This window comes from Quercus lobata, chromosome 4, assembly GCF_001633185.2.
Source record: "Quercus lobata isolate SW786 chromosome 4, ValleyOak3.0 Primary Assembly, whole genome shotgun sequence".
NCBI classification, from domain to species: domain Eukaryota; kingdom Viridiplantae; phylum Streptophyta; class Magnoliopsida; order Fagales; family Fagaceae; genus Quercus; species Quercus lobata.
Genome location: NC_044907.1, coordinates 34,382,317 through 34,442,645, shown reverse-complemented (window position 1 = coordinate 34,442,645; position 60,329 = coordinate 34,382,317). Strand labels below are relative to the sequence as shown.

At 35.7% G+C, this 60,329-nt stretch overlaps 3 pseudogenes across 1 annotated transcript; all 3 read right to left on the bottom strand.

Moving 5' to 3' along the window:
* Window positions 1–5,126: 5,126 nt before the first annotated feature.
* LOC115985086 lies at window positions 5,127–9,688 on the bottom strand (annotated as a pseudogene).
* A 2,481-nt stretch (window positions 9,689–12,169) lies between these two features.
* Window positions 12,170–13,613, bottom strand: LOC115988052 (annotated as a pseudogene). Its single transcript, XR_004091305.1, has one exon. The product of XR_004091305.1 is annotated as a hydroquinone glucosyltransferase-like (transcript).
* A 32,851-nt stretch (window positions 13,614–46,464) lies between these two features.
* LOC115985085 lies at window positions 46,465–47,870 on the bottom strand (annotated as a pseudogene).
* Between the last annotated feature and the right edge of the window lie 12,459 nt (window positions 47,871–60,329).

Genomic DNA, 60,329 nt, shown 5'->3' with positions numbered 1-60,329 from the left:
AGTGAATTGAACATTGAACAAGACATTGTAAAAGACAAAAATTAAAAATTAAAAAATAATTAAAGTTATTGGGTTTAACCATGTTTTTTGGTTGGTGTTAGTATATAAATGAGTATTTCTTAAGGACCATCCTAGAAAAAGAATTTGGAGCCAGGAGCCATCACTGTCATGTTAATAATAAATAATTCTTTTTATAAAAGATTTTGTAAAAATTTATTTAGTTTTAGTATTTCTCTTTTCAGGAAGTGTTACATCTATAATATATTCGTAACACTTTCATAACAAATTTTATGTGCTAAACTGTAATTAGTTCTAATTTGAATCTATCACTTAAATTACTTTTTTGCTCGTCAATAACAACCAATAACAACATACCACTTAGAATTTATTGTGAAAATATTGTGAAAATAACATTTCTCTTTTTCATGAAGAATACAAAATTATTATCTTAAAATTTGAAACCCAATAATTTTGGTAGAATTAATCTTTGTAAGATAAAATTTTATCAACACTTACCTTTTAAGTGAATTGATTCATGATTACAAATTATTTCACAACTTTTTTGTTACGCCTTTGACATGGCAGACTATGAGTGGTTATTTTTTACTTATACATGTACCCACAATATTTTCTCCATTACATTCTCTACAACATCACAATTGTGAAAAAAAAAATTGTGAAATAATTTAGGGGCTGTTTGGATTTGTTGTTTCCATAACTCATAACTCTGTTTCCATAAATCATAACTCAAAAATGGTAGGACCCATGTATGAGAAGTCCATTTGGATTTTGTTTCCTTCACTCAATTCTCTGATTTTTAAGTGATGAGTTAGAGAAATTGAAAACACATTTTAAATGTTTTTAGTTTCCATAATTATGTTTTCAATGAAATTTTTGTAATAAACCTACTGTTCAGCCGCAATGTTGGACTTTTTTGGTTTTTTACTTTATTTTTTTGAAACAAAGCCCAGCCGCAATGTTGGACTTTTTTGTTTTTTTTTTTTGGAAACAAATTAAGTAACGCAAAACTGGGTGATGAGTGCCAAATGGGTAGGATTGGAGAAGTTGGGGTATTTTAAGTGATGAGTGATGAGTGACGAAAATTGAGTGAAGAGTGATGAAAAAAAAAATCCAAACAAGGCCTTATGTTCGTACTTCTAATACAGGCACAAATAGGCTTCATCTTCTTATTTATTTTTCTTTTCTTTTACTCTCCTCCACACAAACCCACACACACAGGTGTCTCTCTCTCTCGCAGGCATCCCTTGAGCTGGAAAACGCACTTTTGGCCCCTTATGGTCGAACCAAACGGGCACGAAGTCTGTGTCATGGTCGTAATGGAGCACGCTATTTCAGGGGAGCAGTCTCTTTCGACAAAGGATGAAAGTAAAAACAATGGTGACCACCTATCCCACAAGGAGGTGCTTTTGTTGTGCGTTTAGGTCGACCTTGTGGGGGTGAGTGTAACTTAACTACCTGCTCATTCTCGACATGCATATCTGGCTATTTTGCTTGACTCCGAACAACTGAAGATCCTACAATTGCGAGGGAGGATGGTGTAGTAGATGAAATGTGAGTGAGGCCCATAGTCATGGGAACTATATGCAGTCCAGGAGTGGGCATGAATGACATGGAGTCACAATGGGGCGATACATGGTCTATATGAGTGTGCATGACAGGAGGGGTCTCATTGAAATCAAAGTCGAGTCACAATGGGGTGGTACATGGTCTATATGAGTGTGCATGACAGGAGGGGTCTCATTGAAATCAAAGTCGAGATCAAATGATGGCAGAGTAAGTGAAGATGAGCAAGGTCAGAAAATGTACATCGGGTGGGTGAAGGGATCTCGGGGTGAGAAGATGCATAAGCAGTGGATAAAGGGATCTCTAGGTTAGGAACTGCATGAGCAGTACGTGGAGGGAACTCTGGGGCAGGAGATGCATGTGGGGGTGGAGGGAACTCTAGGGCAAGAGATGCATGTGGGGGTGGAGGGGGATCTGCCCTACTGACAACCTAATGGGGTGCAGCACGTTGACCATGGCTATGGCTGGCAAGAGTTGAGCTCGTGCTTGGTCGTCCAATATCTTCTGGCATTTCTAGATTTGCCCCATTGGTATCTTCTAAGGGAAGTTGGGCAGTTATTAGGTGAAGGCGATCCACTGCCTTAAGTATAGTTGTAATCTACTTGTACTCAAGTCTGCCTACTATATAACGTGTCAACATTTGCTTGTGACTAGCAACCTGCAAGTAAATAAATACAATTAGTACATCTAACACAAAAATGGTGATACGCAACAAAATTTGAAAAGAAGTAACAAAATTTGAAAAGAAAGGTCGAAGCAATTACCATAATAAGAAGTGCAGCACTAGTGTGGTCGACAAACCTCCAAGTCACCCTATCGTACCAATGGAAGTATGGATGAGTAGGCGACATATCACCCTCTAGTCGTGCTCCATGACATAGTGATTGTGCTCGACTATTCCATACTTGGATATGGATTCTGTGTTTGTCCCTTCAATTCACTTCGGTCTTCCCCTTCAGGTCTATTTTGTGAAAGGCGTAGTCAGTATCAACATTTGGGGGCATTTCTTGTACCATCCTAAACTGACGACCAACACGGTCCAGTGTATATTTCTCTACTAGCCAAAAACACACAAGCGGCACCCTCGCCGTCCACACATCCCTTCCTACAACACAGATCGCAGGCAGGTGACCTAATTCAACTTCATATGGTTGCCACACCACTTGAAATAGCCAAATAAGAGGGCAGCACATTATACAATGTTCCATTATTTTTGACTATGAGCTATTTTACAGTTATAACAGTATACAATAGTCATAAACAATAGAAGAAACACAATTTAGGTACCTAGTTGGGATGCAAAGAATCTAGAAGCTGCTGGTACCAGAACACACAAATTTTTGCGGGGCTATTCTTCATGCTCACAACCCACACAGTCCTACAATTAAGAAAGGAGTCAATATCTACCAATTATGCAATCTAATAAAAAAGAAAAAGGAATTGTATGCTGATGGAAGCTGAAAAAAATCCATACTATCTATTTTTCTTTCAAATACTACTACTATACTACAAAAGCATCCTTAGTTGTAGAATAATACTTGAATAATGCTAAGTTTAGTTTTTTATCAACTTAAGTAGTTGGGACAAGTAGGTCTAGACTTCTTTATCCGAAGACATAAAATTAATTGGTGAGAGAAAGGGAGAGAGAGAGAGAGAGAGTATAATAATTTTTTTTTTTATTCATCATTCAATGATCATAATTTTGTTGGCACGCTAGCTCACAAAATAATGATTACTGCTTATAGACTAGCAAGAGTGGAAAAAAAAAAAACTTTATTTTAATTCTTTTCCTTATCAATAGTTGTGGAATTCAATTAATTTTTTCCCTATGCTATTTATCCACAAAACTCAGCAAAATTATTCTAGCAAAGGATGAGTTATGAAAGAAATAAAAAAGAAGAAGAAATTGAAAGAAAGAATCTAATTAGCAAAAAATAAAACTGAGAGAGAGAGATACAAGCTTTGTATCATATATATGGCCCATTCTTCCTATAATATTCTAATTGCGAATTTTCCATTCATGAAGCGTTGTATCATATATAGTTGAAAGGAAAAATTAATAAGATGCAAGCTTCATTATCTCAAATTAGATAACACTGGAATAGTTAATACTTGAAATTGAGAATTTGAAGTAATCAACAACAGTAAATGATGGGTAATTGTAAATTTAACGTTGCATACCACTAAAGTTTATACCAATAAATGATTATCTAAACATATGATTAGTGGTCGAGTTAGAAATTAATAACACTTGTATTATACATCAATCATAACATATGACCTCAGTGGTTGTAAAACAATATCTAAAAATAAATAAAAATCCTATTAATTTTCAAAATTTGAGGAATATCAAGGTTAAAATTTTATTCTCTATGTCTAACAATGTGTCATGTCATTTAAAATTATGGATCTATTTCCAATAGAGAGAATCAGTCAAGAAAGAGACTTACTTAATAGACAATGGAGAAGGTGCTAATGGTGGGCCATATGCATCATTTGGTGGGAGGTCCATCCTTGGGCACAAAAAAGGGAATCTGAATCATGCCCAATACTAAAACAATATCAAGGCCCCACTAATTTGACTGGTAACTCTGTTGGTTGCCCTATATAACTCTTTGTACAACCATGCAAGGCAAGCGCTCCCCCAACTATCCCGAGGTGAATTGCAAAGGTCCCTCAACATCTACAACCACATCGTATGCACCCTATCGCCATACTTGTCAGCGAAAATTGTGTCTGCTAGGAGTGCTAGAATATAACACCATGCATACTGATGCACAACATCCTCTGCTACACCATTGGGCAACCCTTCGTCTACTTTTTGAAGTAGCCAGTTAATCTGGATTCGTTGTCCTTGAAGCACCATACCGTTAGTAACAATTCCAAGCAAATTCTGACATTCAGTAGCCCACACCAAGTTAGTTGTTCCAACAATTGCCTCACCATCGATTGGAATCCCCAAAAGAACCTCCACATCTTGTAATGTGATCGTTGTCTCACCATGTGGCAGGTGGAAGGTGTGGGTTTCAGGTCGCCATTGCTCAACGAAGGCCGTTATCAAGTTATGATCAATCTCTCTAAATGGGGTCCTATGCAGCCCCTCTAATCCAACTCTCTTGACAATGTCGAGGACATGATCATCCACCATTGGGCGTTATTTTTGGAACCCGTCATTACGACCACGACATTTCCGTGCCCCCAAATCCTGCACATGATAAAATAATGGTGATGAGATGAAATATGCCATAACCTTTGTATATATGATTGTAGCTATTGATCCCAAAAAACAAAAATAAAGCAGTTATCAAGGGAAATTAAAATATCATCCCCCCCCCCCTAAAAAAAAGCAACAATGGGAGAAAAATAAAAGGATGCAATGCACTTGATACATTTGTTTTTAGCCGTTTATCCTGCTACTTATGCCGTGCATGCTAGTGTAAACATTGCCACAATAGCAATCCAACCCATTACCCACCATGTTTACAACGAATACATACATCAAAATCTGATTCTCTCTGGCTCTCACAACTCAATGTTTTTAATTATCTAAGTGTAACCTTTATGTAAGGGTGTGCAACAGTCAACCAATCTAACTCAACCCAACTAATGGGCATGACTATGCATTCAAAGCTAGTAATACCATTGACAAACTTAGAATTTTAGAAATGGAAAAAAAAAAAATCAACATAATGTAAAAGGATAAGAAGAGAGTATTCAGCAGGTGGTCGGTTTTAATTTTGCCTCGCCTTCCTAAACAGCGCATGATCGATGTTCTTTTAGAAACCTTAACATCGAACCCTCCATGGGACCAGGACCGAACTCATTAGGGATCTCAGCAGCAACGGTAGCCATACTGCATGAAGTTTAAGGAGTCAAGAGTAATATCAATGTATAGCCTAATTTCTTGCAAAAACGATAAGTATGACAATCATCCACAGGGAATAAAGATACATATAAAAACTCAATATGCTACCAAAAACTCAGTATAAGCTAAGTTAATTAAGCCTTCTACATTTCTCCATTTTCATTCAAATGTGTTCTGAGGAGTTAGAGCAATACTCTGACAAATCAAGAACATTGCTTATTAAGCTTGCAGAAGCATTCAAAATCCTTTTTCATTTTCTTTACAATATTCTTGACACCCCACAGCATGTGGGGTGTCATATATAATAGTAGTTTGTGGAAACATTGTCATTAAATAAGCTGCTTTTTCATATGAGTAAATACTTGAATCAAGATGGAGTGGTCCTTGAAATCAGAGTATGACCACCATAAAAAAATAATAATAATAATAAATAACAGCCTATTGGCTGTACATAGCTTTGTACAAACTCTTTCGTGTGCAAATGATGAACCATAGTACAAGCATACCATTCAAACTGAGCATAATGTATTAATAAAATAAAAAAGATGACAACTTTTAATTTTATTGAAAACTGATAAGTTACACAAATTCAGTGGATTTTACTCTTAAACCCACAACCTTAACCTCCTTAATGATCTCACAAGGGGAGGAGGTGTCATTTGGGCTAAAAGAAAATGTGACACCTACTTTAGTGCTGGAAAAAATAAATTACACTTTGAGAATAGCTAAAAGTACTAAATAAAGAAAAAAAAATTGCTGCAACTGCCACTTTTTCTTGGTGAAGACCATTTAGATTTAGAGGAACAGAAGAAGCTGTGAAAGAGTTGAAATTGGGCAGAGCCTATTATCAAAACATTATAGTTTTTTGGTTTTCATAACAATCTTTGCAGGAAATTTCAACTATGATTTTAATATAGATGATCATAACAACAACAATAATAGGAAGACTATCACCATATGCAAACATATAGTTTTGTTCACTGTTTGTGTGACAAAATCTATCTAGTACAATGCATGCCAATAGAAAATCATCCATGACCAATAAACAAAAAATGTATTGATTACAAAAATATTATTTAAGATGAAGATTTCAGATTTAGTACATCATTTTGGAAACCCTTTAATGGTTGAAACTTTTTAAAAACTAATCAATATATTTCTCCACTGACATGCCGAGTTAACTTTCTGAATTTGGTAGTATTTCATAATCATCCTCCTCTTTTCTTACAAAAATAGTGTGTAGAACCCTAAAATATTGTCCATATCAATTGTTACTAAACAATAACACAATAAAGTGCATTACTTAAAGGTAATTACAATTATTCTATTTGAAATCCCATTCCATTTCTTGGCAGTCATAATATACAAGATTCTAAGCCACCTAAAAAGTATAGCTTTCAGAGAGAGAGAGAGTATATTGATATATGTGACCACCAACTCCCATTGTAGCATGATACTGATACTCCCCTCATCACATTCACACCTCCATTATAGGCTCATCACAATCAAAAATGGTTTTGTTATGAATGCCTATCTACAATCACTAGGGACCACTTTCATTGGGTGGGTTTTTTCCATTTCCAATGAAATGTAATTAACACTACAAAATTTCAAGCCAAAAAAAGAAAAAAAGAAAAAAGAAAAAAAAAAGCCTGTAGTGTAACAAGAACACATATATGATGTATCTAAAGCAAACCCAGAAAAAAGAAATAAATCTAGAGCATTAATAAATAAATAAAATTATTTAGATCTAATCAAAGCAAGCAGATTGAGAAGGGGTACCTACCTTCAGATTGAGGTTGAGCATTGGCATGAAGATTGAAGAGTGAGAGTGAGAGTTTGAAGAGTGATGAGGTTGAGCAGTGGCGCGGCACGAGGTTTGAGTGAGAGTGAGGGTTTGAAGAGTGACGAGGTTGAGCAGTTGGTGCGAGGTTTAAAGAGTGAGAGTGAGAGACTGTGAAGACTCAGAGTGGCGAAGGTTTGAAGAGTGAGAGTGAGGGTTTGAAGAGTGAGAGACTGAGGACCGGTGTTTCGGTTTGAGTGTATTTGGGTTTGAAGAGTGAGAGACTGTGAGGACTGGTGTGGGTTTAAGTCTATTTGAGTGATCTGTTGTGAGGATCGGTGTGGGTTTCAGTGTATTTGAGTGATTTGTTGAGCATGTTTGAATTTGGGTGACATGGCTAAACAAAAACCGAGTCCTTTGGGCTTGAGTTCCATGAACAAAAATCAAGTATTTTGGACTCGATTTCCATGAACAAAAATCAAGTCCATTAGACTCGATTTCAGGCCTACGTGGACGCTTTGTCTAGCTTAGCTGCTGGTGCAATAGGAAAACCAAGTACAACTTACTCGATTTATAACCCCAAAATTGAGTCCTCTGGGCTCGATTTGTTATAAACCAAAATAGATTCAAACCTTGGCCAATTAATAATATAGTTTGAGTTTTATAGTTTTTTTTTTTTTTTTTTTAAGCTAATAAAAGCAACGGTCTAAACTTGTTGTACAAAAACTATTTTATATAGTTTTACACTTATCCCAAAAATTTTCAATCAATTTCTTTAGAGAGTGTAAAACTACAAGCATAATAAATACTACTCAAAAACCGATGACAAGTCACAAGTACTAAAACATTTTCAATCAATTTCTTTTGAGAGTGTAAAACTACTTGTGTAATAAACAATACAACTCAAAAACCAATGACATGTGACAAGGACTAAAAGTAGAACAACCAATGACAAAACACAATGTTTATTACACAAATTATTCATAATTTTACACAGTCCAAAAGAAAAAAATACTGAAAACGTAACTTTGAAATCATGATTTCCAAGTTTTGCAACAAATATAACCCAAAATATGAGTATTGTTTATTACAAACATTCACGCACTTTATATATTTATATATATATATATATATATATATCATGTCCTCAAAGCCAGGTTGATTTGTGCAATAGGATGCAAACTCAGCGAGTGCCTTTGTAGAAGATCCGTCTGCACTAACTGCTTTCTCAGCAGCAATTTGTAGGCCTTTCATATGGCTCGTAACTTTCTTGCCCTCCACTCCGACCATTAGACCCTTTATGACTTTAGCAATTTCCTCTCGGTCCACTATGCCTTTCTCGTTAGCTTTTGGTCTTAGTGCCACTTTTAGATCCTCATCCAATAAAACTGCATTCAATCTTTGTTTTGCAAAAAGTGGCCATGTAATTAATGGTATGCCATGCATGATACTCTTTAGGATTGAATTCCAACCGCAATGAGTTAAGAACCCACCCGTGGAGCTGTGGCTAAGGACTTGGACTTGTGGTGCCCAAAAGGGCATTACAAGGCCTTGTCCTTTGGTCCTCTCCACAAACCCTTTTGGTAAGAAAGCAAGTGGGTTGTTGTCATGAGTTTGGTCACTAAGGTATGCAACAGTAGATTTATTATTCGGCCTTTTTAAAACACATAAGAACTTATGACCACTCAGTTCCAATCCAAGGGCTAGCTCATTAATTTGTTCATATGAGAGGGTTCCACCACTCCCGAAACAAACCAATTGGAATAAGTTTGTGATTTTTAGCTTCTTCTTCTAAGTTCTAACAATGCTTTTACAACACTTTCTTCCAATTCCATGAAAGTATTGAGGATAATATCCTCAGCTAATCGCAGCCCATTTTCACTAGGAATAAACATTTTGTAAAACTCACCCGTTCAATCTTGAATTAGGTCCGGAAGATCTCTACCGTGAATAGGTATGCACCCTGGGAGTTTCAATGGTTCTGGTAGGTCTTCATACTCGCATGAAACTGTCTCATCTATCTTTGGCAAATGCAAAAGTAATGACAACGAAAAAGCATTTGCTAGGAAATAAATGTAAGGTGGGATGTTTAGTTCCTTAGCAACATGTAGTGCATCCATCCCAAAGATGTCAACGACCAAAGCTGTAAATTGAGTCGACTTTAACACTTCAGGAAGAGATGGCAATGAACGAGTCATGGTGACAGAAATTTGGACTTCAGGTTGCAAGCTTTCAAGGCCATCAGAGCTTACTGGAGGAAGAAAGACATGGTCTATGCTGGTGGGCAAGGTTTCGAGGACTTCTTTCATGGCTTTGGGTGGAGACCCAAATACGGGAATGATACATGTGATGTGGAAGTCGTGGTGAAGAACAAGTACCTTGGCAAACTTAACAAAAGGGATGAGATGCCCTATCCCTGGACTTGATAGAATAGCTATGTGAGGTTTTTGTTCCATATGGACAATATGTGTCAATGGCAATGTTTTGAAGATATGGATTTTGAGAGAGATTACTATGATTTTTATGGTTATGACTTGTGAGTTTGCATGGTTATATAGATGTTAGGAGTTAGGAATAGTATTAGATTAATTCGAGTATTTGGAAACCAATTGTGAGAGTATTTTAATATCACACAAAAAGTTATAATGAAACAACTTTCTTACATAGAAGAATATAATTAGCTACTTGTCACTTTCACGTAAACTCATTATTTTGACTTTCATCACTTATAAACTACCACATGAATACTTGTAGCAAAAATTAAAAATTTTTCACTAGCCCTTCAATTTCTTATTGTGGGACAACATAGACGCACTTACTAATTAAATGAGTAATTTTTATGTACTCCAGAACACAAAGAATGTTATTTCCTTCTTTCACATTTATAATGTAGTTCACTAATTAAATTCATGGTAGGGTTTACAATAAATGTGAAATTATAGAGCATTATTTCACTATGCTCCAACTAAGAGCCTAATAATTTTCCCTCACAAACCCCAAGACCCAAAGAGAGCAATTAATGTTTTGACAGTTTTTTTCATTTCCCATAAAAACTTTCTTTAAATGAATTATTAACGAATACCCTTAATAATTCTTTTTCCGTTGGCATAAGAGCATGCATCCATTGGCAAAAGATACATAACGATATAAGTTTTGTTTTTTTGTAATTGGCATAAAAGTAGTGCATGCTGCATGCGTTGACATAGCTGCAATTTTTAAATTTTTTTTTTGGGAGGCACGACCTACAAAGTTTATTGGTATTTTTTTTAAGAGAGTTCCAACCTATAATGTTCGCTCCTAATGATAGCTTTTTATCATTAGACCAGGACACCAATTAGTTTCTGGTGTAGGTAGGAATTGAATCTCAGATCTCTTATTCAACCAATAGAGACTTTACCAATTGAGCTAACTGAAATCTAATACACTACAAAAAAGGGGTCTATAGCCACGTTTCAAAAAAGGGGTCTATAGCCGCGTTTCAAAAACGCGGCTATAGACCCCAAAAACGCAGCTATAGGATATAGCCGAGTTTACAAACTAGGCCTAAACTGTGTAGCAATAGCCCCCTGCGGGTCTATAGCCACCTTTTTATAACCGTGGCTAAAGGTCAGACCTATAGCCGCATTTTTTAACTGCGGCGATAGGGACCTATAGTTGCGTTTTTAAAAAACGCGGCTATAGACCCGCTTTGAGTTGCGTTTATAACCGTGGCTATAGGCGGTGGACCTATAGCTACATTTTTAAAAACGCGGCTATCGGTTTTTTTAAAAAAAAAAAATTCTAGGGGTTTTTTTTTTTCCCTACAAAATTCAAAATTAAACACAAATCCAAAAAATTCAAAATCAAACACAAACCCAAAAAATTAAAATCAAACACAACATACTCACAATACAAACACACCCAGAAAATTCAAAATCAAACACAAACCCAAAAAATTAAAATCAAACACAACATACTCACAATACAGACACACCCAGAAAATTCAAAAAACGCGAGCTATCTACTTCATTCAAAATTTTCAGCATCTCCTCCATTTTCTTACTAACTAAACATAAAATAACACAAAAAAAAAAAAAAAAAAAAAAAACTCGATCTATAGACAAATCAGTGTGCTTGAGATGAAGAAAAAAAGAAGAAGTACCTGCAAAGAAAAAAAAAATAGTTGTGTTGGAGTGAAGAAGGAAGAAAAAAAGAAAAAGAAAGAAGAACCTAGCGTGACTTGCAAAAGAAAGGAGCAAAAAAATAAAGAAAGAAAAAGGAAAAAAAAGAAGCAACAACTCCAAAAAAAAACACAACACTGAAGAGTTACGCTGGAGGAGTGAAGAATGAAGAAAGAAAAAACAAAGAAAGAGAAACGAAGAAAGTGGGGGTAGGTGGGAAAGGGGGCATACGTGGGAAGCTGAAGATAAAGTTTTTTTGTTTTTTTATTTTTGGGGTATGAAAAATGCAGTTATAGGTCACCCTTAAAAAATTTATTCAACTGGACTTATATCCAAGTTTCTATCAGCTATAGCCGTGTTTTTTGTAAACACGGCTAAAAAAAACGTGACTAGAGCTCACATTTTTTGTAGCGTTAGTTTATTAGCTTTTGATTCTCAAAAAGAAGAAAAAATAAAATAAAATAAAAAGAGCTACAAACGAAACGTACATATCTCATTGTGACGTAACTTCAATGTAAATCTGAAAAAAAAAAATTACTAACATCAAAATTAAAAAGATCTATTTGGGCTAGCTAGACAAGTTACAAGTCTCACCTTCAGGGAGGTGTCAAATTTTGTCATTTCATATATAAATTAAGAATCAAAGAGAAATTTAATGTCACCTCTTAAAAACCAAACGATATAATTATAAAGGCATGGTATAGTCAAATATGCAATACATGATAAAGTTACAAAATAAGAAATTAAGAGTAGACAACTTGAAAGAAAAACAACTGACGAATAAAGTTGAAATGCAAGAAAAGTATCATGTACTAAAAACCAGGATGATTTTTCCATTGGGATGCTAATTCAGAGAGTGCCTTTATAGAAGAACCATCTGCACTTAGTGCTTTCTCAGCAGCAATCTTTATATCTTTCATACGATTATGAACTTTCTTCCCTTCTTCTCCAACCATGAGACCCTTTACAACTTTTGCAATTTCCTCTCGATCAATTAGACCATTTTTGTTAGTTTTTGGTCTCAGTGCCACTTTTAGATCCTCAGCTAATAATGATGCATTCATTTTTTGTTCTGCGTAAAGCGGCCAAGCAATCAATGGTATGCCTTGCATAATACTCTCTAGGGTCGAATTCCAACCACAATGAGTTAAGAACCCACCCGTGGAGCCATGGCTAAGAACTTGGGCTTGTGGAGCCCAAGAGGGCACGGCTAGACCCTGCCCTTCAGTCCTCTCTACGAACCCTTTTGGTAAGAAAGAAAGGGGGTCGTGTCGAGAGTTTGATCACTAAGGTATGCAGCATCAGCTGATTCATTATTTGGGGTTCTTACAACCCATAAGAACTTTTGGCCACTCAGTTCCAATCCCAAGGCTAGCTCATTTGTTTGATCATATGAGAGAGTCCCACCACTCCCAAAACAAACAAATAAGACAGAACCAAGTGGTTGATTTTCCAACCATCTTAAACAGTCTGAATCTGATTTGTCAACCTGATTGCTTGAACCACCTTGGATTGGTCCAATTGGATAAAGTGGGAGATTTTTAGCTTCTTCATCTAACAAAGCTTTTATGGCACTTCCTTCCAATTCCATGAAGGTATTAACGATAATTCCTTCAGCTAATCGGAACCGTTTTGCGTTGCGAAGAAACATTTTGTACAACTCACTCGTTCGATCTTGAACCGGTTCTGAAAGATCTCGACCGTGAATAGGTATGCACCCCGGAAGCTTCAATGGTTCTGGTAGGTCTCTATACTCGCATGAAACTGTCTCGTCCAGCTTTGGCAAATGAAGAATCAAAGACAAGGCGAAAGCATTTGTGGGGAAGAAACTGTAGGGTGAGATGTTGAGTTCTTTAGCAATATCTAGTGCATCAATCCCAAAAGGATCGACTACAAAAGCTGAAAATCGAGTAGACTTCAGCACCTCACGAAGAGGTGGAAGTGAACGAGTTAAGGTGAGGATAGTTTGGACTTCAAACTTTAGGCCTTTGATCTCCTCCTCCTCCAATATCACAGGAGGAAGAAAGACATGATCTATGGTGGTGGGAAGGGCTTGAAGAACTGCTTTCATGGCTTTGGATGGAGACCCAAGTACGGGAATGATACATGTGATGTGGAAGTCATGGTGAAGAACAAATTGTTTGGCAAACTCGACAAGAGGGATGAGATGTCCCATCCCTGGACTTGGTAGAAGAGCTATGTGTGGTTTTTGTTCCATTTGGACAATATACAAGTCAACAAATAATTTGAAGAGATGGTTTTTGAAAGAGAATACAATGGTTTTTATGGTTGAGACTTCGAAGGTTAGATGGTTTTATATGGTGTTAGAACTTAGGATTCGTATTTGATTATTTCGAGTATCTGAAAACTACATGTGTGACGGCATATATAGACAGAACCCCACATACACCCACTAAACCCGGCTGATTATAGGTTCTTTTTCTATCTAACTTAAAATAATAGACATTTATTTATTGTTTATTTAAACTCATTTGTTAATATGGTTTTGGTTAAATATATGTGTGTGATTATTGGATGTAGTGGAAATGAGAGAAAATCAATAAATTAAATTTATATTCCATAGTTTGACTTGACTATGAAGATAAAATAATTGGAATAGAGTAATGTTCGAAGGAGGGATAATTGGCATAAGCGTGCTTGCTTGCGTTAGTGTGACGTAGCTACAAACGTTAATTCAAAAAATAAAAAAATAAATCAAGAAGTATCTATTTAAATATTTTTTTAATATTATAAAAAAATTTTAAATTAAATAATGGCCTTGACGGCTTGACATACTTGCATATACTAGTGACGTAACTACAAACGTAAAACTCCAAAAATTGTTTAAATAATAGCATATAAACGTACGTCAGTGTGTTAGCTAGTGTGATGTAACTTCAAAAGTAAATCTAGGGAAAAAAATTACCTTTAATTAACAATTTGGGGTCATTCATCTCAAGGGGTTTCATCTTGTAATTATTTGGTGCAAATGATTTTAGTGACTACTCACATCTGAAAAAAATAATTAGGGCCTCTGAAAATTTTTGGATAACATTAAAAAAAAAAAAAAAAAAAAAAAAAAAGCTTATATTTTTTAATATAAGACTAACCCATACTACAAATATTGAGAGAAGAGAGGTTGTTATCATAGTTGTTGTTAGAAATACTGAATAAATAGTATTGTATTTCATAAGTAATAAAATATAGATGAGTGTGTAGTATAAGTATGTGTGCTATATAAGTAAATAATGTGAACCTAAAACCCATAACCTATACACGTTAACAGCTCACCTTAAACTCAAGGTAGGTGTGAGACCAATTTGAGGTTGTCAACCAAAGCACGAAAGCGTCCCTTAGGATGTGACTTGGTGAAAATATCTGCAAGTTGATCTTTAGAGGAGACTGAGAATAGCTTGAGAGCTCCATGACAAGATGATAGTGGATAAAATGACAATCAATCTCGATGTGTTTAGTTCGTTCATGGAAGACATCATTGTGAGAAATATAAATGACATTCTGGTTATCACAATAAAGAGGAGTAGCATAGGATGTAGGCACACATAAATCCTTAAAAAGCCATCGAAGCCAGAGGAGTTCATATGTGGGATCAGCAAGGGCACGATATTCCGCTTCAGTGCTAGAGCGGGCCACAATGGTTTGTTTCTTGCTTTTCCAAGGATTATAGAAGAACCAAGAAGAAAACAATAACCAGTGTAGACCTTTGATCAATGGGATCTCCTGCTCAATCAGTCTCATAGAATGTACATAGAACAAGAGGAGACAAGGCAGAGTAGAAAAGGCCATGAAAGAGAGTGCCTTTCAGGTATCGAAGAATGTGCAGGATGACAACAAAGTGAATCAATCATGGAACGGACAAAAACTAGCTCAACTAGTGAACAGCATAAGAAATTTCTAGACGAGTGACAATGAGATAAATCAGGCCACCAACCAATCATCTGTAAAGAGAGGGATTAGACAGTGGTTTCCTAGCTGAAGGAGTCAGATGTGCATTAAGTTTAATTAGAGTGTCAACAATCTTACTATTAGTAAGTCCAGCTCGAGACAAAAGTTCGGAAGCATACTTGGCTTGAGTAATATAATATACAGTCCATCAATGGAATGAGTGATTTCAAGACCCAAGAAGTAACTGAGATGTCCAAGATCTTTCATCTCAAAGCTAAGAGAGCACAAACAAATGAGGTTTGAGTAACCGGAGCAAAGGTTTCTTCATTATCAATTTCATACTCTTATGTAAAACTTTTTACAACAAGAAGAGCATTATAGTGCTCAATGTACCCATCAAAGTGAGTCTTGATCCTGTAGATCCACTTACAATCAACCATAGACTTCCTAGGGGGGAGAGCCACCAAATCCCAAGTATGGTTGTTGACACCCCATTTTGCAACCCGCATTTAACTTCACATTAAGGGTAAAAAGGTAATTTCACCTTGAAAATATGCAACTTGATTTTGGTCATTAGATCATTAATCTCATTTCACCAAAATGATCTTAATGTTGTAACGATCAAATTGACTAGTCATAAGCTCTAATCAGACCATCAGATTGAAAGTTATCATCAAATCAAGTTTTAATGGCCGAGATGCACTATCACAAATTGAGTCTGACTATATGTGATTATAAACAATTAATTCCAATTGGTTATAATTATAATCAATTTGAGATTAATGACATGTTATAATTTGATTAGCTAGGATTACATTTTATGGTAAAGTTACACACTTAATTAATTAGATAGTCAAACATTAATTATTCAATGAGTAATTTGTGCAATTATCTTTTAATTAGGCTAAATTTGGAACTAATTAAGTCTTAAATGGGAGTGGTTGGAGCTTATTAATGTTAATTGGAAATTAATTTAGGATCTATTAATGTTAATTGTGCTAAAATTATTTTGTAATAAATGACCTCTACTCTACATTTCGTTGATATCTCTTCGAATATTTTTAATCTATGAATGATGTTAATTTTTCCAAAAACTAGACATCCAGGGCTTCAAATTGAGCACAAGAACGGGACAATTCCGATCCGAATTGAGGAGGATATGATTTTTTTTTTTTTTTTAATTTGGCTCTACAAGCTGTTACAGTAGCTACAGGAAAATCGAATTTTGCTTGCTCCTCATTCCCACTAATCTCTGAATTTAATGCACCCAATTTTCCCAAAGGCTAAAATAAGGTTTAAGTTCATGATTCTTTGTCAACCCTTATTAAATAACATTCCATTAATATTTTATCCACCACTATTATATAAACCCCCCTCCTCTATTCCAAAGCACACAAAAATCTCCTCTCTTCTCCTCTCTTGAGTTCTAGTGAAGTAGAGTAGTTTTGTTATATCTTAGTCTTCTTAAGACTCAAGGTATTGAGTGAGACTCACTCACCCTTTCCTAGCTCTTCTTTTCCTCTACCAAGAGTCTCCTCCTCCACCATATGGATCTTGCATAAAGGTATAATCCATTTTCCTAACTTATTTTTTATGTTGCTATGATGAGAATTTAAAATTAAAGCATGACAATAATTATTTAAATTCTCTTGAATATGTTTGAATGTTCTTAAATGTTACTATGTGTTTTTTACATGTTCTTGGTTGTTCATCATATGTTCATGCATAACACTAGTTTTGATTTTAAATCCACATCAAAAACTTGAAAAAGATGTTTGTTTAATAATTCTTTCAAATCCTTGAATCTAGAATTTCACCATCCACACACATTCACTAGAATTTATTTTTCAATCAAAATGAAATGCTTAATAAATTAAATTAAGGTTTATCACATGTACACACATTAAATTCAACATGCAAATTAATTGATAACATATTGGATGATGTGATATGAATGTTGGCCACCATAGTCTAGAAGACCGATTTCACCGAGTAAGGTGGGTGCCTAACACCTTCTCACCTTGTAACATAGCATCTGAGTTTAGATCAAGGGTTAGTAGATCAAATGCTTATCTATGTAATTTTCGATTTCTAGATTGTAACTAGGAAACAAAGCTATGTACTTTATCTTAGATTGTATGTAAGACCAAAGCCATGTAATTTCCTATGATCAATGTAAATTCAATTTCAAATTAATAAAATGATGAATTTTTCAATTTTGGTTTTCTTATTTATTCCAATAATTAAATAAGTAGCGATTCCATTGTAAAACCCTTAATCTAAAGGGGAAAAATATAATTAGTCGAACCTCCATTTTGAGATGCAAAATAACATGACTCCACCCATTCATGTGAGTTTGGCCCAACATCTAAAAGCAGGTCAGCGGCCCGGTCTCTCACAATGGTTTTTAGATAATGCATCAAGTTTCTCTTTCATTGCAATATGCCATAAATAGTTAGTGGTGGCCTTATGATATGTGTGAAGCTCGTGTAGTGTAGTAAGGGCAGTGTAATAATAATAGTCAAGTAAATGTGCAGGAATGGATCTTACCTGAGTTAAGAGACAAGGTGGAATTTCTTGTGTAAGATCTTCAAGCAGAGCAAGAGCAGGAGACCCAGGCTAAAAGTTGGGTAGCTCGTATTCGACCTATTCATCTTCCACCTGTTCATTTAAGGGTGATCTAGGAGAGGCATCAAAATATCAAGTGGTTGGGTAGAAAAGTCTAAAGGAGGATTGGGAGCAATTATAGAAGGAATATGTGACTTGTTTGGAAAGATTTCTAAGACAGAGGAGGTAGATAAGGAGGAACGGAAGTGAGAGAGCTCAACAAAGAAGCAGTGTTCCCAAAAGACAACATTTCAAGAAACACGAATACGATGAGAGACATGATCATAACACTGATACCCCTTTTTGAGTTTTGCCATAGCCAAGGAAATAACAAAGTCTGGATCGAGGCTCAAGTTTGTTGGTCTCATAAGGCCAAAGAAGAACAAAACAGAAAAAAACGAAGGAGCACAGGTGTTGACAGTCAGGAGGTGACCCAAAAAAGAGCTCATAGGGAGTCTGATTATGGATGAGCTTGGAATGTGATTAACAGTATGAACAATATGAAGAGCGGCTTCACCGCAAAATGGGGCAAGAACTTTGGCAAAGAGAAGGAGAGCACGAACAGTGTCAAGAATATGATGAAGTTTTCATTTGGCTCAACCATTTTGCTGAGAGGTATATGGACAAGTTATGTGATGTACAGTGCCAAATGAATGAAAAATTGCTTGAAAAGCATATTGAGTATATTCAAGAGTATTATCAGATCGAAAAATCTTGATACGTTTGAAAAATTATGTTTCAACCATTTTTGTAAAGTTACAATAGATTTGTAGTAATTCAAAACGAGATTTTATAAGAAAAATCCAACTATAACAAGAGTGATCATCAATAAAGACAACAAAATATCGAAATCCACCAATACTAGTAACAAGGGAAGGTCCCCAAACATCAGGATGAATTAAGTCAAAAATACCAGTAGATAGCAATTCAGTATTATTGAAAGGAAAAGCTAGTTGTTTTCCTAATTGGCATGAAGTACAATCAAAATTGTCTTTGGACATAGAACTTAATAGACCCTTAGAAGCTAACTATTGTTGTCACACCCCAAATCCAAAAAGGTCTAAAACATGAGAAAAACATCCCAAGGGTACCTGTAGATTTTTCCTTTTTGGCAAATCAAACTATAGGAGATCTTTATTTTCCTTTCTTTTTCACAGGATAAGAATATATAATCATACTAAAATCTCCACATTACAATTCAGAGCTCTATAACACATTAAACAATAACTAAAAATCATGTACCTCTACATAATACATGAATATATTATAAAACTCATTAAATTACACAAAAGTCACAATCTTATCAAGATTAAGGATCTTAACATCAAGTCTAGGCCTATCACACCAAAGGCTAACAAACCTCAAGCGACCCACCTCCAATAGAATTAATTAAGGTCTCGTTGAACATAGCAAGATCGAGTCACCAACCATTTACAACAAAAGTCTCCAAATTTAACATAGCACTCTAATCATCACAAAAGAAGTAAGCTCCATACCCAAGGTATAGCTAGTAAATCTAAAAAACTGTTAGAGGGTGGGATGAGCTAACGCCAAGTAAGTAGCATAATTAATGGGGGTGGGGGAAATGCAAGTTTCATTTTCAATAATAATAATATGATATGACAAGAATGATTGAATATTGAAACACAAAATTTCTCAAAGTAGATACCTTGAAACTATATACTATAATCTGTGAACACCAACAATATAATTTTTGAAGCCATAATATCTAACATAAGATAAATTATTACAAATATACCACATTACCACATAAGTCGGTCAAGGGATCCACTCATTCACAACTGGCATAATATTGTCCTCTTTAGTATGCATACTCTTGGCCCCATGGACAGCAGCCTCACCTGTACCCTTAAGGTTTTTCTCTCCCCCCATGGGCAGCAAGAAAGCGCGTCAAATAGGACCTCTCTTGCATGTGGTCTCTTGGCCCCATGGGCAGCAACCTCACCCACACATAATCAAGAAACCTCTTCCCCCCATGGGTAACAAGGAAGAACGCGTCATCCAAAGTGAAAGGGCACTGACCTGGATTTGATTTCATTGTCACAAAGACTACGGAAACCAAATCGGGTGATCACCAGGAAATCACACATGGCATGGTGTTAAAACCCTATAAAGCTCACAAGTATACCTTTCCTTTCAAATACATAGTTTATAACCAGGTAGTTTCAGAAAAATCTTAAATAATCTAACTTCCACAAAGTTTGTAAAGTTTTCAACTTCATTCTTGTCAAAAGATTTTCTAATAATTTACCACATAACAAGACAAAATAAGCATCTTTAAATTTTCTAATATACCATAAAATCTAAGATTTCCTTATCAAAGATTAAATAAAAGATGCTCATTTTTCCATATCAACAATTCATGCATTTCCCCAAATGCAATACCAAATATGATGCATTTCCATATATAATCATATATATATTTTAAGGTTACAACAAAATAGTTTTTAGGAAAGTATAGTTTCCATAAGTAGTTTCCAAAAGCGTGTCTAACCGAAAAATAACATTTATGCAAAATGTTTATTTTTCAAAAATCCCATTAAAAAGTTACTTACCTTGCAACCGCAAAATCCTAATTCTCCAAGCTCCATGGAGATTAGCTAGAACCTAAACAATATCAAGTAAACCTATCACAATAAGCATAGAGCTTGAAATTGCATCTAGCCACAATTTAGGAATTGCCAAAAGAGCACTTAATTAGGCAAGCCTAGTATTTAACCTCATCAATAATAATTGATTCCACTTCCAAAGTTTCTCAACAAATTGATTCACAAGGCATAAACTCCAATTTATAAAGTTAACCCATTTAAAATCATCTCCAACATCATAACTAGCTTCCATAAAATCTACTCTACATCAATAAGAGACCCATGAAAGCAAAGTCAAAATATCCTCCAGGATAAGAAATTTAGAACTTCGACTAAGTCCAAATAAACCCAATGGCAATGGAAAATTAGATTTACCAACCATCACATGTTATAACTCAAAACCCCTAAATTTTCCACCATAAATAAACCTTAGGTAGTCATCATTAGCACAAACCATATACCCACTCATTAAATAATTCTACCAATACAAAACCCATACATACAAACACATAAATATCACTTCCAATGCTCATAAATCACATGAGTATCATTATTAAAGTTTAGATAAACAATAACCTCAAGCAAAAGTGTAAAACCCATCAAAAAGATTATAAATTTTTACCTCAAAAAAGGATGTGAAGGTGCTTATGGGTTCTCAAGAATTATCCGGTGACCTTACAATAAAATGATGGTGGAAATGGTGGTATGGAGGTACTGTCGAGAGAGTTTGAGGAAGTGAAGAGAAGTGTTAGACCAGAAATGAAAAAGAAGAAAAATAAAGAAATTAGAAGTGAGGAGTCGGTCAAAGAGATAAGGGGATGAGTGAAAATGAGTGGTGGGGAAGAGTGTTAGGTGGGGTAGTTGGGAGGCATGTGGGAACTAAAAGAAATCTGCCCCCCCCCCCTTTTTTTGTTTGACTGGGACATTACAATTGTACTCGAGAAAAAGGGTGCATGACTAAGATGAGAATGCCAAAGTGCGAGAGAAGGTAAAGAAGAAACCGCAGCAGCTGCAACAACAATAGAAACAGGACCAACAAGTGGAAATGAAAGTTGTCCACAGGAAACTTACGCCCAACCCTAGGATTGGTCCTAAGCTTCTACCCCATCCTTGAATCTTGCACAATATAACCATAATAGTAAAAAATAAGGTGATAACCCAATTCAGCTAATTGGCCCACAGAGAATAAATTATAGGATATGTCAAGTATATGGAAGACCCTAGGAACCGAAATGTTGGAGTTCGAAACAAAACCTAGACTATTGCCATGCATGGTGGAACCATCAGCTATACGAATATTAAGAGGATGTGGTGCAGGTTCAAGTTTAGAAAATAAAGACGAGTGAGATGTCATGTGATTGCAATAAGCAAAATGAAAAAGCTAAGAGTGAGACTTACTGGGTAAAACTGAGAGAGTAATGGAAAGAGATGCATTACCAGCCATACAAATAGCCTAAGTTATTATGTTCTGTAGTTCAGTTAAGGATAGGTTGACAATGGATCTAGAAGACTAGGACTCAGTTAAGACGGAAGACATTGGCTTGGTAGACTTAATATTAGTAACAATAGTAGTAGATTTGTTGAGATGGTAACAAATCTCAATAATGTGGCCAAAACGCTTGCAATAGTTGCAGAACTTTTTGTTAGATTGTTTGCGATGATTGCTAGAGCTAGATGCATCAAACACTAATTGCAGTGGTTGCTCTGCGGGAGGAGCAGAAGGAGCAATAGCCAAAACATTAAGCTTATTCAGGGCTTAAAGGGTTGCAAGACGAGCTTCTTCTCCAACCAACTCATTTACAACAAAATAAAAAGAGGAATGAGGATTACGATTAAGAAGCTGACCTCGGATGGGCTCATAGGCATCGTGAAGTGACATCAAGAATACATAGAGACGAAATTCATCTCAAACAGTAGCATATTTCTGGGCACCCTTTGAGCAAGCCCAAGTTGGATCAGAAAGGTCAATTTGGTCCTAAATGCAGTGAAGTTGATAATAGTTGTCATTAATAGATTACCCTAGTTCTTGCCTGAGCTGATGCAACTCAATCATTAACTAATATTTCATGGATCCGTGAGAAGTGGAGTATCTCTTGGCCAACATATCCTATGTAGATTTTGCATCATTAAAACTACCCAACATATTGAAGATGGAAGAACTGGAAGTGTTTCGAAGCCAAGTGAGAATCATGTGGTTGTGACTATCCCATTCAACCATGCGAGTGATGAAGGCAGTATCTTCTTTAGTTGCCCCCTTGATAGGAATAGTGATTGTACCAACACAATATTGTCAGAGCATGCCACCCTTAAGAAAACAATGCATAGCTTGAGACCTAGATAATTAGTTCTTATCCCCCTCCAATATAGCATTGATGGGACAAGGAAGAAAAATATATTTTTTATCCATATAGAGACACACAATATGCAAAAATAGATTGCAAAAATGAAATCTACTCAAAAAACTGGTTAAGGAGAACCTAGATTGCAAAAAGTCAACGCTAGAAGAAGACAACGGTCAATGCCTAGTCAAAGTCAACGGTCAACTAGCGGCAAACATAAGCGGCTAATGTAGGCCTGATGATGTAAGCGGCTGACGTAGAGTGCTGACATAAGCGGCTGACGTAGACATGATGACATACACGACTGATGTGGCAGATGATGTCAGCTATGGCTAACATAAGCAGTTGTCATGGCAATAATGACATCACAGATGACATCAGCGGGATCCTTACTAGCATGTGAGGCACATGAAACATTCTTGCCAAAGCTTTGACCGATGCATGGCAATGCGTGGATGGTCGAATCGGGTTGATTTTGGTGGTGATGAGTAGATCGGTTGATGATCTACACAATGGTATATTTGGTGTCGTAATCGGAGATCAAAAGTGACAGATCCAATGAAGGTAATGCTCTTGGTTACAAAAAGAGATCTTTTGGCGGTAGAAATTCAACCTTGAGGACCTCTAACGGCAGCAAAGTAGTAGGGAGAGGATGCAGAAGGCTGGCTAACTGGAGAAATTGAGGCAGCGGAGAATACTAACAAAGACAATACTGCGAGACACTAGAAAAGGTTAGAGCAATGACTCTAATACCATGTTAGAAATACTGAATGAATAGTATTGTATTTCATAAGTAATAAAATATACATGAGTGCCTTTGTATAGGAGGCAAAGTATACAATACAAATATGTGTACCATACAAGTAAATAAGATAGGCCTAAAGCCCCATAGCCTATACACGTTAACAGTTGTTAAATCAATAAATTTAATGTTTAAATAATACATAAACATACTTGCATTACTTATGCTACTACTGTGACGAATTTACAATAATTTCGTAAGAATCTTTACCCAAAAATTAAAGATCTACAAGCGTACATATCTCATTATATATATATATATATATATAATATTATATTATATTATATATATACACTTATAAAATAAATTATAATGAGGTGTAAATTTGTGAGGCTTACAAAACTGATGTGTCAAAATTTTAAAAGATCAATTAGTAGTCAAAGGTTTCGGTTTTATATTATATAGAGATGACTGACATCAAGGAACCATTTCCAAAGGGATTTTTCCTCGTAATTTATAGTGGAACAATCTCTTGTAAAAGTTATTTATAGTTGACTATGAACTAAAATTTTCAATAATCATTTTATATTTTCAATATACCTATTTAAATAATCACTAAAAAATTCATTTCCATCTTGTTAAGAAACTTTGTTTTGAAAATTCAATGCTAAAAATGCATATTTCGTAAATACTAAACTCTATGCAAACTGTGACCGTTCCAAGATTATTATTAATTTTTTTTTTAGGGGATGATAAGAAGTTTAAATTAAATAAAATTTAGGCTAAAATGCAAAACACACCCTCTAAGTTTGACAATTTTTCAATTCAATCCTTTAAGTTTGAGTTTTTTCATTTTAGTCCTTTAAATTTCATTCCTTCCCAATTAAGTCTTCCGTTAATATGTTGTTAGTTTCTGCCATTAACATACCAAAACAATGTCGTTTTGGACCTTAATTAATATTTCATTATTTTTTTATATTTATTTCCTAATCTTAGGAAAAACGTTAATTAAAATAAAAATATAAAAATAGAAAGCAAAACTGAAGCCTCAGCCCTACCCCACCCAATAGATCTGAGAAACCAAGAATGAGAAAGAGGGGGAAAGAGAGAGTGAGAGATCGAGAGGGGGAAAGAGAGATCGCTGAGGGAGAAAGAGAGAGAAAGAAGATTGCAACACCAAAATCTTTGATAACATACATGCCAACTGCAATTGTTCAACGATTCATCATCATCATCATGATCTTTATATAGTTTGTATTGAAAGTTTCGGGTCAAGTTAACAGGGTAGTGAACAACAAGTCCCATGTGACTGACTATTTTACCAGAAATCCACTTTTCTTTCGATAATGGTTGTTTATGTTTTAAGGTTTCGATAGCTGTTAAATAGTCTATATCGGATCCGTTTGGGATCTTCTTATTTTGCTGAAATTGAAACATTTTTTGTTGAAAGTACTGTAGATAAATGTAATAGTTAGTTAAAATAGTACAGTGGGACCCATGAATAGTACCAAAAAGTGCAGTGGGTCCCATGAATAGTAGCAAAAATAAATTGAATAGTAAAATAAGCTGACAAAAATAATCTTTGCCAAACGTACACATCATATATGCTCTTGTAAGTTGTAAGATTGTCTTTTTTTTTTTTTTTAATTTCTTTTTTCTGATATGGAATTCTGATGTTGGCAGACTGGTGGTGTTTTTGTCATGGATTATGGCAAAAAGTTACAAAACTTGATCAATTTTTTTTTTTTTTAAATTAATGTTTTTCATAAGTTTAAAGTTGTGAATTTACAACTATTTTGTGTTGCTTTAATTCCGTGCCAAATTTGATTGTAACGGTCAATCTTTTGTACCCTGTATTTTATGTGGGATTTTATATAAGGGTTGTGTGTGAGAGAGAGTGTGAAGACTCAAGGTAATTGAAGACCAAAGAAGTTTTTGTGGGTAGCTCGTGAATAGCCTTCCCGCGAAGTGAAGTACGTGCTCAGCACATAACTGGAATGCGAAGAGTCATGACAGATAGTGACAGCTGGTTTTCGCGAGTGTCTCGCGGGTAAGACCTTCTCACGAGATACCCACGAAACATTCTGTTTTGCCAATTTGTCATATCTAATACACCATGTCCCTACCCACACTATATATACCCACATTACCCAGATATGTTGATGAGTACTTTTAAAGAAAAAACCCTAGCCACAACCCTTTAGAGTTAGAGATTGTTATACCCACAATCCTCTACCCAATCCATTGTGGTTTTCCTCAATTCCTACCTCTTAATTTCCAAATTCTTGAGAGGTTGATAGCCCAAACACTTACCACACCCATCCTGAGTGTAAAGTGAGATTTTGGTGCTGCTGGAAAGTATTGGAAGAAGCCATTTGTTTGGTGGATGCAATCGAGCTGAATTGCATGATCCGAAAAGCTAGAGAAGACAAGGCTTGGTGAAGTCAGTTGGTAGCAGGAGTTTGGAGGGCTCGAGTACATGGGGTAGACTAGGCTTGGAGGGTCTTTTGTTATTCGTGTACTCCAACTTATTCTCTAGTGGATTGATTTACCGCTTGAAGGGTGGCGGAGAGGGTTTTTACCGAGTACTTCGGTTTCCTCTTCGATAACACATCGGCGTGTTCTCTTGTGTTTGTATTCTTTTTCCCTACTCTTTTAGCTTTCATTTTACTACTAGGATTTGATGAAAATGGTTTAGAGTAGTTATATTGTTTATCCGCTCAAATTTACTCTATTCCGCACTTAGTTTAAGTTAGAGTAAAATCAACCGAGCCATAATTTTTAATTTGTGGGTCTAAATAGCTCTTATGTTTTCATACATTTTTGAGCTTTCAATTGGTATCAGAGTGGGTACACTTGTTTTGGTTTCATTACCTAAGTGTGATCCTTGACCCCTTGTGTGTTTTGCCATGGATAGTGCTTTGTATGCTTCTATGGATGTTGTTGATTGTAACATGCCATGTGTTTGTGAAAATGCCTCTATGAGTATTAATCCTCATAATTGTGATGACATGCTACATGAATCTTTGGGTGTTGTTGATATTCCTAACATCAAACTCTTGAAGAAAAATGCTAAGAAGTTTTGTAAGAATTTGAGCAAGTTTCGTTATGAAAAGGATGATTTGATTGCTAAGTTTAATGAATCTAATAAATTGGTTGAAAAGCATAAGAAACTTGCTAAAAATTCTCTTGAAAAGCTGAAAGAGTTTGAATGTTTGAATATGGAATTGGATGCTAAACTTGTTTTGTCTAACTAACTTGTTGATGAGTTAAAATGTGAAAATGAATCTCTTAAGATGCATGCTAAGTGTTTGATTGCTGAACCTATTGCTAAAAGGGATGAAAATATTTGTTGCAATCATATTGTGGTACCCGATTGTGTGCCTATTGTGTGTTCTACCTCAAAGGACAAATCAGTGTACATTCCTCCACACAAAAGAAATCAAAAAGTGGAGAGAAAGGCTCTTAAGCCTAAGCCTTTGTTTAAGTCTCATCCTAGGGATTTGAATGGATCTAAGTATGTTCCCACTTGTCACCATTGTGGTGTGATCGGTCACATAAGATCTCAATGCTCCATGTTGAAGAGAGAACAAAACCATGTTGCTAGATTCCTCCCTAAAAAGCCTAGTGGACTTAAACACATTGTTTGTCACCATTGTGGTGCCTTTGGTCATCTTAGACCTCATTGCTCTAAGTTTCAAGCTCTTAAAAGAATTAAAAGAAAAGAGAAACTTGAGCTTCTTGGAAGTTGTGCTAAAAAGGGTAAACAGGACTTAAGTGAAAATAGCATGTTGTTAAAGAAAGTGTTTAATGCTCTTAACTCCTTTTCTATGTGCATCTCCGGTTCTCATTCTTCCAACCCTAGTCTCACTTCTCATGAGACACTCATTCCAAACAATCGTTCCATTTGGATGAGGAAGGGTTCCTATGGTTGAGCTTATGCTCTTTTGGTCATTGATTTAATTCTCTCGATCTTTGTAGCATTCTTTATGCATTAGACGCTTCATTGTCATGTATTTGTGCATCATGCATCTTTTTATATGCATTTTTTTTTTGTTGATCTTACTTTACATGTTCTGTTTTTTAGTGTGTTGAAAAATTCAGAAAACAATAAAAATTGAAAAATCTCTTAAAAGTTTGATCGCTTGTGTTGAGTATATCATATGTGAGTTTGGCTTAGTACCTTCGTACTAATGGCGTAATGCATTTTCGAGCTTAGCTTGTTTTGTATGCACATCTATCTTTGTGGGAAAAATCTTGAAATCTATGTGTAATTGTTGTAAATCGATCTTCAAGCTTGTTATGAATGATTGGTCAATAGTCTTGATGGTTTTGATACATGCATAGACTTGTGTCTATATATCTTCCCACACTTTTTATGTTTTTGCTTAAAGAGCTCAACCAATGTAAATTTCAAAATGAAAAGAGATAATGAGTTACAAAAACCGTTGCACATACTAGTATTTGATTAGGAAAAAGGAAGAGCAACTTGTATTGAAATGTATGGTGCCAAAAAGCCAAAGGCTTATGCTCAAAATTGAAATATCAAAAATTTCAGGCACCGATCTCAAAATGAGATGTGTTGATAAAAAATGAACAAATGTTATGAATTGTAAAGAAGCCAAATGAAAAAGGTTCAGGCAAAATATGAAAACACAAAATTCAGACGAAGACTTTCACGACTGTTTCACTACTGTTTCGCGAGTAATGTCTTCCCGCGAAAAGTTTTGTGCTTCAGAGGTATTTTTCGCGAGTAGTTTTGCAAGAAGGCAACTTGCGAAAATTCCGTGTTTTCAGTTTTATAGGGTTGATGTGATAGATTTTCAAACATATCTTATTTTTCCTCTTTTCGCCTCCCTCAAGCCTCTTTACAACCTAAAACTTTTTTTCACTAAAAAACCCAACAATTTTCAAGTACAATTATTTCAAAAACTTCTCTAAGGTATGTTTTTAACATCTTTTATCTTTATTTCCTTAGATTATGCAGAAAATTTCTAGGTTTTACTTGAATTGGGGGTTTTTTGAAAAAGGGTTGGGAACTCTAAGTTTTGTGAATTTTTTATTTTTTTATTTTTTTCAATTTCTTGATTGGACTTTGTCCCATTTGGTTTGTTTGTGTTGGCCCCTTGTGGCATTTTAATATGTATTTAGGCAATTTTCATTCATGTTCATGCATTGCCCACATGTTAGTTTTATAGGTTCATACCAAGTGTTTGACAAAATAATCAAATGATATTTTTGTGCTATTTTGGACTCCAATGAATACCAAATTTTGGGGATTACCATGATTATACATATTTATCATGTTTTGATCATTGAGTGTGTGTTTTACACACTCTGACCCAATTGTGCTTAACCATGCCTTGTACATGGATTACATAGGCACATCTCATGCACACTTGATGCACACACTTGCTCACTTGTCATGTTTTGCATATAACTCATGCTAGATATTTATTGCTTACATGTTTAGCACTGTTAACATGATTTTGGGACTTTGAATATGTTCTTTTTAGGACTTTGTGTTTATTTCTGTGGACTAACTTGGATCTAATCAAGTTTGTGTTCTTGTTTTGTGTTTTTGCACTTGTTTCTTTGCTTTGTGTTTGTTCTTTTTAAATGTGTTGCCCTTCCTCTCGCGGTAAAGAACCCGTGATTGACTTTATGTCATCACCAGTATCAAAAAGGACCTAGCATTCGTCCAATGCCTCCAACAGCGAGAGATTCAAGACTCCCCTAGATTCTTAGACTTTCTCCAGCATTTTTCAGGATGATCCTACAGTGGTGGAACGGATTGTACGTTTTGATACCCTGGGATCCACTTTTATCCCTAGGATTTTTGAGAATAAAGATTGGGCAAATCTATTTGGGAACTTCAAGGATCCAATTGATGAATTAGTTAAGGAGTTCTACTCGAATGCTAGATTCACCAGAGTTGAACTAAAGTGTTGGGTGTGAGGAAAGGAATTTATCATCACTCCGAATTACCTTGCAAAGTTCCTTTGAATCAATTGACCGGAAAATGTGGATATCTCTCCTTATGATGACAGACTTCCTCCAATGACAGATATTCTTCAAATTCTTGGACCTGATCATGAGATTTCAGCCAAAGGAACCATTGGGACTGCGAAGTTTGAACCTGAATTAAAGACACTCACATTGATTATGTTCTCCAATCTCTACCCACTATCTAACACGGGGTTCATCAATCTTGGAAGAGCACAATTCTTATGTGATCTCATCATAGGACCTCTGATTGATATTTGCGCTCACATTTTTCAGACAATAGGAAAAACAATAGCAAGAACAGCAGCATAGATGTGTCTTCCTTTCTGTGGTCTCATCATGAAAATCATGGTACTTAAGGGTGTTCGTCCACCAAGAGATGGAACGATCATAGTTCGCCAGCACCCAATATCCATGCTGTCTCTTCAAATGAGCAAAAGTCAGTCTTCTGCTGAACGGGAAAAGCAAAATCTGTCCAAAACACCAAAGAGTGAATCTGTTCCATATGTCACTCCTTCCGGTCATGGCTCAGCTGCTCACACTACCACTGGACATACCGAGACTACATCTTCTCACATTCTTGAGCCTCAAACTACTAGCACTCAGCCAAGACGATCCAGCTCTCATACCGACAGATTGACTGTTTTGGTTGAAGTTTTGCGTGAGCATATTTCAGGACTTGCAAATGTCAGCTATTCCACCAACAGCCAAGTTCAAATGCGTCTCATAACCATTGAGACTCAGTTAGATGCGATTCAACACAAACTTGAGGAGAGCCTTTAGCTATTCGTGCTAAAAAGAGGGAGAGCAACTCACTATATAGATTGGACGATAGCATATAGTAAGGGGGAGAGCATCACAAGAAAGGAAGTGTGCATGGTGAAAGGGGGAATTTTTGTGAGCTCAAAAGGAGATAGCTGACACATACACACATACTTTTGGATAGTCTAACCATTGTTTGGCCAGTCTATTTTACAAATTATTAGTGTTTATATTTACATTACTTTCTTTTAAAGTTTTAAGTACTTTGGTTTAAAACTTTCAGTTTGTTAGGACATATGTGATTCACTTGTTAGGAACATATGTCACTATTTTATATAATTAGCTAATCCTTTGATAAAACGCACTTTACATGTAATTGGGTAGATATAGGATGTGTTAAATACTTCAAGAAACTTTGTTTCAAGATCAAGGGTTAAAACCATGCAAGTGTGTCCAAGAAATAAGCTGAAGAAGTGCTATTCATTAAACCTCGACAGCTAGCTATCTATCGAGACCTGTAGAGCTGTTGAAGCCTGTGGCTCGACAGCAGCTCGACAGATAGGGTATCTGTTGAGATTTATGAAAACAGAATTTCAGTTCTGTTTGAACTCCAATCCGTGTTTATGTGTTTGGACTTTCTTTTCTTACAACCCTAGACATATAAAAGGATTATTTTAAGGGCCGTCAAAGTGTTCACAAGTTATACAAGTGTTGAGCAAAGTTTGTTCAAGCAAATTGTGATCGGAGATAGAATTTGCCCTAGTTCGTCATTCTTGTGAAGAAGTTGCTGTGTTTGTACACCGTAGGGTTTTGTGACCAAGTATCTTTTTGATCTTTATCATTGAGATGAATTGAAGAACTTTATAGCCAACAACTTTCTCTAGTTGGTGATTGAAGTCGCGTACTGGGATCTGCACAATTAGTTAGTCACGTACTGGGAGCCATGCATCAAAAGGAGAAATTGTCACTATAGAACAAGTCCAATTGGGTATTGGGGTAAGGGTTCAACTGTAGGATTGGTATAAGGTACTGGGATTCCTTTACTTGTAACCGCTTGTTGTGATAATAGTGGAATTTCAGGAATGGTGACCTTAAAATCACCCGGTAGGATTTTTGCTGTGTTGGTTTTCCCCATTCGTAAACAAATCACCGTGTCAAATTTATTTTTCACTGCATACTTAGTTTATTGGTGATTTGTTTGTGCTACCACGCATTTGCATGTTAATTAACTTAATTAATTCACTTGGCTAAATTAATTGGATAATTTATCACAAGGGGTCAATTCGTTTTTGGCCTATCACAGTTTATATTTAGTACTGTCTTTTATATTCTTGCTTTGTAGCATTTTTTTAAGTACTTTTAGATATTTTTGCATTATCTTGAGTACTACACACTTGTGCCCTTGTTGGATCTTGTATCCTTGATGTAAATACTTTTTGTATTTTGCATTGGTTGTGTGTTGGATATGCAATTGATTTTTGCATTGCTTTTAATTGCATTGCATGTCCGGATGATCATTTACTAGCTAAATGTTCATTGTAGTCATTCTTTAATGACTAATCCTATTTTATCAAGATATGCTTAACTGTTTATGTAGTGTCTATTACCTTGATCGCACGTTACTTGCTTATATACGTACCGTGTATTCAACTTGTCATAAGCTTAATGGAAGTTTTGTTTGTGTGCGAGTGTTTCAAGTTACAGGTATATACATGCAAGTGTTTCACAACTTCTAGATTAAGTGTGAATGAGTTTTACCACTGTTCCCAAACTCACATTTAAGTCTAGAGTCTGTTTTAGGGGTTTTGACACAGGATAGCCAAAGGGAGAGATTGTAAAGTTGTGATTTATAACTATTTTGTGTTGGCTTTAATTCCGTGCCAAATTTGATTGTAATTATGGTCAATCTTTTGTACCCCATATTTTATGTGGGATTTTATTGTAAGGGTTGTGTGTGAGAGAGAGTGTGAAGACTTAAGGCAATTAAAGACCAAAGAAGTTTTCACGAGTAGCTTGCGAGTAGCCTTCCCGCGAAGTGAAGCATGTGCTCAGCACATGACTAGAATGCGAAGAGTCATGACAGATGGTGATAGCTAGTTTTCGCGAGTGTCTTACAGGTAAGACCTTCCTGCAAGATACTCGCGAAACATTCTGTTTTGCCAATTTGTCATATCTGATACACCTTGTCCCTACCCATACTATATATACCCATGTTACCCACATATGTTGAGGAGTGCTTTTAGAGAGAAAATGCTAGCCACAACCCTTGAGAGTTAGAGATTGTTATACCCATAATCCTCTATACAATCCATTGTGGTTTTCCTCAACTCTTACCTCTCCATTTCCAAATCCTTGAGAGGTTGATAGCCCAAACACTTACTACACATATTCTGAGTGTAAAGTGAGGTTTTGGTGTTGCTAGGAAGTATTGGAAGAAGCCATTTGTTTGGTGAATGCAATCGGGCTGAATTGTGTGATCCGAAGAGCTAGAGAAGACAAGGCTTAACGAAGTCAGTTGGTAGCAGGAGTTTGGAGGGCTCGAGTACATGAGGTAGCCTAGGTGTGGAGGGTCTTTTGTTATTCGTGTACTCCAACTTATTCTCTAGTGGATCGATTTACTGCTTGGAGGGCAGCAGAGAGGTTTTTCACCAAGTACTTCGGTTTCCTCTTCGATAACACATTAACGTGTTATCTTGTGTTTGAATTCTTCTTCCCTACTCTTTTAGCTTTCATTTTACTGCTGTGATTTGATGAATATGGCTTAGAGTAGTTATATTGTTTATTCGCTCACATTTACTCTATTCCGCACTTAGTTTAAGTTAGAGTAAAATCAACCAAGCCGTAATTTTTAATTTGGGGGTCTAAACAGCTCTTGTGTTTTCACACATTTTCGAGCTTTCAATATGATTAAGAAATAAATAAAAATATTAATTAAGATCCAAAACGACGCCGTTTTGGTATGTTAACGGCAAAAACTAATAGCATATTAACAAAGGACTTAATTAGGAAGGAGTAAAACTTAGAAGACTGAAATGACAAGACCCAAACTTAGAAGACTGAAATGAAAAATTGTGAAACTTAGAGGGTAAGTTTTGCATTTTAGCCTAAAATTTAATAAAAAGAGAACCCAAATCTACTGAGTTATTGAAAGAAAAAAATACGCACACACGTAAATATATGAAGTTTTTACAATTTTTCATACAAGTTTTCATATTTTGAAATCATTATATGATAGTTTATTATTAGTTATTATTATCTAATGTCATTAATTCAATTGCTCAAACCCCTATTATCAAATCCAATAAAACAATGTAAGTGCTTGAAACCACTTGCTCAATACATAGTTTACTAATGTAAATATAATATCAAATCTCACCTACTCACTAAAATAATTAAAGACCTCCAAGACAAGCTATTGAGGATCCAACAAGCAGCGCCCACAAAAGAGAACTTGAACCTTGAAGCATCTTTAAATTTAGAGCTTGATGAATGGCTAGCCAGAGAAGATTTGCGATTGCGGCAAAATTCTAGAGAGTTGTGGGTTAAAGAAGGAGATTGCAATTCTAGATTCTTCCACCTTTCAACCATAATTAGAAGGAGAATGAAGTACATTTTGGAAATTAAGTTGGAAAATGGGTCTTGGATCAGAGACCAGGAGGATTTTCAAAGATATTTTTTGGATAATTTTTCATCCTCATACAATACGAGCCATCCTTAGTTTCCTGAGAATCTTGAGAGTCTCATACAACCTTGTGTAACTGACCAAGATAATTTGGAGCTTTGTAGAGTACCCTTTAGAGATGAGATTAAAAAGGTAGTGTTTGGAATGAAGACTCTTAAAGCCCCGGGGCCAAATGGCTTCCCAGTGCTCTTCTTTAAGCACTACTGGGATATAGTTGGTCATCAACTAACGCTTGCTATCTAGGGATTTTTCTGTAATGGCTGGCTGTTGAAGGAATTCAACAAGACCTTTATTTCCCTTATTCCTAAAAAGAAAGGTGTGCACAATTTTAACTATTTTTGCCCTATCGGTCTTTGTAATGTGTGCTATAAGGTGATATCAAAAATTATAGTGAATAGGCTAAGACCTTTGCTAAACAAAATGATAGATCCAGCTCAAGTGGCCTTTGTGCTGAATAGGTGGATAAATGAGAATGTGGTACTAGCCCATGAGATTGTGCATACTTTCAAACATATGGGGAAGAAAAAAGGTTACCTTGGTATCAAATTAGACTTCCAAAAAGCCTACGATAGGATGGAATGGAGTTTCTTGATAGCGGTTCTTAAAGCCTTTGGGTTTAGCAGCAATTTTACCAAGCTCATCAACCAATGCTTATCATTAGTAGAGTTTTCCTTGCTGTTAAATGGGAGCCAATGTCCAAGCTTTTTCCCTTCTCGGGATCTTAGACAAGGCGATCCTTTATCACCTTATCTCTTCAACCTAGGAAGTAAGGTGGTTTTAAGGCTCTTAAACAGGGAAGTATCACAAAAAAAGCTTTTGGGGGTTAAAGTTTCTAACACTGCTCCGCCCATCTCCAAGCTATGCTACGCGGATGACATTATTTTGTTTTGTAAAGCTAAATCTACCAAGATTTCCATCCTCAAATCCTTCCGGGAGAAATTTTGCTCTTGGTTGGGTTAGCTTATTAGTGTGGAGAAATTTGGTTGTTTCCCTTCTAAAGGGGTAAGTTCCCTGTTCATTAGTTAGGTTAAGCATACTTGGGGACTCAATATGTTGCCTCAAAACTCCACCTATCTTGGGGTCCCCCTCTTTCTTTCCAAGAGCAAAAATAAAGATTTCAGATTTATTAAAGAGAAGCTAGACAACAAATTATGTGGTTGGAAAAGCAAAAATTTGTCTTGGTTAGGTAGAGCTACTCTTATCAAATCGGTTGCTCAAGCAATTCCAATCTATGCCATGTCCGCTATTTTGCTCCCTAAAGGCTTGTGTGACCAACTTGATTCTTCAATTCCTAGATTTTGGTGGAATCCAAATGCAAAATCAGGTCCGTACTGGACTCCGATGTCATGGCTGTCTTTATGTTGGCCCCAAAAGGAGGGAGGCTTGGGTTTTAGAAACTTCTGGGACTTCAACCAAGCTCTCCTCTCCAAATTTGGCTGGTGGATTGTTTCAGGAAAGGATTGCTTTTGTGTTCAGGTGTTGAAAGCAAAATACAAGGTTTGAAATAATTGGCTTTCCCTCTCCTTTTCGAATAAAGCTTCTCCTTTTTGGAAAAGTTTAATGGGCATCAAACACCCTGTAGTTAAGGCTGCTTGCTTTCAAGTTGGAAATGGTGCTTCAATTCAAATCTGATCTGATACTTGGATTCCCAACCTCCCAGGCTTTATCTCTTCTCCTAAAGAGGGTGCCAAGTCAAATTTGGCCTTGGTGGTTTCGCAACAAAGCAAAGAAATTGGGACATAGCCAAATTAAATTATTTTTTTGAAGAACCAGTGGTTGAGCTAATCCTAAGCATTCCCATCCCTATTTTCCAAAAGGAAGATTGCTGGGCTTAGACAGCTTCAAAATCCGGATTGTTCTCTGTTAAATCTGCTTATTGTCTCTCTCGAGTGGAATCTCCTCCCTCTAATATTGATGCTATTAAGGGTCAGATTTGGAAGACAAAATTACATGAACGTTTCAAGATGCTTCTTTGGAGAATTGCTGCTAACTTATTGCCATCTAAAGAGATAATTAGTAGATTTAATGGGAGTATGGATTTATGCTACCCTCTCTGCAATTCAACAATGGAGACAACCTTGCATCTATTCATGGTATGTCCCTTTTCTAAATCATTGTGGTACCAAAGCTAGTGGGGGTTAAGAATGGAAGTTTTGATTTTTGAATCCCCTTCGGAGTTTGTCAATTTCCTTTTATCTTCGAATTTTGCGAATAATCTGTTGCCTAGCCAAAGAGAGGACTTTTTGTTATTTGGTGCCATCCTTTGTGATGTTGTTTGGAAGTAGAGAAACCATTCCATATTTGAGAACATGGACATAAATTTGGAAGGAGTTGCAGCTAGAATTTTCAGCCTTTTTGTTGAGCATAAAAGTGCTAGACCCTCCCTTGTGAGACCTCAAGTTTCTGCATCAGCCTTGGGTTGGAGTTCTCCACCGAGGCATGGCTTAAAAATAAATGTAGATGCTGCGGTAGGTCCAAGATTCTCTGTCATTGCTACGGTCACAAGAGATTGGAGAGGGAAAGTGGTATTTGCTGGTTCAAGGAAAGTGAACACCACCATCCCTCTTCAAGCTGAAGTAGAAGCAGTGAGATGGGCGCTCTCTTTAGTTTCGGACTTGAGGTGTGATTCTGTCTATGTGGAAACAGACTCTCAAGTTGTGGCCAAACTCCTCTCGAACTCATCAATGCCTCCCCCTTGGAGAATCAAGTTTTTATGCTCTGATTTGAGGTCCTTTTTGTCTAGTTATAGTAATGTAGCTATTAGATGGGTGCCGGGATCTGTAATGAGGCTGCCCACATTTTAGCCAAGTGGTCTTTTTTTTTTTTTTTTGCAATTTTTATGGCTCTTTTGATGTTAGCTTTAGCCCAGACTGTTTCTTCTTTGTTGTGTTGAGAGAGTCCAGTGGCTTGTTGTAGTTTGTTTCCTTCTCAATAAAAGTTTCTAATTATCAAAGAAAAAATATCTAATCACACCCACTCACTAAAATGAGAGAGAGAGAGAGAGAGAGAGAGAGAGAGAGAGACAGAGAGAGAGAGACAGAGACAGAGACAGAGAGAGAGAGAGAGAGAGAGAGAGAGAACAATGAAGATTGGAATGAATTGGCGTGATAGTGTCGGTGTCGGGAGTAGAGTTCGGTGCATGTTCTGATTGTTTATTGGAAGTTGGACTGTAGGGGGGAATTTAGGTTCAATGAAAGCAGGTTTCACTTGTTCACTGGAGTGAAATTCATTGTGTCTTCAAGAAACAAATTTGGGTATAACGAGGTAGGATCAGACTTGTACAATTGAAGCCAATGTCACGAGGGCAATTTTTTTTTTTTTTTTTAAAAAAAAAAATTTAAGATGCTGGGTTTTTTGGGGAGTCATGATTTTGAAGAGATTCATTTTTGTTTTATTAATTTTTATTTTTGTGATATTGGGAATTTTTTAGAATAATTTTTTTATTGTTTGCATTTGGAGGAACTATTGGCCAAGGAATAGGGTAGATGCAAATGCTTTTTTTTTTTTTTTGGGTATTTTGTATCAAAATTTTATTTTGAGGCCTTTTTAACCAATAAATTTTCTATTATTTATTTTGTTAGGGTCATATTTTTCATGTGTTGGCATATTTTTTGACAAAACGCATTTTACTTATAATTGGGTAGTTCTAAGTGGAATGTAGATATCATGAAGTATGTTGAACAAATAAGACAAGTGGTATTATTGAAAACATGAAGACTGCACCAAGAAACAAGTGAAGAAAGTAGAAAAAGTGAACATCAACACTAGCCTCTACACTAGCTTGATACTAGCATCTATCGAGAATAAATGAAAATTTTCAATACTAGTCTCGACACCTCTCGATCTATTGAGTTTCGTAGATCAAAAAATCTCAGATTTGTTTTTTAGCCCATAATGACTTGCATTATTAGGGTTTTATTCACTAAGCCTCTAGGGGATATAAAAGCTTTATTTTAAATTCATCACAAGATACAAAGACTCAATTAGAGAACTCATACATCATTGGTGTAGCTACTACATTCTTATGGGCCTTAGGATTTTGTAACAAAGTGCTTCCAAATATTCAAGGTGTACTGAAGTGAATAACTTCATATCCATCAACAAACATCTGTTATTAGGAGATAGTCATGTACTGGGATCCATGTAAAGGAAGAAGTCTCTACAAGATCGAGTCCAATTGGGGATTGGTGTAAAGGTTCAACTGTAAGATTGTATTTTGGGATAGTCCAGGGTAGTAGTAATATTTCTTGTAATTGCTTGATTTTTTATTAGTGATTCTTGGGAGTGATAACCTAAAAATCACCCAGTGAGGTTTTTGTCTTATGAAAGTTTTTCTCCATTAATCAACAAATCAATCAAATTTATTTTTTGCTGCACTTTAGTTTATTTGGTAATTTTTTTGTGCCCTCACGATTTGCATGTAATTTGACCTAATTTATCAACTTGGTTAATTGAATTAATTAACTAGGGTCAATCTATAACCCAACATACTTTATTTAAAAAAAAAATCGATATCCCTATTTTGTTTAAGTTTAATATAAAGAGAGTAATTTTGGAAAATTGTATCTTTTTAATGTAAAAGTCAATACATTAAATGATATTCACTTAAAAAGTTGGATTTTTTTTTAACATGCCTAACAATATGAAAAAGGAGTATAAATTAAGGCCACTATTTTTTTTTTTTTAATTTTATTTTGGGTAGGAAATAGAGCAACTTAATTAGAAATCACATAACAGCCACTATGAAACATAGGATCTTATTATAATGATATGATACAGTCAAACATGCAATACATGATAGAGAGGATGTTTTGACTATGTCGCTGGTTTTGTTGACAATTTGAAATCTTATAAACTTGAGGATCTTAAACGGTTAGACCTCGGAATCTCATGGTTTTGTGATAGCTATTCTGCCTATTCAGAAAATAGGAGTCCAAAGTTGAAGTTACAGCCCTACTTTGTTATAGTTCTATACGAGTGTTGTTAAGTACCAAATGAAGCTACGAAATCCTTTATTTTCTATTTTTGGTTCTCCCCTTCTATTTATAGAGGTTGGAGCTCGATCAATGTATTAGACTTTCGTCATTTTCAAAGTTATTTGATCTAAAATTTATCTCAAAAAGTGATAGGATAAGAGTGCATAGTAGAAAAATTGAATTAGAATTTAAAAATTCATGCTAGAGGGGTGAAGTGCCAATATGACTAAATTGTGTGCCAATCGGCACTTTGTTTTAGGATAAATATGAGTTTTAACCTAATTTTCGGCAATTAAATGAACAAAGTATGCCAAAAAATTATAAGGATTTTTTAATTTTAATTAATCATTTATCTTTCGGAAATAATTAACTAATTATCTAAAAAAATAATTATCTAGTAGAATTATCTTGTACATTGTGCATTATTGTCATTAAACTTAAATCAATGAGATTTTGATATGCAATTAATTAATTTTAAGAACCAATCATAATTAATAACTCAAAGTTTAAGAATGCATGCATTTTGTGAATTGAATCTTGATGTCGAGATTCATTTTTCATACTCAAGGCATCATTTAATATTTGGTTTGGGTAAAAACAGAGAGGATGAAAAATAGGAAGAGGAAAATAGGGTGAGAAATAACATTTTTCACTATTTGGTTAAGAAGAAAAAAAAAAAAGAGAAACAGAAAATAGGGAGTAAAAAGTGCTAAATGATATAATTTACACAAAAACCCTTATTTTAAGTTGCATTTTTTTTTTCTTTCTTCTCTCTTCCTTGGAAGAAATTATAGAGTACTTTGGTAGACCATGTCACTTGCCCACTATTCCACTAAAAAACTTCCACTTGTTTAAAATTGTTGAGTAAATAATTAATTTCTGTTAAAAAAAAATTTCTAACTAACAATTTAAACAGGTGGAAGTTTTTTAGTGAAGTAGTGGACTATATCACTTGTCCACCATGTGGATCTTATAATTTCTCCTTCCTTAGGTAGCAACGTTGCCCCTCATTTTGGTTTTTTTTTTTTTTTTTTTTTTTTTTTTTTTTTTTTTTTGGGTTTGTTGCCAGTAATGCCCCCCCTTTTTTTTTGCTTCTTTTTTTTTTCTTTTTTTTTCTTTTTCTAGACAAACACGTTGCTAGTTGCCACTTTTTTTTTTATTTTTTATTTTTTTATTGGGCATTAACATTGCCTCTTTTTTTCTATTTTTTTTTCTTTTGATATTTTAAGGCTTGGACGTGATATTTTATTTTTATTTTTACTGGATGTGATTTTTTTAGAACATGTATTTTATTTTTATAAAAATTTTGGGTGAGTGCTCTCTTTTGTGTGGTTATTTGTCACCTTTTTTTTTATTATAATTTTTCATCATTCTTTAACAAGGCTATATGAGTAAATTTATTCAAACTTATTTTTTCCATCACTCCACTTTTCCACTCCTAACCAAACAAAAAGGAGAGAAAATAAAATCTTTTCTATCCTCCCACAATTTTCTATCCTCCCATTTTTCCACCCCTCCAACAAAATGAACCCTAAATATCGTTCAAAGTTTCAATTTTCTTTGGAATTATGTTTTCATTCATCCAACGGTCAAATGGTCTTTTCACTTGAAGTGGGTAGAAGTACAATTTATCTAAATAAGAGGACCGCTAGCAAGACTATAGATTAAGTCCAATGAATCTCAAAAGAGAAGGATCAAACAAACTTGTTATTTAGCAAAATACAATATTTACTTTTCTCTTCAGTTATATAAGCGATCAAAGGTTTCAATGGGGGGCTTCTTGAAATGCTGGTTCTCTAAGTTCTAAACATGTGGGTGCTTTATTACTGTATATGTGTGGGTATTTAACTATTTATAAGGGTGGTGAGTTCAAGTGCTACTGCCTGGAAATGGTACGGTTGGCAACCTAACACCAATTTAACCCCTTACTAAGCGACTGAGGCTTGAGGGGAGGGGAGGGGCTAGAGACTTTCGCTTTCTTATAAGCTTCAATAATTAATTGAAAATAGTATGTAAACATATAAGACATAGTTAGATCAAGACATTTGGAGATATTAAAATAGATTTTCTTTACAATTTATATAATATTAGTTACACCAAATTTCTCATTCCATTGCTATTAGGTATATAATTTTGGAATTCACTATTGAATACTATACATATACGATATCAATTTACAATCACATTTTGTTACATTCAATATCTTCGCATACAAAATATCTAAATAGAAACAGTATTGAAAATATGCTCATTAATTCAAAGAAAAAATAATAGTAAAAATCTAAACAATTTACTTTGTATGAAAAGCTAACAAAAGAAAATTTTGATTTTGATTCTAATTGAATTTTCTCTAAACCTTAGTTTAAAGTAATATATATATACATACATATATATATATATATATGAGATTTACTAACGTGTGCCCTTAAAAAATACATTAATAAACCATTTCAAGAAACTTTTAATGAAAAAATGAAAAAATAATTAATTATTTTGACAATTTTTTCAATTCTCCTTAAATTTTTTTTCTTCACCTCACTTTTTACTCTACACACTTACACACTAGCTGTTGACTTTATTTTCTTCACTTCACATCACATCACACACTTCACCTTACACGTCTCAGTTGGTGCTTTATATCACACACCAAAAACTGAGCACCAATTCTACATATTTATACATGCTTAAAGTCAGTTAACCTACTGACTTTGAATTCTCTAGCACATTCTTTTATTGTCTTTGACTAATTGTAAAATATCTCTTTCACCAACCTTCTAAACATCTTGTAAATTTGTGGCTGAGATTCACTTAAGCAAGGAAGCTCTAGAGAAATCTGGACAGAAAGAGATTGCATGAGAAATTGTAGAAATTTCTAGAGAAAGAGAGAGAGAGGAGTCGCTTGATGTTTAACAGCTTAAGTACCAGTGTACGATTTCATCATTTCTATTGGATTGGAGCTTGTTAGACAAGTCATCATAAGTCTCACCTTCTGGTTAAATTTTTTCATTTCATATATAAATTAAGAACCAAAGAGAAATTTAATACCACCTCTAAAAAAAATGATATAATTATAAAGATATGGTACCATAGTTGTTAAAATCATTATCCAAATCATAAAATTGCACGATTTTACGATCCCACCTCACCAAAAAGTTTAAAATTATAGCAGGATCGCAAAAATGGTAGGATCGTATGTAGGATTGTGTAGGATCGTATGGGATCCTACCATTTGGCCTTTTTTTTTTTTTTTTTTTTAAGTGGGATTCATTTGGGTAAGATAATCCACCTAAACCCATAAGCCCAACGGGTTATCAGAAGCCCAATAATGAATTGAAGTCCAAAATTTACCCCTATGTCAACATAAAATTTCAAAAAAACCTATAGTACCTAAGTTTAACGTTTTCAAAAAAAAACCTAAAATACTTAAAAACACTAAGCTCTAGCACCTCTGTCTTGTGCCTCCTCAGTCCTTTGTCAAAAACCCAGCACCTCTGTCTTGTGCCTCCTCAGTCCTCTGTCAAAAACCCAGCACCTCTCAACCATCTAAAATCTCAATGGTGAGCCATTGCTTCCTTTAAGCTTTCTTAAGTTTAACATTTTAAAAAACAAAACCTAAAATATTTAGAAACATTCAGCTCCAGCACCTCAATCCTGCGCCTCCTCAGTCCTCTGTCAAAAACCCAGCACCTTTCAGCCCTCTCAATGATGTTGCTGTGAGCCATCGCTGTCTTTAAGCTTTTTGGTAATTTGCTTTGGTAGTTAGTAGTTTATCATTTATTTGTACTTTGATAGCTTGATTCTAGATTGTTATGTTGTGTATATGATTTTGACAAAGCTTTTAAGGTTTTTATTTTTCTATTTTGTTAACTAAATTAAGTAAAATTCGAAAAATTATGAAACAGAATCTTCAGTATTTGATTCTTTGATAAATATTAGTAAACACAATTAGTAGTTTAGAATTCCACACAACCTGTTTGATGAATTCTGTGTGTGATTTTTTTAGCATGCTCTCTATCTTGGTATCTTTTTTTGCAACTCTAGTACAAATATACAATATCTACTTTGGCTAGAAAGAAAATTAAGCGAAAAATGCACCAGGAAATAGGTTTGACCTGGGATGGGATCATGATGTTGAAGTAGGTTCAAGGCAAGTTCAATGTAATTATTGCAAAGAAATTCATAGTGGGGGTATATATCGGCTGAAGCATCATTTAGCTAGGACTAGGAAAAATGTTTCAGCTTGTCCTAGTGTGCCAGAAAAGGTGAGGGAAAAATTTGTGTCTCTTTTGAATGCCCAAGCTGAAGCATCTATAAAAAAGAAAAGGTGGTCTACTATAGAAGAAGAGGATGATGGTAGTGATGATGAATTAATTGAAGTACAACAACTACATTCATCAAAAGGGAGGGGCAGACACAGGCTCCATGGATAAGTTTGTTAAAAAAAAAAAAAAAAAAAAAAAAAAAAAAAAAAAAAAGCAAGTAACAATGAATTGTATGTTTAAAAAAGGAGAACGTGATATAGTGATCCAACAAATTGCTAGATTCTTCTCCACTAGTGCCATCCTTTTAATTGTGTCAAAAATCCAGAGTTTTTGCGAATGATTGATATGATTTCAAGATTTGGAATTGGCCTCAAGCCTCCTTCCTATCATGAGATTAGGGAGACATGCTTGAAGAAAGAAGTAGATTTTACACAACAAATGCTTGAAGAATATAAGGTTGAATGGAAAAAAACAGGTTGTTCAATTATGTCTGATGGCTGGTCTGATAAGAAAAGGAGATCCATCTATAATTTTTTGGTGAATAGTCCCAACGGAACCATTTTCCTATACTCTATAGACACATCTAACATATCTAAAACAGCATAAAAAGTTTGTCAAATGTTAGATGAAGTTATGGATAGGGTTGGAGAGGAGAATGTTGTGCAATTGGTGACTGACAATGCTGCAAACTACAAACTAGCTGGAGAGATGTTGATGCAGAAGAGAAAGTGCTTGTTTTGGACTTCATGTGCTACCCATTGCTTGGGTTTGATGCTTGAGGATTTTGAAAAAAAGATTAAGGACCATAAGTACACAATTGCAAAGGGGAAGAAGATTACAATGTACATATATTCTAGAGTTATGCTTTTAAATTGGTTAAGGATTTCACTAAAGGGAGGGAATTGATTAGACCTACTGCCACTAGATTTGCAACATCATATTTGACATTGTCATGCCTTAATGAGTTCAAAGGAGAATTGATGACAATGTTTTCTTCAGAACAATGGAGGTGTAGTAAATTTACAAAAACAAAAGAAGGGAAAAGAATTCATGCCATAGTTATGGATAACAATGGCTTTTGGTGACTTGTTGTCAAATGCTTGGAGGCTGCAATACCCCTTTTAAATGTACTTCACATGGTTAACTCTGATACACCTCCAATGGGATTCATTTATCTAGAAATGGAAAAAGTAAAAGAAGAAATATAGAAAAATTTCAATAATGTTCAAAAGAGGTGACCATTTTATTTATATCTTCCTTAAATTCACATTTGTTTTTAATTCATTAGCTTATTAAATATATAGTCATTGTTTTTTTTTAATATAATATCCACTGTTTTAAATTGTAGTTACAAAGTGATATGGGATATTATTGATGATTGATGGAAAATGCAACTTCATAGGCCTTTGCATGTTGCGAGATACTATTTGAACCCTTCTATTCATTATGATCCTTCTTTTCATCCGGATTCAGATATTAAATTAGGACTATATATGTGTCTTCAACGAATGGTTCCAGAAGTTAGTGATAGGAAAAAGATAGATGTCCAACTTGAAAAATTCAAACAAGCAAAGGGACTCTTTGGTATTGAAGCTGCCATATTAGCCAGAAATACTAAATAGCCAGGTAACAATTTTGTTTTTCGTTTTTTGTTTTATATTCAAATTCATCTTTATTAGTTGTAGATTATATTCTTAAGACTAAGATATTATAATTCATATATGTATCAGTTGAATGGTGGGACTCATATGGAGATGACTGTCCTGAATTGAAAAAATTTGCTATAAGAATATTGAGCTTAAAATGTAACTCATCTGGTTGTGAAAGAAATTGGAGTGCGTTTGAAATAGTAATACCAAATGACTTTGGTATATTATGACAAGATGATTTTCCATTTTCTTTCTTAGTTAAAAGTTTGTTTCTTCCCCCCTCCCCTCTATTTGAGAATTCTCAATTCAAAAAGGAGAAATTGCTTACACCAAAAAAAAAAAAAAATGAATGACTTGGTTTTCGTTATGTAAAACTTGAAGATAAAAGAGAAAAGAGCTAAACCATTGAGTACAAAAGAAGAAATTGGTTTGGAGAATTTGTCTTCTGATGATGAGTGGTTAGTAGCAGATTGTGTAGATTCAGAAGATGATAGTGCAAATTTTGATGAAGACAGTGAAGGTATTAATTTATAACTTTAAAGCCTTTCTTTATAGCTAATATTTATACAAGTTACCTATGTATAGTTTGAATGTGTGACCACTAATCACTAATTTATATTTGTATACTTTACTTATCAAAAAAATTTGTATATTTTAGTTATCAATGTTAGGTGATTATGAGGTTTCAAGAGTTGCTACCAAAGGAAAAAGTGTGCTAGTTCAAGATGTTAGTGATGAATATCATGAGAATGATGATGGTTCTAATGATGATGATAGTGATGGGCTCCCACCTAGATTTGAGAGAGTTAGGGATTTCAATGATTACACCATGGGTGTTGATACTAGGAAGGATATAGATGATGAAATGAGATATAACAATGATAGTGATTAGATTAGAAGAACCTTAGAATGTGAATTCTCTTTTGGATTTCATATTTGTAATTAGCTAGTTTACCTTAGATTGAGAAACCTGTTTTGGATTACATATTGTAAATTTGTAATTAGCTAGTTTTTATATGCTAACTAGCCTAACTTATTTTAGATTTGGAACTTAGAATTTGGAAAACATTTTCTGAACTAAACATGTATTTTTTTCTGAACTAAACATGTATTAAACTTTTTGGTACTTAGTGGCTAATTAAACATGTACTAAACTGTTTAGATACATTATGTTAAAAGTTAAATATATTTTATTTCGTTAGAATGACATAAGAACGATGTAGTATATGTAAATTACATTTTATGATGCAATTTTTTTTTTTTAATGGATGGATTCATATTTTAAGTGATTATATAACATACAAAGTCATTATCAATATGTTTTTCACTTAAAACCTGAAAATAAGTAGGATTTTACAATCTATGATCTTACCTACCTCCCACGATCCTACGTAGGATCCTGATTTTGACAACCTTGCATGGTATAGTCAAATATGCAATACATGATAAAGTTACAAAATAAGAAATTGAGAACAAACAACTTAAAAGAAAAACAATGGAAGAATAAAGTTGAAATGCAAGAAAAGTATCATGTACTAAAAGCACGGATAGTTTGTCCATTGGGATGCTAATTCAGAGAGTGCCTTTGTAGAAGATCCATCTGCACTTAATGCTTTCTCAGCAGCGATCTTTATATCTTTCATACGATTACGAACTTTCTTCCCTTCTTCTCCAACCATGAGACCCTTTACAACTTTTGCAATTTCCTCTCGATCAATTAGACCATTTTTGTTAGTTTTTGGTCTCAGTGCCACTTTTACATCCTCAGCTAATAATACTGCATTCATTTTTTGTTCTGCGTAAAGCGGCCAAGCAATCAATGGAATGCCTTGCATGATACTCTCTAGGATCGAATTCCAACCACAATGACTTAAGAACCCACCCGTAGAGCCATGGCTAAGCACTTGGGCTTGTGGTGCCCAAGAGGGAACCACTAGACCCTGCCATTTAGTCCTCTCTACGAACCCTTTTGGTAAGAAAGAAAGAGTGTTGTTGTCGAGAGTTTGGTCACTAAGGTATGTGGCATCAGCTGATTCATTATTTGGGGTTCTTACAACCCATAAGAACTTTTGGCCACTCAATTCCAATCCCAAGGCTAGCTCATTTGTTTGATCATATGACAGAGTCCCACCACTCCCAAAACAAACAAATAAGACAGAACCATGTGGTTGATGTCCAACCATCTTAAACAGTCTGACTCTGACTTGTCAAACTGATTGCTTGAACCACTTTGGATTGGTCCAATTGGATAAAGCGGAAGACTTTTAGCTTCTTCGTCTAACAAAGCTTTTATGGCACTTCCTTCCAATTCCATGAAGGTATTAATGATAATACCTTCAGCTAATCGGAACTGTTTGGCGCTGTGAAGAATCATTTTGTACAACTCACTCGTTCGATCTTGTACCGGTTCCATAAGATCTCGACCGTGAATCGGTATGCACCCCGGAAGTTTCAATGGTTCTGGTAGGTCTCTATACTGGCATGAAACTGTATCGTCCAGCTTTGGCAAATGAAAAACCAAAGACAACGTCAAAGCATTTGTATGGAAGAAAATGTAGGGTGAGATGTTGAGTTCCTTAGCAATAGCTAGTGCATCAATACCAAAAGGATCGACTACAAAAGCAGAAAATTGAGTAGACTTTGACACATCACGAAGAGGTGGCAGTGAACGAGTTAAGGTGAGAATAGTTTGGACTTCAAACTTTAGGTCTCTGATCTCCTCCTCCTCCAATATCACAGGAGGAAGAAAGACATGATCTATAGTGGTGGGAAGGGCTTGAAGAACTGCTTTCATGGCTTTGGGTGGAGACCCAAGTACGGGAATGATACATGTGATGTTGAAGTCGTGGTGATGAACAAGTAGCTTGGCAAACTCGACAAGAGGGATCAGATGTCCCATCCCTGGACTTGGTAGAATAGCTATGTGTGGTTTTTGTTCCATTTGGACAAATGTAGAAGTCAATAATGTTTTGAAGAGGTGGGTTTTGTGAGAGAGTAGTATGATTTTTATGGTTGAGAGTTGGAAAGTTGGATGGTTTATATAGCGTTTGAACTTAGGATTTGCATGTATTTAGATTATTTAGTGTGTCCGCAAACTACATGGGGGACGGCATATATAGACAACCCCACATGTAGTTGGCTAAACCCAACTGGATTATAGATTCTTCTCTCTAATTTAAAATTTTGGACATTTATTTATTGTTTATTAAAACTCATTTGTTAATAGGGGTTTGGTTAAATATGTGTGTGTGATTATTTCTCCTCCACACGTGTACCTTCCAGACTCCTCCACACCTTTACTTTTCACCTTCTTCCAGACTCCTCCATTTCTTTTTTCTTTCTTTGTGCTTCTCTTTTGTTCTCACTGGTTCTTCCAGACTCCTCCATTTTGTCTAACGTTTTCTTTCTTTCATCTAATGTTTCCTCCATCGTTGATCAACCCAGATCAGCCCATCATCCATATCAACCCAAATTGGCGAGAATCATAGCATCACAACAGAAAAAAATAAAAAAAATAAAAAAAAAAACTAGGTTGTGTTGCTATCTAGTGTTTTGTCTCTGATGTGGTTTTGTTAAGTTTGATCATTGATGTGTGATGTTGGATTTGGGAGGAGGATGGTGTTTAGGTCTAAAGAGAGGAGAGAGCAGATGAGAAAGAGAGAAGGAAGAGAGAGAAGAGAAGAGAAATAATGAGAGAGGAGAGAGAAATTTTGGGAATTAAAAATGAGAGGGAATGCATTAAAAAATTATTTCCATACATACCATTTAGGTATAGTATCATCATACATTTAGGATGGTACTGTAGTAGTATGGCAAAAAAATTTGAATTTTTAAAAGTTCCCATAGATACTGAGCTCTTTTGGGTCTAAATGCCAAGTTTTTCTTACATTTGACATTTCACAGGCCCAATGCAAATGCTCTAAAAGATTGCTCTAGAATATCCTTAAAAGTCAAAAATTGATTGGGAAAAGAGTTGTCAAGGACCATGTATCAGATACCCGTACTTTTTAAAAGAACTAGTTAGGGCAGCACAAGGCACATGCTGCTCTTTTGTTTTACTAAAAAAAAAATTATATTTTTCATTAGATAACACAAAACTACTAAATTTTGCACTAAAAGATCTATATGCATAGATAATACTAATTTATTAATCTTAATAAATAACTACGTAAGATATGAATATCCATACAATTAAGTTATCTTTTTAGAGCTATACAATGTAAAGGTATAACCTAATCACTCTCTAAAAACTTCCAAAAGTTATAACAGAAACCATAATTTGACTCTGTATTAGAAAACAATAATTAAATTCACAAAAAACATTGTGCTATGTTTTGTTTGAAATTTCTTCTTTAAATACTTAAAATTATACACAATGAAAATTTTATTATAAATTATGATTTTTTTTATAATGCCTTTACCTTGTAACTTGTAAGTTTGACTGACATACTCATTTAGCTTAATTTCTAATGAATCTATTTTTTTTTTTTTAAAGCACATGTTATCAAAGTTTTTATTAAAAATTATTATACTCCAAAGTTCTTAAATCATTTTGTTAATTACAATTATTAACATATCCTAACAACTTGTGATATGCCATATTAGTCAAACCATTCAACATGTTTAAAGAAATATTGATAAATTGTTCACACACAAAAAAAAAAAAGAAAAAGAAAAAGGGTTTGATATAATTACACCCAATGTTGCTTAAATGTGTTTCAAAGTTTTTTTTAATTTTTTTTTTTTTTTAACGAAACTAAGTGTTTCAAAGTTGAGCACAATGCATTTGGATGAAGTATGTTTTGAACCATTTCAAAATGTCTATTTCATTCTTTGAGGATAATAAAAAGTAATATACTTTTGCTGATATATATATTCAATATATTTCTATTATTGCCAGTCGTGTACAGCCTTCCGAACCCATTATATTGCAAGAGCTTGACCAACTCCTGAGGAATGAAATGACTCAACTGCACACCAAAAAAAAAAAAAACTCCCAACAGATTAATGCAATAGCAACATAAGACAATTCACTTGTTTAAATCCCAACTTATGACTTTAAGGTTTACCCATGAATAAGAAACTATGATATCTAGCCTTTCCTTTATTGTCTTTTAAAAAAAATAAAAAAATAATAAGCATAGATACAAAATAAGTTTAGTAAGAACCATTTCAAAATACATTAATATTGTAGTTTATTCCCAAGGAAACCCATAAACTCCATCCAACAGCCTCCCTATTAACATATTTATACCATACACTGACAAAAGCTCTACTCCACACTTTAATATTTTTATACAAAAGGTAACAACTTCTACATACTAAATCTATCATTAAAAAGCTCCAACAAAAAATGGTACCCAACATGATAATAACATTATAAATCTCTTATCTTACCAAGTGATACGTCATGCCACCTGAATTGAACCCAACAATCATAATCATAGTTGGTTTTATGATGGTATATCAAAAACTTTACCAACCGAAAGTCCAACATGAGAACAATATCAAAATTTTAAAAATACAGTAAAAAACCAATGATTTAAAACAATCAAACATGAACCCAATCAAAAGTTGTTCTTTTTACCTCTCTTAGTTAAAAAATTCGACCAAACTCTTTCTCAATGCACAAATAGATGTCCTTTTGAGTTGTATTGTGGAAAGATGAAAGATGAAGATACTTGGATAGTGAAGAAATTGAATCCAGAACATAATTGTGGGAGGCGATTTAGGAATAGATTTGCATCCTCAAATTGGCTTGGGAAGCATTTGATGGATGATGTGAGTAGTGACTCAAATGTGAAGATGTCCATTATCAAAGACCGAATTGTAAATAAGTTTAAGGTTCATATTAGTAGGTATCATGCATTTAGAGCAAAAGGTAGGGCTAAAGAATTAGTGCACGGAACTTTTACAAAACAATATGCCCAGTTGGGGGATTACTGTGAAGAATTGTTGAGAAGCAACCCTAGGTCTACTATACTAATCTCTACCAATAGACCTTAACCACACTTGCAACCAAAATTTGAGAGATTCTATGTATGTTTGGATGCTTGTAAGATAGGCTTTTTAGCTGCTTGTAGGCCTTTCATTGGTGTTGATGGATCTCATTTGAAGGGTGAGTATCCAGGAAAAATCTTGACAGTAGTTGGCAAGGATGGCAATAATGGTGTTTACCCAATTGCATTTGCCGTGGTTGAGGCAGAAACAAAGGACTCATGGACATGGTTCATGAAAAGGTTGCTTGATGATATTGGAAGTTTAAGGGATGAAGGGTGGACCTTCATGTCTGGCCAGCAAAAGGTGAATTGAACTTTCATTTTATTTTATTCTTTAAATTTGGATGATGTACCTTGCTATAAATTCACACCAAACTAATTGTATTCTAATACATCCAATAATTTTGTATTTTATGTCTTTGTTGTAGAGATTAACATAAATGTTTGATGAGCTCATGCCAGGTGTGGACCATCGATTTTGTGTTCAACATCTATATAATAACTTTAGTAAGGATTATAAAGGTAAGCTACTAATGGATCGAATATGGGCAGTTGCTAAGGCCATTAACATCTGAGTTTTAGTTTGAAATGGGGAAGATCAAGAAGTTAAACACACAGGTATGGGATTGGTTGGTAGGAAAGGAACCTAGGTTTTGGACAAGAGCAGCTTTTAGAAGGTATCCCAGGTGTGATGCACTAACCAACAATGGATGTGAAAATTTTAATTCTCAAATATTGGAGTATGGGGATTAACCAATAATCACTATGTTGGAGGAGATTAGATTGCATCTAATGGCTTATTATATTAAGAAGAAGGAGAAAATGGCAAGGTATCATGGTCCTATATGTCCTAGAATCCCGAACAAGTTAGAGACTAAAAAAATTAATTATACAGATTGGGTTTCAATATGGTGTGGGTATAGCAATGAGTTAAAGTTTGAAGTATCAAAATTGCTTGACAAGTTTGTAGTTGACATAAAGCAGCGTACATGCTCATGTGGATCATGGGACCTAACTAGGATTCCTTGTACACATTCTATAGCTGCATTAGAATATATGGGTCACACTATTAAAGATTATATGAATCATTGCTATAGTATGGAGTCCTTAGCCCAGACATACAGGTCATGTGTATACCCTATTAATGGTCCCAAGTTGTGGCCACAAAGTAGTAGAGAAACCATACTCCCTCCTAAAAAAATAAGACAAGGGGGTAGGCCTAAAAAGAAGAGAAAGAAGGAACTTGGTGAGCTAAACAATCTGTTTAAGATGAAGAGGAGAATTGGCCATGTTAAATGCAACCAATATGGGAAAGTAGGTCATAACAAGACGAGGTGTAATCTCGCTATGAATAAATCAGCAACTCAAGCTAGCAAACAACAAAGAGTAAGGCTTGTAATAGTTAGAATTTTTTTTCCCTTGTTGATAATGCACTACTTAGTTGTGATATAACATTTACAGGTAGGTGAGCCAAATGTAACAACTCAGAGTTTGGAAGACCAAGATCATGTTGCATCTTCAAGCCATGTAGAACCTACTAATGAGGCAGCACATCCATCACAAGCAAGCCATGAAGCACATGCAAATCAACATAATGAAAAACTACCTGTGAGTTACTGCCTCAAATGAAAACAAGTACATATTCATATTAGTTAGTCTCATATGAAAACAAGAAACCACATATTTCTATGGAATTTAATACAACACAAAGTTATTACATATTTCAAATTAGGAAAGGAAAAGCCACAACACAAAGTCAGCCAGCACCCCAATGTGAAGGAGTGCATCGAATTCAACCAGCATCTCAGGTTATGATCCTTACATTTATATGTTACAACCAAATTGCCTATGTTGTTTCTACTAGATTAATATCCTTTTGCACTTCCTCAAGTTAGACACAAAGAAGTTACAATTTTGGAGTGTCAACGGAGACAATGGCTACTACAAGTGAGACATCCAGAAGAATTACAAAGTTTTATATGAATGCACAATTGCAGAAGTGAACAAGATTTTTTGTGGATAAATGGGCAGATGAACAAGATTTTTTGTGGTCATTTATTGGAAACCTTGTCAAATTATGGAGATTTTAGTATGGATTATAGAATTAGAAATTTGGAGAAAGATTGTGCTCAAAACTGGAAATTCTTTGGGATGAATGATTTGTTAAGTTTTTCCTTTAGTAATCATAAATAAATTGATTACTCAATCTCATTGAGATCTGAGAGACCTATGGTGTTTTGAGTAATTGCATTATTGTATATGTCTATGAATTGTAGGCAAGAGATTTTGAGTAATTGCATTACTCTTACATGTTCTGGTTTTATGGGATGAATGTGAGTCTTTAACTCTTTTGTACATTGTCATACCTTTTTCTTGAAAGATTTGTGCATAATCTCTATGTTCTTTCCTTCACATGCTCTGGAAAATACAACACTTTCTACATTTATAGCAACTTAGTTTTGACTCTTTTGAGGCTGAGTTGGAGTTTAGAATGTTACATGAAACTGATTTGATACATACATATATATATATATATATATTGTAAGGTTGAATTTATTCAATCATGTGTTGGCTTTATTCTATGCCAAATTTGCTTGTATTTTAGCAATTAGATACCATGTATTTAGGTGGGAATTATGTAAGGGTTTTGTGTGAGAGAGTGTGAAGAAAACTCAAGATGTGTGCATACAAAGGAGTCTCGCGACTGGATCTCGCGACTGACTCATGACTGGCAGGTGGCCAAAATGGCATACGTGTGAAGCATGCAGGGAACTGAAGGGTTACGATAGTTGGAGCACTACAAGACAAAATGTATAGTATGGCCAAGCAATTAGCTCACGACTCAAACTTGCGATTCATCCCATTCACGAGACTAAGTCACCAGAATGCCCGGTTTAGATGAAACCTGACTTTTCACATTCCTCACATTCCCTACTATAAATACCCTTATACCCATAAAATGTAGAAAGCTTTTAGAGAGAATTTTGAGAGAGAAACCCTAGAGAAAACCAAGATTGACTCATCCACAATATTTGATATTTGATTCTCCAAATTCCTCTACTCTCACCTTCTCCATTGACACATCCTTGAAAGGTACATTTGACAAATCCTTATCTCACCATATCCATATCAGTGAGGAGGTAGGAAGCAATTCAGAGTCGACCAATTTTCTTGGTTGATGCAATGGGCTTATTGCAGGATCCGAGAAGCTAAAGAAGACACGGTTAAGCTTAACCTTATTGGAGCAAGAAGCTTGGAGGGCTTAGGTGCATTGGGTAGATTAGGCTTGGAGGATTTTCTGCTATTCATGTATCCCAACTTTATTCTTTAGTGGATCATTTTACCACTTGGAGGGTGGCGGAGAGGTTTTTCGCTGAGGTCTTCAGATCCTCTTCAATAACACATGCCGATCTTATCTTTGTGTTTGCATCTCTCTTCCCTTACTCTTTAACCATTAATTACTGCTGTATTTGTGATTAATTATGTGTTAAAGTAGTTTGCCAAATTGGGTATTGCTTATATTTCATATTCCGCACATATATTATTTGAATATAAGCTTGTGTTGGTGATTTTGAGATTGGGGGTCTAAACGTTCATTGATGTTTTACACGCTAATTGAACTTTCATATATATATGCTAACGACAAGTTATCTTGGCTGTCACAAGTATAATAAACAATGCAGTATTGTCTCTTAGTTGTAGTATTCTTTGCATGGATGATTGAAATGTTTTTCTACTTCTCTTAACTCATTTGAGTTAGCTAAGTCATCATTTTACAGGAGCCAAACCAAATGAAGTTGTTATTTTCATCCAAAAAAATTAGTCGCGTGCTTGGCCTAAGTTTCACACCATATTGATATTTTTGATACAATGTTTATGCTTACAGGTTTCCATGCCATTGGAAATTCTCAACATCTTAATAATGATAAATAGCAAGATTATGAAGCATAGAGTGGGTGCAGGGGCAAATTCATGCTACACTCAAAGCTGGAGCTTTTCAAGTATACTTTACCAGCCTCTCTTGTAAAGAATTAGAATCTATCCTCAATTGTGTATGTATGATTTAAATAATATATCTAAGAAGCAAATAAAATTGAGCTGCTAAGATGGTGCTGGGGGTTTAGCAGTTGCAGCAGCTTTTGTCATTTGGTCATGTTACCAGTATTATCTATATAATCTATAGAAGCCAAAGACGTTTAAGCTTTTTTGGACTTCATAAAATTTTGTCACCTTGCTTTGGAACATCAACATTAATAATTTATTAATACTGACAAATCACAATTATATATCTATCTATCAAAACAAATCACAATTACGTACCAGATCGATGATGAATTAATGAACCATCATTATTTCCAGTGAAAAGAATTTAAAGAAAAGAAGAGAACATCTATGAATCTGCTTGTAGAACATTCCAAAACTATAAATTTTATATTTGCACCATATATCCCACAATTAATGTACATTAAATATTTACAACATTTTAGGAAGTGGAGGAAGTCTATAGCTTTGAAAGCTAATTTTTATACACATAAAGGTAAGGCATATATTGAGACAGTTGATGTTCTCCCATCAAGAGTGCTAGAAAGTAGCTTGTACATTCCTACAGCGGTAGCATCTCCAAGTCTTTGAACAACTACATCTATGCATATCTGCAGTAGCATATGCTCAGAAAGTGTATTGATGAGTGACAAGGGTGTTTTTAGGAAGAAGTAAACTCATTACATAAAAAGAAGTCGACGACTCCATTGAGCCTATCAGTTTCATATACGTGTGAAATAGTACGAAATTGACGACGCCATAGGCCGACGACATCACCTCAATACCCGACAGCATCCACATGAGATGACGGGAATCCCCAGGTCGATGGGAAGAGAGTGGCCGACGGGAGTAAAAGAGGCCAACGGGAATAAAAAGCATGACGAGCCCAACATGGCCTAGCTTGACCTCCACAAATATCTATACATGGAAATATCTTGTACCCCACGATTAATCATAATCAACGGAATCCCTATAAGGAAAGGATCCTGCAAGATACATGTATTTATGAGGATCTTCCCTACAAGGAAAGACCTTCTTCGCCAAGAAATGAATGTCAACTCTACGCTACTAGAAAAACCCCAAAACCCTTACAAACCAAGGTACGTATAACTTACCCCAGCTCTAGCACTCTAAAGTTGTGAAAGTTCTCTAACTTAACCTTCGAAGGGTATTTGACCGGTACCACACTGGTACTCTATGCAAAGTCTTATTTGTTTCTGTTTCTCAAGTTCTGTGTAGGGCACGTGAAAACTGTGTGGCTCACTAACGATTTTTGGCATCATCAGTTAGCGCCTTCTATGGAAAAGTAAAGCCATATTACCACTTCCCAAACAAAGAGTTGTATGGTACTCACTTGCTCAATGGCAACCAATAACCATACCGGAGAAGAACCATGCACTACTACCCTTGAAAGACAGGTACAGACCTTAGATGCGGCTGTGGAACACCTTACTAAGCAAAACCATGACCTGAAGGAACAACTACGTCAAAAGAATGCTGGGCCCAACAGTCACGGATAAGAGCAAGAGGGCACCAGTGCCTAAAGGAGGGATCGAGAAGGACCAAAAGGCAGCAATGCTTCAAGCAGACAAGAGAGACTAGATACCAGCCGTCCATCCATTGCTAAAACAGCACCACCACACATAGTCGCAAATATGCAGATGATGAAGGAGTGGATGGACTTCATGATGAATGCCCTCAGAAGACGGGTGTCAAGCGACCTCGACGAGTTAGTCCACTGGACAAAATCGCCTTTTACTACACTCGTCACTTCATTCTCCCTTCCACCAAAGTTCCATAAGTTACAGGTAGAAGCCTACAACGGGTCAAAGGATCCCTTAGATCACCTAGAGTTATTCAAAACCTTTATGCACTTGTAAGGCATGACAGACGAGATCATGTGTCGAGCCTTCCTAACTATGCTGAAGGGTCCTGCAAGGGTATGATTCAAAAGGTCGGCACCCAACTCCATCAGTACCTTCAAGGAGCTGAGCGCGCAATTTGCCTTGCACTTTATTAGGGGGCACAGGTATAAGAAGTCCATTGCGTGCCTGGTAAGCATCAAGCAACGAGAGGATGAGACGCTGAGATCCTACATAACTCGCTTCAATAAGGAAGCCCTCTCGATAGACGAAACTGATGACAAGATACTTATTGTTGCATTCACCAATGAATTACGGAAAGGGAAGTTTCTATTCTCTTTATATAAAAATGACTCGAAGACCATGTTAGACGTGCTTTATCGAGCTACTAAGTACATGAACGCCAAAGACGCGTTAATAGCACAGGAGAAGAAACCCAAGAAAAGGGAAAGGCAAGAAGATACATGACAGGACAGGGGACGGAAGACAACCAGAGCCAGAGATTGACGGGAGGATAGGCGCTCTAAACCCCTAATTGGAAGATTCGCAAACTTCACCCCGTTAATTGCCCCTATCGATCAAGTCTTGATGCAGATCAAGGATGATGTAGCCTTGATGTGGCTCGGCAAATTGAAGGGAGATCCAATAAGAGGTCCAGAGACAAGTATTGTTGTTTTCATCAGGACCACGGTCACGACATGTCTGAATGCTATGACTTGAAGCAGCAGATTGAAGCCCTTATTAAACAAGGGAAACTACAATGATTTGTTAGCAAAGAAATGGCAGATCCACCATAAGAGCAGTTGCTAGAAGGGATAACAAGCACCCCAAGCCACCCATAGGGGACATAAGGATGATTGTAGGGGGCACCACAACTTCTGGTTCATCCAAGAAGGCCTGTAAGACTTACGTTAGGATGGTTCAGAACATCCAGCTGATAGGTTTCGTCCCAAAGATGGCACAAGTCGACAACCCTATAATTGGATTCTCGGAAGAAGATGCTCGACATCTCCACCACCCACACGACAATGCACTTGTTGCTAGTATTCGGGTAGGGGACTACAACACTCACCAAGTCCTAGTTGATAGTGGAAGCTCTGCTGATATCCTCTACTACCCGGCATTCCAACAAATGAGGATTGAGAAAGAGTGACTCGTACTAGCCAATGCGCCACTCGTTTAGTTTGGAGGAACGAGGGTATACCCCCTCAACGCGATCATATTACCCATGACAGTCGGTGACTACCCTTAGCAAATTACTAAGGATGTTACATTCGTTGTTGTCGACTGCTCATCTGCCTATAATGCCATACTAGGCCGACCTACCCTCAACTCATGGAAGGCCGTGACTTCAACCTATCACCTAATGATCATATTCCCCATCGAGTATGGAGTAGAAGAGGTACGTGGGGACTAAATGGCAACACGTGAGTGTTACATAACAATGTTGGAGACAGACGACCACTTGCAGACCATGAGCATTGAAAAATAGAGGGCGGTCACAAAGCCTGTTGAAGGATTAGAGGAGATACTTTTTAATAACTCTAGGGACAAGCGAACGACTCGGATCGACACCTTCACCAGTCCGCCAATTCAACAAGCACTCACGGCATATCTAAGAGAAAATCAGGACATCTTTGCATAAAGTCATGAAGACATGCCTGAGATCGACCCTTCAGTCATGGTGCACAGGTTGAATGTGTCACCCTTTTTTCTCCCTATCCGACAAAAGAAACGAGTGTTTGTCCAAGAACAAGATCGAGCTATAGCGGAAGAAGTCCGTAAACTGCAAGATGTAGAATTCATCAGGAAGGTATACTACCCCGACTAGCTGGCCAATGTAGCGATGGTTAAAAATGCCTACGGGAAATGAAGGATGTGTGTAGACTTCACGGACTTGAACAAGGCATGCCCCAAGGATGACTACCCCCTCCCGTGGGTTGACATCCTGGTAGACTCCACAGCAAGACATCAGTTATTGAGCTTCATGGATGCATACTCTAGTTACAACCAGATCAAATTGGACGAAGTTGAGCAAGAGAAAACTTAGTTCGTTACCAACCAAGGCCTCTTCTGTTATAAGGTGATGCCGTTCGATCTCAAGAACGCCGGCGTAACGTATCAGAGGCTCATGAACAAAATGTTTGCACATCAGATTGGAATAAATGTTCAAGTTTACGTGAACGACATGCTAGTGAAAAGCCAAAGGGAGGACGATCATTTAGACGACCTCAAGGAGACCTTTGACACCCTCCGCTCTTATAACATGAATCTCAATCCAAGAAAGTGCGCATTTGGGGTGACGGCTAGAAAATTCTTAGGGTTCATGGTGTCTCAGAGAGGTATCGAAATCAACCTAGACAAGATCAGGGCCATGATGAAGATGGCACCACCAAGGAACACAAAAGAAGTGCAATGCCTCAACGTCAAGGTAGCTGCGCTGAATAGGTTTGTTTCGAGGGCGACGAACAAGTGTCTACCTATCTTTCACACGGTGAAGAAGTCCTTCGAGTGGACAAATGAATACCAACAAGCTTTTGATGATCTAAAAGCATACCTCTCCTCCCCACCATTTCTAATTCCTTCCCAGTCAAGGGAAGACCTATTTCTCTACTTGGCCGTCTCCCCGACTACCATCAGTGTGGCCTTAGTCAGAGAAGAAGACAAGGTGTAAAAGTTCATGTACTACATTAGCCGAGCACTCCATGGTGCAGAGGAGAGGTACCCACCGATGGAGAAGCTCGCCTTTGCTTTAGTTATCGTAGCTCGTAAGCTTAAGCCATACTTCCAGGCCCACATTGTGGTCGTTCTAACAGATAAGCCTCTACGGCAGGCAATGAGTAACCTGAAAGCAGCTGGACAAATAGTGCTATGGCAATAGAATTGAGCGAGTTCGACATACAATACCACCCACATACTGCCATAAAGGGACAAGTGGTCGCTGACTTCATTGCGGAATTCACCAACATGGAAGGCCAAGGGCCAAAAGAGCATCCCCAATGGAGTATTCACACAGACAGATCGTCTAACAGGTAGGCTGGTGGAGTAGGTATAGTGCTTCGTTATCCAGAAGGGGACGAGATTGAGTGTATGGTTCATCTCAACCTCCCTACGACCAATAATGAAGCGGGGTACGAGACTCTAGTGGTAGGACTAGATCTCGCCAAAGCCGTAGGGGCCATGAGTGTGGTTGTGTACTGTGATTCTCAGGTGGTCACAAGTCAGGTGAACGGTGACTACAGATGCAAAGGGGAAAGAATAAGAAATACCTGGAGCAAGTACGAGTGGGCAAGTTTCAAGCCAAGTTTGTTCAAATCCTCAGGGAAGAGTACAAGCAAGCCGACCGTTTTGCCAAAGCCGCATCAGCAGAACACATGCTCATCCCTAGTAAGGTACTGATGTGCATGAAATATGTACAATAAAGTACTCACATATCTACATATTTAGTTTTACTTTTATGTTATTTTGTGACTAATTATATAATATCTTTATGTTGTA